The sequence below is a fragment of the Anolis sagrei genome, chromosome 2 (genome assembly GCF_037176765.1).
Source record: "Anolis sagrei isolate rAnoSag1 chromosome 2, rAnoSag1.mat, whole genome shotgun sequence".
Taxonomy (NCBI): Eukaryota; Metazoa; Chordata; class Lepidosauria; order Squamata; family Dactyloidae; genus Anolis; species Anolis sagrei.
Genome location: NC_090022.1, coordinates 75,974,045 through 76,045,740, shown reverse-complemented (window position 1 = coordinate 76,045,740; position 71,696 = coordinate 75,974,045). Strand labels below are relative to the sequence as shown.

Below are 71,696 nucleotides of genomic sequence, written 5' to 3'. Positions count from 1 at the left end.
GATCTTTCCATACTGGCCACACCATTAGAAACTAACACAGTACCAACAACAGTATTGAGAGGGATACTCACTTCCAGTGACATGGCAGAATCCTTGGATTTAATGAAGCACTTAGTGCAGAGTCTGTTTGCAGAAGGATTCAGTCCAACTTGGTAGCTGTATCTGCTTCCATCCCTTTACCATTCTGTAAAATGGTCCTCACAGACATTAGCCTCTGGGCTTCCTTCCATATAGTAAATAGGTTTCCTGTCGTAGTCACTGTGAATCGTACATTTGGTATTTACACGCATGCGTGGAACAGCTTTCGGAACCTTCTAGAAAGAAAACTAACAATTTTGACCCCAGCTAGGCCCGCCCACCCTCCCCCGAGTATAAGTAGCCCGTGGGCGGGGCTAGCCAGCAGTTCTCTTTTCCGCGCTCCTGTTGGCAGCTTGAGAACCTTCTTTCTCCGTGCGAGCTTTCTCTGCTTACTTTACAATATTGGACTTTGATCAGGACTGTTTGACTAAGATTTTTTTGGATTGTGATTTGGACCCCGTTTGCCGTCGTTCGACCCGGACTGTTGACTTCGATCTTGAGGCTAAGCTTATGGCGACTACCTCGTTTAAACGGTGCTCCGCCTGCCCTAACTTATATCCGAATACGGATGGGCATTCTATGTGCTTAGCCTGCCTGGGAGAGGGGCACCTCACCCAGGCCTGCTCGATCTGCATGGCTTTCACGCCGCAGACCAGAAAAAGCCGCGAGCTTAGACTTAAAGCGGCTTTGTATGAGAGGGCCCTGCTCCCTCCCACACCATCGGCACAGCAGGCGTCTCCGGTGCCAAATACCTTGCCGTTTCTGGAAAAGGCTGGAAACCTGGCCAAGAAGAAGGCTAAGAGGCCTAGGGACAAGGCCTCTCAAGATGGCCGCGGCACATCAGCCGGGAAAAAAGCGGCCTCAAAAAGGGCGGGAAACGCTCCCTCTTCTTCGGCCGCCCTAGCTCCGCCCCCTGTAATGGCGGAGCAGCGAGACCAGCCAGATCGGCCCCTACAGGCACCTACCTTGTGTCTCGAGCCGGTGGAGGCTACTCCGGCCAGGACCTCCTCTTCGAGACCGGAGAGCCAGCTTCCAGGGACCTCGCTGACTCCAGCCATGCCGACACTGTCCTCCCCCGGGCCCGAGGGAGGGCAAGAGGCGGAGCCCAGGCAGGAAAGACCTCCCTCTGTAGCTCCTCCCACAACGCCGCCCATGGAGCCTGTTCCTTCTGGGAGCGGCGCTTTCGGAGGGCTGTTTAATGGCCCGCCCTCTTTCCCAATTGATGTGGGCCTGGCCATAGCCTCCCCGAGACCGGCGATCTCCGAGCTCTCTCGAGCCCGGGAGGAGGAACCAGCTGATTACTCGGCAGGCATGCCGAGTTCCATCGGGCCTTCGGCGGTGGCTGAGCTTCACGAGCAGCGGCGAGGGAGCCGTGGGTCTCGCCGCCCCAGTAAGCGGCCCAGGCGTTCCAGGTCTCCGTCGAGGAGGAGCAGAGGCTCCCGGCGTCGCCGGTACCGAGCCTCTCCGAGAAGCAGCAGGCGCTCCAGGTCATCTTCCTCCTCCTCCTCTTCAACTTCCTCCTCCTCCTCCTCCTCCTCCTCATCGCCCCCGTCGAGGCGCCGGAGGCGTTCCCATCGATCCCGGAGGGGGCAGGAACCGAGAGTCGCGCCCCCGCAGGGCTTCTGGCAAATGGCCCCGTCCGGCCAGCTTATCTTTGTACCGGCCCCAGTGCCGTTTTCAGTGGCAGCGGCCCCCTCAGCCCCCATCTTGCCGACCTCGGGGCGAGGAACTGGCCTGCAGGTGGCGCCGTCCCCCGCAAGACCTCAACCTCCACAGGCCTCTCCAGGGGGCCTGCTTTTGGCCGGGACGGGCGAGGCTGCCCCAACTGCTGATAGGTGGCCCATCGCGGACCCCCACCCGCCGGTCTCCAACGCTCCGCTGGGTGCTGTGACTGTTGCTGATTTATCTGTTTGTGTCCCTCTTGCCACAGTGGCTCCAGCCACCTCGGGCCTAGTCCGTGCAGCAGAACTGGACATCACCTTGGCTACTCCTGTGAGAACTGCACCTTTGGAGGAGCCAGGGGCTGCGGCCCATGAGGACAATGAGCCCCGTGAGAGTGACTCTGGCTCAGAGCCACCTGATGTGACTCAGAACTTGGGGGGTGAGGACGCTTCTGTTATTCTTCCAGCTGATTTCAATAAGTTTGCAGCCCTGGTGGAAAGGATGATAAGGGCTCTGGAGATCCCTGCCCCAAAACCCCCTGAGCACGTCGAGGATCCGATGTTTCCGTCGGATGAACAAAATGTGGTTTCCTCTTCTGCCCTCCCAGTGTTGCCTTATCTTTTGAAATTAGCCAAAATCGTAGACATGGCCCCTTTGGCGGTACCTGCCGTCCCGAGGCGATTGGATTCATTGTATAAGATTGACATGTCTACGGCCAAGTGGGCATTAACGCCTCCTAAGGCTAACACTGTGGTGGCCGAAGTCACCAAATCCAAACGGCCTAAAAGCTCAGTGACAGCCCCTCCAGACAGGGAGGGCAGGAAGCTAAACACGATGGGGAAAAAGGCCTATTTTGTAGCTAGCTTATTTACGCGTATGGCTCATTATGCTACGTATATGAGCGGTTACCAATCGTTTTTGTGGAACCGGATGCTGCAGCATATTGAGACCATGCCACCAGAGGAGCAACGCCTTCCTAGGGCGCTGCAGGGAGAGGCCCTTGTATTATCGAAATTACAGAAAGATTTTGCCAAACATATGGCAGAAACAGCGGGCAACCTGTTCGCCATTGCTACTTCCATGCGACGGCATGCCTGGCTGCGGGCCTCTAATCTCTCTGAGGAGGGGAAGGCCTTAGCTGAAGACCTCCCTTTTCACGAGGAGGGCTTGTTTAACCCCAACACAGATGACAATTTGAAGCAGAAGCAAGACGTACGGCAGTCAGCCTTCAAATTTGGATATACGTGGCAGCCGTATAACCAATCCAGGGCCAAATGGCAGCAGTCTTCCTCTCAATATCGCAAGCCCTTCAGTAACTCCTCTACAGGACCCTTTAGGAATAGGTTCTCGAGGACCTCCAGATATCAGGGAACCCGCCGAACCCCGTATTTTCAAAAGAATAGGGCTCAACCCTTCCAGGGAAAGTCTAAGCTCCCCGGCGCCTCCAAGAAGCGCCTTTGACGCTCCCACCGAGAGCTTAGAGACAGGTCTCCCGTTGGAAGAGTCCTGTCGTCTGCATTCCATTCCAAATTGTTCCACTGCGTTAAACCCTGAGGTCCCTGTTGGACCAGTTCCTCTGTTCACAGACAGACTTGCCCCCTTTTACCATGCATGGGCACGCATCACAACAGATGCCTGGGTACTGTCGATTGTTTCTGATGGTTATGTTATAGAATTCCGTGATATCCCTAGAGTGGGTCAGTTGAAAGACACTGTTGTTTCCCCTCAGCTTATGGATGAAGTAGTTATGCTGTTACAGAAGGGGGCTATCTCATTAGTGGACCCTTCATCGGTCCCATTTTGTTTTTTCTCGAGATACTTTTTAGTTATCAAACGTGGTGGTGGAATGCGCCCTATCCTTGACTTGAGAAATTTAAATAAACATATCAGGCCAAAGAAATTTCGGATGGTGACTCTTGCTTCCATTACCCCCCTCCTGTCCAGGGGGGTTTGGTTTGCGACCGTTGACCTTAGGGATGCGTACTTCCACATCTCTATTGCTCCACGCCATCGTAGATTTCTCTCCTTTAGGGTGAATGGCCAAACGTATTGTTTTAACGTTTTACCTTTCGGCCTCTCGGCGGCCCCAAGGGTTTTTACAAAGTGCATGGCCGTGGTGGCCGCCCATCTTAGAACGATGGGCGTTGTAGTCTACCCGTACATTGACGACTGGCTGATAGTGGCAAGGTCCCGTTGCGTGCTTCAACATCACGTTTCTATGGTTTTGTCTCTTCTCCAGTCGCTGGGCCTTGTACTCAATCGGGAGAAGTCGGTGCTGGTTCCTTCACAACGTATCCACTTCATCGGGGCCCTTCTAGACTCCACGGCCGAGAGAGCCTTTCTACCCGAGGACCGCTTCGCCAATCTGCGCGACCTGGTCAGCCTCACCATCACAGCGCCCGACATGCCGGCTCGACACTTCCAAGTGCTCTTGGGGCACATGGCATCGACCACGTCGGTTATCCGCTATTCCAGGTTGCGTATGCGGCTACTCCAGTCCTGGTTCCTCTCCGAGTTCAACCCGTTGACGGACAACCCGGCCGTGAGACTGTCTCCACCATCGTGGGTCCGATCCTCTCTCCGTTGTTGGATGGATCCGGAATGGGCTTGTGCGGGACTACCTTTCTATGCCCCCCGCGCCACAAGGACGGTCACCACGGACTCCTCCTTGACGGGCTGGGGGGCTCACTCCCAAGGTCTGGTGGCTCACGGCGTGTGGGGAAAAGAAGAAAACGCTCTTCACATAAACGTGCTAGAGCTTCTCGCCGTCGACAAGGCTCTAAAGGCCTTCGAAAGGGTAGTCGCAAATCAGGTAGTACACATCCTCACCGACAACACCACGGTGATGTACTACCTGAACAAACAGGGAGGCACGCACTCACGCACCTTACTGGCCCTAACCTTACAAATTTGGGAATGGTGCATAGACAGAGGGATCCATTTGCTTGCAACCCATGTGCCAGGAGAATTGAACCTGTTAGCGGACTCTCTGAGTCGGAGCCCACTAACGCATCACGAATGGTCCCTACACCAGGACGAGGTCCGGAAGCTCTTCCGAGCCTGGGGAACCCCGGAGTTGGACCTTTTTGCAACTCAGTCCAACTCGAAGTGCCATTTCTTTTGCGCACGAGCTCACGCGTCGCCTCAGGGGAGATGCCTGGGAGACGCCTTCATCCACACCTGGACACACTACAAGACTTACGCGTTTCCTCCGTTCCCACTCCTGTTGCGGGTAGTGGCGAAGATACAAGCGGAGAACGCGCACTGCATATTAGTCACCCCGTGGTGGCCAAGGCAACCATGGTTTTCACCGCTGCGCCTGTTGGCGAGGGGAGTCTTCACCCGGCTGACGGACAGAGTGGACCTCCTAACCTCGCAAGGAGGACAAGTGTTGTACCCGGAGGTACACCGACTGAGACTCACGGCTTGGCGAATACTCCCCAGAATGTGACTCCCTTTTTTGATTTATCCCATCCTGTGCTGCAAATCATAGAGGCGGCCCATAGGCCATCCACTAAGCGATCTTATCTGTATAAATGGTCGAAATTCTCCGCTTACGCCAAGGGACGGGGAGCTAATCCTGACACTGCTCCTATTTCCATAGTGCTTGATTTTCTGGTGTCATTGTTAGATGCGGGTTTATCCTACCCTTCGTTAAAATGTTACTTGGCCGCTATTTCGTGGTTTCGTAGGAAGTTTGGCCTCCCTTCGTGTTTCTTAGACCCTCTTGTAAAGACCTTTTTGAGAGGAATTATGAATACTAGACCCCCAGTGACCCCGGTGGCCCCCTCTTGGAGCCTAGAACTGGTGCTTAATTCGTTGATGAAAGCCCCTTTTGAACCTTTGGCCTCGGCTAGCTTGTTTTGCCTGTCATGGAAGACGGCCTTCTTAATAGCGATAACATCGGCCAGGAGGGCTAGCGAGCTGTGCGCTCTTAGAGCAGATCCACCATACCTTAGATTTCACAGGGATAAGGCAGTTCTGAGGACAGACGTTGCATTCCTGCCTAAGGTGTCTACGAAATTTCACATTTCCCAGGACCTCATCTTACCTGCTTTTTTCCAGAACCCGACTACTCCGTTGGAGAAGAGTCTACATTTGCTTGACGTTCGTAGGGCCCTGGCTTTTTATGTGGATAGAACGGCCCCACTTAGAAAGACCCAGAAGCTGTTTATAAAGTATCGTCCCGATGTTCTGGGCATGCCTATTTCGTCTCAAAGGTTGTCTTCCTGGATCGTGTCTACGATTGAGCTATGTTATCGGGTGGCCGGCAAGGAATTGCCCCGGCCAGTGAGAGGCCATTCTACGAGATCTGTCTCTACGTCCGCTGCTTTTTGGAAGGGAGTCCCTTTGGATGTTATCTGCCGGGCAGCGATATGGTCTTCACCGCTTTCCTTTGTCTCGCATTATAAGCTGGACGTTGTATCCAGGCGTGAGGCCCAATTCGGCAGAGCAGTTTTGTTTTCGGCTGTGGCATGACGCCCACCTTCCATGGTTAGTAGCTCGCTAATCTACCAAATGTACGATTCACAGTGACTACGACAGGAAATTATAAGTTGCTTACCTGTAACTGTAGTTTCCTGAGTAGTCACCTGTGAATTCGTACATACCCGCCCATCCTCCCCTCGAGTACATGCCACACCTTCTGGCTGCTTTGCGGCGGAAGAGAACTGCTGGCTAGCCCCGCCCACGGGCTACTTATACTCGGGGGAGGGTGGGCGGGCCTAGCTGGGGTCAAAATTGTTAGTTTTCTTTCTAGAAGGTTCCGAAAGCTGTTCCACGCATGCGTGTAAATACCAAATGTACGAATTCACAGGTGACTACTCAGGAAACTACAGTTACAGGTAAGCAACTTATAAATATATATATATATAGAGAGAGAGAGAGAGAGAGAGAGCATTCCAAAGATGAGGCAGAAGGGGCTATAAGGTTGTTATTTACATACTGCTTTGTATCTCCTCTCCCTCTTTTTTTTAATGATTGGCTGTCTCTCCTGAGGGGGAGAGTGAAACCCCCTTCCACACTCTATCGTTGCCAGGAGGCAAAAACCCGCAAAACAGCGAGTCCACTAAAAGCGAACCACAAAGTAGTGAGGGAACACTGTCCCTTAGGGTAAAGTGTGCAATTTGAGGTGTATGTGTATTTATGTGATGTTTTTGATATATAAGCAATGTGAAATAAAAGTTGTTAGACAACAAGTCTAAGTATTGTGTTCTTCAAAACATTTTCAAACTTTTGTCTTTTTTTTCTTGTTCTCCCTGGAGTTGCTGTAATTCTCTGGCTCATTCTGCTGGCAATTAGTTTTTTTGCTGAATAATCCTTTCAGAGGCAGTAAGCAGGCCAGCAATAGATAATTGTCTAGCGATGAGGGCACATCAGAATAATGTGGCCTTCTGTGCTTCTTTCTTGTTCGATTTTTTTCAGCCAGCCAGTTGGCTCAGGCATGAGCTTCCAGAGGTCTGGCCCCTTGGAATGCTTTGAAGGCGCCAATCCACTCTTCTTCTTTTTTTGTATTGCCGCCTTTCAGTAGCAGCTCTCCAGCTCATTTAGACACTATAAAACTTACTGGTTAATGATATTAAAGGTTCCACAGTTTTATACTTTGTGCTAAATTAGGACATTTTAATGACATATAGAAATATTTTTATAGATATCTGCTGTTCTAGAAGAAATACTGAGAAGCCTTTTCTATTATTATCTTGCTCAGAGTAATAATTAAATATCGATAAATAAAATGTACTATTGAGAGTCAAAAGACCTAAGCTTTACCTCTGGAATATAGATGGGAAATCAGATATAGACTGATATTTATAGTGTTGGATGATATTTATAGTGGATATTTATAGTGTTGGGTTTTAATAACTACTTGGTGTAGGCAAATTCATAGAGATTTGAGCATGACAGTTTCAAAAAAACAGCTTGCCCTAATTTCACAATTAATAAAGGACTATTAAATTATACGGTTACCTTAGAAACCCTGATGTATACATTTTTTTCTGATTTCTATTTTCTTTAATTTGTTTTAACAGTGTATTATCAGTGTGTTGTCAGGTCAGCTGCATGTTCTCAGACAGAATAAAAACTGTTGGTGATGACTTTTAAAGCATGTTGTTTACATTTAGTCCATTCCATCTCTCACTTTTTGTGTGCCTTCAAATCAATTCTAATTTATGGAGACCTTATCATAGGATTTTATTAATAAAATTTATTCAGAAGAGGTTTGCTGTTGTCTTTATCTCAGTCTGAGAGTGTGTTACTTGCTCAGGGTCCCCCAGTGGGTTTTGCTTGGCTGAGCAAGGATTCAAACTGGACTTCCAGAGTCAAATCATTACAAAGCCATGGCTCTGCTTTTACAGTATTGGGTCAATATTCTGACAGGTATTTGAACTACTGGGTTGAGGATTTTCTTCTAGCTATTTTGTTTCTGTGCTGTTCCCTTTCCTTTATCTACTGCTCACGTTTCTGAATCCAAGGCTTTGTTGTCTATACTGTTTCTATTGGATTTGATAGTTATTAAACAACTTTAAGTCATCCTGCTAATGCAAATACAGTGGAAAGGTAAAACATAAATAAAAAGACTGAATGTTTATTTGTAGAAAAGACACATATTTGTGGCCAAATCCAAAATAAAGGATAGGTATCAAACTTCATGCAGTCATGCTGGCCACATGACCTGGGAGGTGTCTACGGACAATGACGGCTCTTCGGCTTAGAAATGGAGATGAGCACCACCCCCAGAGCTGGACATGACTAGACTTAGTGTCAAGGTGAAACCTTTACTTTTAACTTTATCAAGCTCAAATTGGCTGCAGGGACAAACTCTTCAGCATTTGCCCAAAGAGCCACAACTTTTCAAAAAACTGCCCTTGAACTTGGCTTTGAAGTATCAATTCTATAAAATGATGATGTCACTCTGTAAGTTATTCTTGTATAGTAAAATTTTGTGTGTCAGACAAAGGTATCAGAGACTGAGGTGAAACCTTAATATCTTCAGAAATATAAACTCTCTTAATAAATAGCGACTTGAGGTACCCACTCCCACTCAATGTAATAAAGTATTATCCAATGTAATAAATGATTAGTAATCCATGAAGACAACGTGCTCAGTGGCAGTGGAATGCTGGTGGTCAACAATAATCTGAAAGAAGGGAGGCCTGATTGAAATACTGAACGGAGGTATTCCACTACGGAATAATTCCTTGGCAGCCAAATAAATTGTACGGATGGAGCATCTCTTATCTGAAATTCTGAAATCCAAAATATTCTAAAATCCAAGTAATCCAGATGGATGGCTGAGAGAGTGACATCTTTGCTTTCTGATATGAGTACAATTTGTGTCTCATGCACAAAATTCTTTTTGAAAATTAAATTATGTGTATAAGATATATGTAAAGCATACATTAATCTTGGGTCCCATCTCCAAGATTATGTATATGCAATTACTCCAAAACCCACAATTTGGAATACTTCTCGTCTCAAAACATTTCAGACAAGAAATACCCGCCTTGTATAAAAATTAATGGAGTTGTAGCAACTGTAATTCCTGCTCAGCTTTTGGTACAGGGTTTGAAAATTTGAATTTTATAGCAAAAGAATAAATATCCTCTGCACATTTTTTTACTCCAAAAATTTGTTCAGATTGATTTGCCACCTTTTGGAAACAAGCTCCACAATGGACTCTCAGTGGTAGATCTCAGAGATCTAATTTTATAAAAAGTATTTCATACTGTTCTAGAATGTGGTTGTTTACAATGTGGGGTATTTAATACGTACTACTGGGAGGCATGCATAAGATTAGCAGAGCATTGTTGCCAGACAGTTAAGTGCGATGACCAGTTTAGGCAGGAGGAGGAAAGGTGAGGATATCAGTACTGAGGATAATGCAAGGATATCAATGCTCTTAGAGGTATCAGACATGTGGGTTTGTTTTGGGGTTTTTTGTTTGTTTGTTTGTTTTGTCATGTCAGGAGCATCCTGTTGTGAGAGAATTGGCCGTCTGCAAGGACTTTGCCCAGGGAACGCCTGGATGATTTTGATGTTTTATCATCCTTATGGGAGACTTCTCTCATGTTCCCGCATGGGGAGCTGGAGCTGATAGAGGGAGCTCATCCGCCTCTTCCCAGATTCGAACCTGCAACCTGTCGGTCTTCAGTCCTGCTGGCACAGGGCTTTAACCCACTGTGCCACCGGGGGCTCCAGACATGTGGATGACATTGTAGACAGATGCACAAAACTGTCTACAACTTCACCCACAAGGAACTCTCCGGAGAAAGCACTGCTCTTTGAAGCATGTCAACAGTTTATACCAAGCATGGGCCAACTTGGGTCCTCCAGGTATTTTGGACTTCAACTCCCACAATTCCTAACAGCCTCAGGCCCCTTATTTTTTCCCCTCAGCCACTTAAGTGGAAAAGGAAAGGGAAAAGGAGGGGACCTGGGGCTTTTGCCATTTGGGAGTTGTAGTTACTGGGATTTATAGTTAACCTACAATCAAAGAGCATTCTGAATTCCACCGAGGATGGAATTGAATTAAACTTGGCACACAGAACTTCTATGACCAAATGAAAATACTGGAAGGGTTTGGTGGGCATTGACCTTGAGTTTTGGAGTTGTAGTTCACCTACATTCAGAGAGCAGTGTGGACTAAAACAATGATGGATGTGGACCAAACTTGGCACGAATACTCAATATACCTAAATGTGAACACCAGTGGAGTTTGGGGGAAATAGAACTTGACATTTGGGAGTTGTAGTTGCTGGGATTTATAGTTCACCTACATTCAAAGAGCATTCTTAATTCCAGCAACAATAGAATTTAACCAAACTTGGCACACAGACCATGACCAACAGAAAATACTGGAAGGGTTTGGTGGACATTGACCTTGAGTTTTGGTGTGTTAGTTCACCTACATCCACAGAGCAGGAGGAGGGCTTTTGGTGGAGGATTTGTCATCTGAGAAGCACAGGCAGAAAGATCTTCAGCCTTCTCTGCCAAAGGGGTTCCTAAGACCATTAGAAATACATGTTTTCTGATGGTCTTTGGTGACCCTTCTGATACCTTCCTCATGATCCCCCAGGTGTCCTGACTCCTAGGTTGAGAAACACTGGTTTAGGGCTTTATAGATAATAACATGCACCTTAAATTGGGACCAGAAACTTATTGGTAGCCAATTGAGCTATTTTAATAGGGGCATTGTGTGCCCCCTATAGCCAGCTCCGGTTAGTAACCCAACTTCTGATCTTTGTACCAGTTGCAGTTTCCAAGCCGTCTTCAAAGGCAGCCCCATGTAAAGTGCATTACAATAGTCCATTCTGGATGTAACTAAGGTATGGACCACCATGGTACAGTCACAGCTGGTGCACAAGCTTTATGAGTGTGAAGGCCCTCCTGGCCACCATTGATATCTGAGCTTCAAGTGTTGGCGCTGAGTCCAGGAGGATCCCCAAACTGCGGACCTGTGTCCTCAGGGGAAGTGTAACCTCGTCAAGCACAGGTTGCCACCCTATACCCCGACTGGCCTCGTGACTGACCAGGAGGACCTCTGTCTTGTCTGGATTAAGCTTCAGCTTACTATCCCTCATCCAGCTGCCAGGCACTAGTTTAGGATCCTGGATGCTTCCTTGGAATTTGGTGGAAAAGAGTAGTAGAGTGGAGTGCCACCTGTGTAGAGATGGCATCCAACTCCAAAACTCCGAATGACCTCGCCCAGCAGTTTCATGTAGATGTTAAGAAGCATGGGGGAGAGAATGGAACCTTGAGGGACCCCACAAGTCAATGGCCAGGGTCCGAGCTGGAGTCCTCCAGCTTCACCATCTGGGTGCAATCCTTCAGGAAGGACCGGAGCCACTGCAAAACAATGCCCCCAAGACCCGTTCTGGAGAACTGCCCCAGAAAGATACCATCATTGATGGTATCAAAAGCCACTGAGATGTCTAAGAGAACCAACAAGGACACCCTCCCCCTTGTCAAGCTCTCTGCGGAGGTCATCCACCAAAGTGACCAAAGCCGTTTCAGACTGTGAATGGATCAAGAGAATTGGTTTAATCCAAGAATGCCTGGAGTTGAGAGGCCACCGCACGCTGAGGAGGAAAAGGAAAGGGCCTGAGGCTGTTAGGAATGGTGGGAGTTGAAGTCCAAAACAACTGGAGGGAGGACCCAAGTTGGCCCAGGTCTGGGCTATATTGTAAGTGTATTGTCAAAGGCTTTCATGGCCGGAATCACTGGGTTGTTGTAGGGTTTTTTGGGCTATATATGGCCATATTCTAGAGGCATTCTCTCCTGACGTTTCGCCTGCATCTGTGGCAAGCATCCTCAGAGATAGTGAGGTCCCCTGAGGACACAGAGACCTCACTACCTCTGAGGATGCTTGCCATAGATGCAGGCGAAACGTCAGGAGAGAATGCCTCTAGAACATGGCCATATAGCCCTAAAAAACCTACAACAACCTATATTGTAAGTGGGTATATTGTGTTTTCTTTACATTTGTAAAATCTTCCTGTCAAGACTTTATACCCTCCCGTCGGTAAGAACTGTTCTGCAATGGAAGAATGATGCGGAGCCCCTTTCTCTGGAGGTTCTGCAGCAGGAGCGGGATGGCCATCTGCCGGGGGTGGTTAGAGTGGGTGTTCCTGCGTGGCACAAAGATGGGGTCTCTATGTGTGGCCTTTGGGGGAGGGGGGGAGTCTCTCCCTGCCAGCCTTCCCTGCCGGCGCCAGGCCCAGGACTGAGGGAGAGAGCGCGCGCGCGCGAGAGAGAGAGGCTCGCGCGCTGCGAGGAGCAGCAGCAGGAGCAGCAGGGGCGGCCCTTTCCCTCCGACTCTCCGGCGGCTCCTCCCCTTTAAGGAGCCGGGGCGGGGCTGCGGTTGCTGCAGGAAACCTGTCCTTTAAGAGCGCCCTCTCTCCTGGTCGGCCAGAGCCTGCCCGCCCGCCCCTGCCTCCCTTTCTTCGCGGGAGCTCCTGAGCCCCGGCTGCCCCTTCCTTCCTTCCTTCCTTCCCTCTCTCCCTCCCTCTTCCCCTCCTCGTCGGCCTCGCCATGGTCTCCTGGATCATCTCCCGGCTGGTGGTGTAAGCGAGGAGGGCTTGGGAAGGCCTTCCCACTCCGTTGCTAGGCGACGGGATGGAGATGGGGACGGCGGAGGGCGCGCGCGGGCGGACGCGAGGGGGGGGGGGGTCCTTGCCTCTCTCTTAGGCCTCAGGGATGGAGGGCTGCAGGGGGCCCTCGGGGCGCCCTCCCTCCCACCCTCCCTCCTTCCATCGCGCCTCGGTTCACCCTGACGCGGTTGGGCCCCTCTGGGCGGGGAAGGCCCGCAAGAACCCCAGGGACTGCCTCCTGGCGGCGGAAGGGGAAGGCTGGTGGGCCGCCAGGGACCGAGGAGGGTGCGCCACCTTCCCTGTGGAATCCAGGCCACCGCTTCGGCTGCCAGGGCTCCTGTGGGAGTTGTAGTTACACAAGGTCTCGCGCCTCCTCTGCCAAAGAGGCCCGGTGCCCCACCAGACTTACACTCCCAGGATGCCATAGCATTAAACCATGGGGTTCATTCATTCTGTAGTCTAGACCAGGCCTGGGCGAACTTGGGGCCCTCCAGGTGTTTTGGACGTCCACTCCCACAAATCCTCACAGCCTAATAGTGAGAGTTGGAGTCCAAAATATCTGGAGGGCCCAAGTTAGCTCATGCCTAGTCTAGACTAGGCCTGGGCGAACTTGGGCCCCTCCAGGTATTTTGGACGTCCACTCCCACAATTCCTCACAGCCTAATAGTGAGAGTTAAAGTCCAAAATACCTGGAGGGCCCAAGTTAGCTCATGCCCAGTCTAGACTAGACCTGGGCGAACTTGGGCCCCTCCAGGTGTGTTAGACATCAACTCCCACAATTCCTCGCAACCTAATAGTGGGAGTTGCTGTCCAAAGTACCTGGAGGGTCCAAGTTAGCTCATGCCCAGTCTAGACTAGGCCTGGGCTAACTTGGGCCCCTCCAGGTGTGTTGGACTTCAATTCCCACAGTTTCTCACAGCCTAATAGTGGGAGTTGGAGTCCAAAATACCTCAAGGGCTTAAGTTAGCTCATGTCTAGTCCAGACTAGGCCTGTGCAAACTTCAGCCTTCCAGGTGCTTTGGACGTCAACCCCACAATTCCTCACAGCCGAATAGTGAGAGTTGAAGTCCAAAATACCTGGAGGGCCCAAGTTAGCTCATGCCCAGTCTAGACTAGGCCTGGGCGAACTTGGGCCCCTCCAGGTGTGTTGGACATCAACTCCCACAATTCCTCACAGCCTCATAGTGAGAGTTGGAGTCCAAAATATCTGGAGGGCCCAAGTTAGCTCATGCCTAGTCTAGACTAGGCCTGGGCGAACTTGGGCCTCTCCAGGTATTTTGGACGTCCAATCCCACAATTCCTCACTGCCTTATAGTGAGAGTTAAAGTCCAAAATACCTAGAGGGCCCAAGTTAGCTCATGCCCAGTCTAGACTAGGCCTGGGTGAACTTGGGCCCCTCCAGTTGTGTTAGACATCAACTCCTACAATTCCTCGCAACCTAATAGTGGGAGTTGCTGTCCAAAACACCTGGAGGGCCCAAGTTAGCTCATGCCCAGTCTAGACTAGACCTGGGCAAACTTGGGCCCCTCCAGATGTGTTGGACTTCAACTCCCACAGTTTCTCACAGCCTGATAGTGGGATATGGAGTCCAAAGTACCTGGAGGGTCCAAGTTAGCTCATGCCCAGTCTAGACTAGGCCTGGGCTAACTTGGGCCCCTCCAGGTGTGTTGGACTTCAATTCCCACAGTTCCTCACAGTCTAATAGTGGGAGTTGGAGTCCAAAATACCTCAAGGGCTTAAGTTAGCTCATGTCTAGTCTAGACTAGGCCTGTGCAAACTTCAGCCTTCCAGGTGCTTTGGACGTCAACCCCACAATTCCTCACAGCCGAATAGTGAGAGCTGAACTCCAAAATACCTGGAGGGCCCAAGTTAGCTCATGCCCAGTCTAGACTAGGCCTGGGCGAACTTGGGCCCCTCCAGGTGTGTTGGACATCAACTCCCACAATTCCTCGCAGCCTAATAGTGGGAGTTGGAGTCCAAAATATCCGGAGGGCCCAAGTTAGCTCATGCCCAGTCTAGACTAGGCCTGGACAAACTTGCACCCTCCAGATGTTTTGGACTATAACTCCCACAATTCCTAACAGCCAGTAGGCTGCTAGGAATTGTGGGAGTTGGAGTCCAAACACCTGCAGGGCGCAAGCTTGCCCAGGCTTGGTCTAGACACACCCCAGGAATTGTCGCAACTTAAGCCATTATCACTGGAAACCTGCATAAATAAAGAATTCAATTGAATGTCCATGTTTTGGTCCCTGCTTCCCCTTACTGTGCCCTCCTTCTTCCAGGCTGGTTTTTGGCACCTTGTACCCTGCCTATTCTTCCTACAAAGCTGTGAAGACGAAAAATGTGAAGGAATACGTAAGTGTGAGGCAATGGCCACCTCTCTGCCGCTTTAAGGGCCGCCCTATTTCCCATAACTACCATTCACTTGTCTCCCCGCTGCTAAGTTTAGTGGCAGAAAATTGGGAATGTATTCCAGGATGCTCCTTTGCATTGCTAAGGGTATTTGAACAATGTGTGTGTTGTTTGTGAATATAATGTGGAACAGAACTAAAAGGCTCACTTGAATTAATGTGGGTTCTGCTGTAGCCTTAAGCACTAAATGATCATATGTGAACATTCCAGAGGAGCTTCTTAGGATTTTTTATTCGGGCGTGAAAACAGCCTTTTTTATCATTTTACCTATCTTTGGTGATGTCACTGCTTCAGCTGCCTTCCATAGTATCGTAGGGTTGGAAGAGACCACATGGGCTATGCATTATGCCAGGCTTTTTGCTGTAAGCGTTACTCCTACAACAGAACATCAGGGATGTGTTTCTGATCACTTAAATAACAAGATCTTCTTGCACACACTTCAATTAACCTTGTAATGGGAATTTTTTTTGACCTTAAGAAATGTATCTTTTTGCATAAAGCATGGTAGGCTTCAGTATTGTTTGTGAAAACACAAATGTTTTCTTCTGTTGCAGATTTCTAGGGATTCTGGATGCTCTGGTGTTGCTGTTGAGAATGCTTGAGGCATTTTATACTCAGAATGCCAATGACTGGGTATTAAATGGCCCATGTGAAAGTCACTGTGAAGCAAAGCGTTTTGAAATCTCATTTTCTTCTTTTTTTATATTTCTAAATGTGAGGCAATTTTTAGCCATCAATAGTGAAATAATATTTTAGAGCTTTTGGAGGGGAAGCTTTAATGTAACTGGTAAATTTTCAGAGTGGGCTCCTTACTTAAAAGTGCCACCCATAAAGAAACTCTCATGCTATTACTGACCAGCCTGGCCTAGAAAGTGGGAGAATATGAAAAAAGGACTTCAATTTCTAAATTTCATTGGGTAATGAAGCATATGTGTAGGGAGAGATGCTTCGACTTTGTTTGAATTGTATGTTTGAGAAGGGGTGCTTTGAATGCGATTTTCCTGCTTCTTGGCAGGGGGTTGAACTGGATGGCCCATGAGGTTTCTTACAATTCTATGATTCTATGATTGTATGTATTTGCGTAGTGTGACTGTCCTGTCCTCCTACTTACTGTCCATGGCATTTATGCAGTGAGCTTAAAACAGTTACAGGTTGTGTTTAAATACCACGTTGTGATACAAATGCAGCAAATAAATACATTAAGACACACAAAAATAGAACAAAGGAAGAAGGATCAATAAGACATATGTCTATATAGAGATGGGATTTTAAAAAATGAAGTAGCATTATAATGGATTCAGATCAATATGGATACTAATAAACTAACCTCACTTCACTACCTCTGAGGATGCTTGCAGGTAAAACGTCAGGAGAAAATGCCTTTAGAACATGGCCATATAGCCCGAAAAAACCTACAACAACCCAGTGATTCCGGCCATGAAAGCCTTCGACAATACATTTAACATCAGTATTCATAGAACAGTGATTCCAGAATTCAGTTTACCTAGCTGCCACATTTGGGCCAGCTGAAGGTTCAGAGTTGCCCTGTGTTACACCTTTCCCATTGACTGGGTACCATAAAATGCAAAATCATTGTGTGGTCTTCATTATATAGAAATATTCACAGCGATCTTGCAGTGACAGATTAAAAATGCTCCTACCACTACTGCATGAAAATCTAGTCTGATGCACAGATATAAAAAGCTGCTAGTAATTTTTATTGGGGAATCTGTATTCACCCCTCTCTGTCTCTTAGTAGTGGGCATCTCCACCTTGAGTGTCAGTTCATTTACCCTAATTTAGTGACCTCAAATAGTCAGTCAGATATGTCTGTGCTCCAATGAAAAGGAGAAATAGAACTAGGTGTCATGGTATTTTGATGACCTTATGCTCTAAATCTCTTAATGGCATAATTCTGTGATTCTGTTCTGTTAGTTTAGAAACTTGGGAGGCAAAATAAAATTCTGAGACATCTTGCTCAGTAATTACCCATAAGGGAAAATTGTAGTTTCCCAATCCCATCTTCTGAAATGTGGTCAAGTAATAATTGGGTGTAATGGCTACATTGTTAGACTGTGGCTTGGAAGATCAATTTTTAAATATCCACTGAGTTCACTGGGTGGCCTTGGATCCCTTACCCGGTCTCATTTCTGTTATGGTATTATGTAAGAAGGGGAGATAATCGCATACACCATCTTAAGCGCATTGGAAGGAAGATGTAAGTGTACCTATGATACTGAGAAGTAAATAAAAGCTGGATCCAACTGTGCAATTCTCAAAGCTTATCTAGAGAGATACTACAGTTGGTGATACTGAAAGCTGTATTGAGGGCTTGGAGGGTTAAAAAGTTCCACTGTATCTGTTCTCCTGGCATAGATTACCCACTTGGGCAACAAGGTAGTTTCAGTCATGAATCTCAGAAATAAACCATCCTGATGGTTGAAATGGACCTGGAGAATCTACAATAAAACAGCATCAACATTCAATTCAAATGTAAAATTGATTCTAACAACCCACTATTTCTTTCTTGTATTTATTAAAGTATTTATATCCCGCTCTTCAGGCACAAAGGCTCTCAGAGTGGCTTACAAATGGTTGATTTGAAAGTTTCCTGCCCTTGGGTTTGCAAATTAAATAAGACATGACTCACAAGGAAAAATGCTATTTCAACTGCTTTTGTGCATTTGATGCTGGATCTGCCTCTTCTGCCTATTTGAGGACAGGGCAGTGTCAGTGGGATGAAGAGAGGGCATATCATCTGCTTCTAGGCCTGGGTATGGTGGAACTGGGCTTCCTCTTCTTTTCATTCAGTTCGTGTGGATTCCATGTTAAGACAGGTATTTACCTAATAAACATAACATTTTCTTGCCTTAAAAAGTTTGTATGGTCACTGACTTTGGGGTTGGTGATTCCTGTAAACTGCTGATGGATTTACAAATTGGAACTAGCTTCCATGAATATTTCAGTCAGACATGAGCAAAGTGTTCAGAAGCTGCATACCTCTGCATATCAGTGGATAGTGATAAATGGTGTGTGAGGGCTACTACTTTCATGTATTTTTGGTTTCTTCAAAGCTTCTGAAAAAATGTTTGGAGGGTCAAGCATGTCAGATGAGAATGGATCCTTCATTTAGTTTTGTTGTTTATTCGTTCAGTCACTTCTGACTCTTCGTGACCTCATGGACCAGCCCACGCCAGAGCTCCCTGCCGGCTGTGGCCACCCCCAGATTCTTCAAAGTCGAGCCAGTCACTTCAAGGATTCCATCCATCCACCTTGCCCTTGGTCGACCCATCTTCCTTTTTCCTTCCTTTTTCCCCAGCATCATTGTCTTCTCCAAGCTTTCCTGTCTTCCCATTATGTAGCCAAACTGCTTCATCTGTGCCTCTAACATCCGTCCTTCCAATGAGCAGCCGGGCTTTATTTCCTGGAGTATGGACTGGTTTGATCTTCTTGTGGTCCAAGGCACTCTCAGAATTTTCATCCAGCACCACAGTTCAAAAGCATCTATCTTCCTTCACTCAGGCTTCCTTATGGTCCAACTCTCGCATCCATAGGTTACTACGGGGAATACCATTGCTTTAACTATGTGGATCTTCATTGCCAGTGTGATGTCTATACTCTTCACTATTTTATCGAGATTGGCCATTGCTCTCCTCCCAAGAAATAAACATCTTCTGATTTCCTGGCTACAGTCTTCACTCCTAGAAATACAAAGTCTGTCACTGCCTCCATGTTTTCTCCCTCTATTTGCCAGTTATCAATCAGTCTAGTTGCCATAATCTTGGTTTTTCTGATGTTTAACTGCAACCCAACTTTTGCACTTTCCTCTTTCTTCTTGGTTAGAAGGCTCCTCGGCTCCTCGCTTTTGGCCATCAAACTGGTATCATCTGCATATCTAAGGTTGTTAATGTTTCTTCCAGTAATTTTAACTCCAGCCTTGGATTTGTCAAGCCCTACGTGCCGCATGATGTGTTCTGCATGCAAGTTGAATAGGTATGGAGAGAGTATACAGCCCTGCCGTACACCTTTCCCAATCTTGAACCAGTCTATTTTTCCATGGTCTGTTCTTACTGGTTGTGATACAGATTCCTCAGGAGAGAGACAAGGTGACTTGGTATCCCCATATCACCAAGAACTTGCCACAATTTATTAAGATCCACACAGTCAAAGGCTTCAGAACAGTCAATAAAACAGAAATGGATGTTTTTCTGAAACTCTCTGCCTTTCTCCATTATCCAGCGGATATTGGCAATTTGGTCTCTCGTTCCTCTGTCTTTTCTAAACCCAGCTTGTACATTTGGTAGCTCTCGCTCCATGTATTGCTGGAGTCTATCTTGCAGGATCTTGAGCATTACCTTACTGGCATGAGAAATAAGTGCCACTGTATGAAAGTTTGAGCATTCTTTAGCATTTCCATTTTTTGGTATGGGGATATGTTGATTTTTCCAATCTGATGGTCATTCTTGTGTTTTCTATATTTGCTGGCATATAGCATGCATCACCTTGACTGCATCATCTGTCAAGATTTTAAACAGTTCAGCTGAGATCCCATCGTCTTCTGCTGTCTTGTTATTAGCAATGCTTCTTAAGGCCCATTCAACCGCATTCCTCAGGATGTCTGGTTCTAATTCACTCACCACATCGTCAAAACTATCCTCGATATTATTATCCTTCCTATACAGATCTCCTGTATAGTCTCGCTGCCTTTTCTTGATCTTTTCAGCTTCTGTTAGGTCCCCGCCATGTTTGTTTTGATCATTGCCATTTTCGCCTGAAATTTACCTCCGATGTTTCTAATTTTCTGGGAAAGGTCTCTTGTTCTTCCTATTCTGTTGTGTTCTTCCACTCCCATGCATTGCTTGTTTAAAAATAGCTCCTTATTTCTTCTAGCTAACCTCTGGAATTGTGCATTTAATTGGACATATCTCCCTCATCACTGTTTCCTTTGGCTTTCCTTCTTTCTTGGGCTACTTTCAGTGTCTCAGCAGACAACCATCTTGCCTTTTTATTTTTATTTTTCTTTGGGACATACTTAGTTGCTCCCTCCTGAACAATGTTGCTGACTTCTGTCCATAGTTCTTCTAGTACCCTATTTCTTAAATGCGGTCCCTTAAATCTATTATTCACCTCCATTGCATATCCACTAGGAATATTTGTGAGATCATATCTAACTGGTCTCTGTGTTTTCCCTATTTTCTTTAATCTGATTCTAAATTGTGCAATAAGAAGTTTGTGATCTGAATTACAGTCAGCCCCAGGTCTTGTTTTCACCGAATGGATGGATGTACGCCACCTTTGGCTGATTTCAGTGTTGACCATCTGGTGAAGTCCATGTATAAAGCTGTCTTTTATGTTGTTGGAAGATTAATTTATGATTTCTCTGTGATTTTGGCTAGAAAAGCAAGTCCTCTTGCCCTACATTACTTCCCAGGGTTAGTTTTTTTTTTCCATGTCAGGAGTGACTTGAGAAACTGCAATTTGCTTCTGGTGTGAGAGAATTGGCTGTCTGTAAGGACATTGCCCAGGCTTCTCTCATGTCCCTGCATGAGAAGCTGGAGTTGACAGACAAGACCCCCCCCCCCCCCCCCGGGATTTAAATTGCCAACGTTTCGGGCAGCAGTCCGCCCAGGGTTGGGTAATTCAGCAGTAGTCCTTTTGTAAAATGCAGCAATTTATTGTAATGGATATAATAATTAATCCTGCTGAAAATCAGTAATATTGGGTATGATTTAAGTGGGGCAATGGTAACTTGGACAGTTTTGGTCCTCCTGAATATATAGATGTGAACGATTTAAACATATACAACCAAATGTTATAAGCTAGGGTGCTCAGTTTCAGCTATGATGGCCAGATCATTAAAAAGTACAATCATGTTTATTAGTAAAAAACTTCAGCAAAACTGGTGTGACGTAATTCTTATTGGAAAGGGGTGAGCTTGTACGAGCTTCTTACCCTCTTGAAGAAGTTAAAATGGATTTATTTCTATAATGCTGCATTGTTGGAAATATGTTTCTACCATCAGGGCTCTGTAATAGAAAAAGCCATGTTTCACAGACACCTAAAAATAAACTATTTTAGGCATTGTTGTCTGACTCTGTTACCAACCTAAGGTGACCCTTTCACAGAGTTTTTCTTTGCAAGATTTCTTCAGAAGAAGTTTGCAAATGCCTTCTGAGAGAGTGTGACTTGCCCAAGGTTGTCCAGTGAGCTTCGTGACTGAATGGAGATTCAGACCCTGGTTTCCAGAGTCATAGCCCAGTGCTCAAACTACTGTTGTAGTTCATGGACTTTTAATCTGTCCACAGATCCTCAGTGGCCTGTGAAGTGGCAGCAAATGACAAAAAGGTGGGGGTTTTCTTCTCTGTTTCTTTGAAAATAGTGTTTATGTCAGGGCATATAGTTTCTATCAGATTCTCAAAGAGGATTATGACTCAAAAAGGGTTAAGAACCACTGCTCAACTGACCTTTTTAAGCATTTAATTGCTTTCAGTTACTTAGAACACTACTTCTTAAACTGTGGTTCCCAGCCTCAAATGTGGTCCCTTAACTCAGTGTTTGGGTCCTGGAAAATTTGGCAACAGTAAAAGTCTTCTGAACATCACGTAATGGCTCTTTTGTGTTGTGCAGTGTTTACAGTGCATATTGCAGAAGATGCTTCAGCTGCACTTCATCAAAAAGGGAAATCAGCCTGTTAGCGAGGCTTGCAAATGCTGATTTTTATACTTATTTCATATACCTATATATCAGGGGTCATGTAAACATTTCTTGGATCGGAAGTGAAAACGTTTAAGAAGCCCTGACTCAGAACAGCAAGGAATTTTAACTTGACAGGAAAAAAAGTTTGGTTGATAGCAATTGTGCCCTCTTTCCATTCAATCAACCAGCCTGGTTGTGTGAAAGAAAAATTACTTAGGGGGAAATTTATTCCATCTTTGGCATTGCCCCCAGACTCCCCACCTCACTCTAGAATGTGGCTTCTACAAAAAAAAAAAAAAAAAAAAAAAAGGAAAAAAAGAAAATGTAATGCTTGAAATCATTGAGAGACAACAAAGTAAGTTATGAGTAGCATAATGTTGTGAGTAGATCTTCTGGGGAGGCCCTGCTCTCTATCCCGCCGGCTTCACAGGTGCGGCTGGCGGGGACGAGAGACAGGGCCTTTTCTGTGGTGGCCCCTCGGCTGTGGAACACCCTCCCCATGGAGGTAAGATCAGCCCCCTCGCTAATGGTGTTCAGAAGAAGATTAAAAACTTGGATGTTTGAACAGGCATTTGGTTAATCAGTGCAATGAATGTGATGATTACAGGAATGGAAATATGGACGACAAATTTGGATCACGACTCTAGTGATGAGGTGCATAGTGTTGTTATTGTTGTGTCAATATTGTATATTATGCTTTTATGGTTTTAAATTGTATATTGTTGACTGATTCTTATCCTTGTTGTAAACCGCGTTGAGTTGCCGTTAGGCTGAGAAACTGCGGTATACAAGTAAAGTAAAGTAAATAAATAAATAAATAAATAAATAATGCTCAATCAGTAAACATTATTTCTTTGGTCTTCTATGTGGCTAGGAAATTCTGTGAGATGTAGTCTGCAAAATAACTGTTTTAAATTCTGAAAACGCCTATAGTTTATTCTTATTCCATCTCAAAAAGTTATAAGTTTGGCTTTGAAAGGTGCCAGTAGAGGGAAAGATATCAAACTTCTTTGGAGGCTTTTAAACAGGCTGGATCTGTCAGGGGTGCTTTGAATGCTATTTTCCTGCTTCTTGGCACGGGGTTGGACTGGATGGCCCACAATGTTTTTTTCATTTCTATGATTCTGTTATTTTAACTGCATTTTTTGTACAGGAGGAAATTTCCATTGGTGCCAAGGGTGGTAAACTCATACGGAGTTGATGTCCTCAAATGCTAACAGATCCAGATGATTTTCAATTTTTCTATAATTGATTGCTTAACTGTTTTTGACAGTGGGTGTTTTGAGTCCTTAGAGTCGTACTCTGACAGTTGACATGATAGTTCCTAGGCATTGTCTATTTCAGGCATGGGAATTTTCAGGTTTTTGAACCTAACACAATCTATGAAGTAGTCCCTGTTCCCACAATTCCTATCCTTCTTCCTATCTAACAGAATAAAAAGAACATTCCCTTGTTAGTGACCAGAGGGAATCAAGGAATTCCCCATTTGCATCCAGTGGAACAGTAAAACATTCAAGGAATAATTTTAGGTGCAGACACAGAAAGGCAGTTGGCATCATAGACAGAGCTAGAGGTCAGGGGCATCATCTACCACACTAGCATTCGGTCAGTCTGTTCTCTGGTACCCAAGCAGGTGCCCATCTTTTCCCTATTTATTACTCAACCACATATTTCCCTGTGGTTTCTGGTAGCTTCCAAATATTTGTAATAAGCAAAGGCGGAGGAGCAGATAATGCTGACTGCTGGATGCAAAGGTAGAGAAGACAGACTTATACACTAACTGATTCCTAACTACAGTAACGTGGTCAAGTGAGTTAAAAAAAATCACTGCCGCTGAATGTTCAGTTACTAGGGAAAGGAATCTGATTAAATCTATTCTGATTGAGAAGTTAATCCCCAAAGAACAACCTGACCTGTGTAGCTGAAACCTGGCCGGGCAAGGGAAAGGCATAATGTGTCATAACTGTGTACTCTGCTAGGAAGTGCACCAGCAGGAACAATCCAATGGGCAAGAAAGTATAGTTGCGTTAATTAATCATGACTCCATTTCCCTATTAAATTATCCTGTCTAGCCTTCAGCAGGGTGCAAGTATGATCACATAGTAGAGGGGCATCAGATAGGACTGGGATTCTGCTGAGACATAGGAGAGAATTAGAGGCAGCCACATTTCTATCATGCCTAGGTCCAGAAACAGATTAAAACCTTTCTTCATCCCAACTTCCGCTTCCCTGGATCCTGCCTGACTCACAGGCACGCCTGGCGGGGACTAGGGACAGGGCCTTCTCGGTGGTGGCCCCCCGGCTATGGAACACCCTCCCTGTGGACATCAGACTGGCGCCCTCCCTCATGACATTCCGCAAGAGACTGAAGATGTGGTTGTTTGAGAAGGCGTTTGAGTAAGTGCTGCAACAATTGGCAATGACGATTGGAATGGAACATGGATAAAGAGATTTGGATTGTGATTCAATGATGAGACGTTGCGAATGATTTAGTATAACTGTATTATTGATAGTGTCGTTGTTTACTGTTGATGTGATATTGCTTATGTTGTAAATTGTACCTGGTTTTATATGTTGTACACCGCCGTGAGTCGCCCTAGGGCTGAGAACGGCGGTCTACAAGTGCAGTAAGTAAATAAATAAATAAATAAATAAATTAGAGGGAGAGAAGAGGCAGGCAGAGTTCTCTCATGGCCAGAAGCACACCATCCGAGGAGGGAGGGAAGGAGAGGTGGTGTCTGCTGGAGTTAATCTCCTCCCACACTGCCATTCACCTTTCCATTATGCCTTAATTAGATTGTAAGCCTGAGGGCAGGGAACTGCTTTGTTGTTCTTTTACTGTAACACAGCATACACAATGATGGTGTTATATTAAAAAATGATGACAATAATGAAAAAGAGCTGTGGGGTGCACCTTTTGCACCATCTTCTGCAACCCTAAAATAGCTTTTGTGGTCAGTGACTGCCAGCTTAAACCCATCATCATCATGTGTGTGAAGTTCATATATATATTAGTTCATATATATATATATATATATATATATATATATATATATGCAGTCATGCTGGCCACATGACCTTGGAGGTATCTACAGACAACGCCGGCTCTTCGGCTTAGAAATGGAAATGAGCACCACACTCCAGAGTCGGACACAACTGGACTTAATGTCAAGGACAACAAATGTTAATATGTGTGTATGCATATGTATGTATTGCTTCATGGTGCTTATTTTAAAATGGACTGCATTTCTCTGAAGTTCAGAAAGCTCCTTTTGGATATCTTTGATGCTTTTTGTTTTCATCACATTGAATAATTTACTGTTGTCAGTTTTTGGGGAGTGTGTTAGTCATTGAACTATTAATATGTAGAAAAGCTATTTTACTTTAGTTTATTATTCTCATCATTATCTCCTCCTCCTTCATTTGTTACTGTCTTGCAGGTGTGATAACAATGCCAAACTGTCATCCAGGTTAGCATGTCTGGCATGACCAATCTTTGGATTAACAAACTTCTGAAAAATTTATCAGTACTGCTTGAGTTTCTTGCAACGGTGTTTCATAACTGGGTGTTTAAAGTAGCTGTTTCGAAAGAAGCTGCCTTTCAACAGCCTCTTCTTTGCATAAGTTGAAAAGCCATTTAAAAGGCAAAGTTTTTTTTCATGGTGCATTTTCACTTAGTAGAAAGCAGAGGGAGCTAGCTCCTTATGCACAATAACTGGTTTAACACTAGAGAAAAGGGATTGTAATCTCAGCTACAAAAATATTTGTTGTGATATTAAACTACATTGCAGCAAAATAACAAGCAACGATAGCACTGTAAACTTCTTTTTGAAAAGAGGCTTATGAATTGCAGCTTCTTTCACAACAGCAACTTTAAACCACCAGTCATGAAACACAGCTCTAACAATCCCTAGTAATCTTGATAATTTTCTTCAGTGGTTTGTCAATCTGGAGATCAGTTGAGTTAGATTATTTCAAGTTATGTCCTTTGATATTAGCAGCTCATTGTATATCTATTTGGATGTTTCCAGTAGAAGCTGGATAATGTTTTATAAATATGGTTTGGTCACTATAAGCATTTTGTTGCTGAGAACTCTGTATTTTTGGCAGAGCAACAACAATTCCTTTATATTCTGTGTTCTGTAGCATAATGAGAGGTTTGGACATTCTCCCAAATGTCACAACTGAGCACAGCATTACTAAGGCAGAAAAGCCCTATAAACAACTGAAGCAGGGAGAATCTGCAAAAGGTAGAAAGAACAAGCATTGGTAACAAGAATTACTTGTATGTCAAAATGCCTATTGTACAATTGGTTGAAGAAAATTTCTATGGGTTATTGTATATGGTAAGGGTAATATATATATGGTATATGGTAATATATGGGTTATTGTATATGGTAAGGGGTTGATAGTAGTTTAGAATCTGTTCAACTTACCCAGTTCCTTGATGTAGTGTATAGCAAAGGAGGCAGTTGACATGAGCTTTACAGATCTTACAGACCAATACAAGCCTGTATTTAACTCATCTGAATTAACATAAGTGGTAATAATGTGATCTATATAAATAAAAATGTAATGTTTGTTTGTGGGATTAACAGAACTCAGAAACCACTGGACGAATTGACACCAAATTTAGACACAAGACCCCTAACAACCCAATGTATGTCCATCACTCAAAAAATTGATTTTGTCATTTGGGAGTTGTAGTTGCTGGGATTTATAGTTCACCTACAATCAAAAAGCATTCTGAACCTCACAAACGATGGAATTGAACCAGACTTGGTACACAGTTCTCCCATGGCTAACAGAAAATACTGGAAGGGTTTGGTGGGCAGTGTCCTTTGGTTCTGAAGTTGTAGTTCACCTACATCCAGAAATCCCTGTGGACTCAAACAATGATGGATCTGGACCAAACTCTACACGAATACTCATTATGCCCAAATGTGAACACTGATGGAGTTTGGGGAAAATAGAATCTTGACATTTGGGAGGTGTAGTTGCTGGGATTTATAGTTCACCTACAATCACAGAGCATTCTGAACCCCACCAACGATAGAATTGGGCCAAACCTCCCACATAGAACCGCCATGTGGGACACAGCAACACATGATAGGGGACGGCTAGTTAATAATAAAATTAAAGGTGAGGAGAAATACTATCAGTATCTATGGAAGATTAAAAAAACTCTTCGTGGAAAAATACTCAATACAGAACTTACCAGTTATTACTAAACTTAGAAGTAGGAGCAAGACCAGTTGCTGATTGAAGCTCTGAATTACTGACATTTGAACATGGGTATAACTATCTACCAAATTGCTTCAAATGATTGGGTTTGGAATTGATCCAGAATTTGTTTTAAGGTAAGCCCTAGTGTCCATCTAACTTCTGATTGCTATTTTGCAGGTCAAATGGATGATGTACTGGATTGTGTTTGCCTTCTTCACCACAGCAGAGACACTCACAGACATTATTCTTTCTTGGTAAGTCGTCCCCTATGTTGGGAACTAAGCAGGGGAGCTGCTAGATGTATTCATTCTTCTTTAGTTACCCATCTAGAATAGAATGCGATTCTGTGAGAGGATTCAGTAAAGTGTTTGGCTTTCTTGTCCTTGAGAACTGTTTGTGCTATTTCCTTTTAGAATATAGACTCAATTGCTATAGCTCATATATTAGGTGATTTTGACAAAAATGTATTCTGCTGCTTTTCCTGACAACCAGAATGTACAAATAAAGTCTAGAATGCTAGTTTCAAGAAACACATTTATTCATTTTTAAAAAGGTGTATTTTAATAGAAACTGAAGGGGTTTTGGCTGACTTTTTAAATTTGCCACAGTTTCTGGCACTATAGCATGGCAAGCATTTGTCTAATCCTTTACAAAATAATACTGAAACTTACCCAAGGAGAATAGTGAACTCTATGGTCGAGACTGATTTGTCCTGACCACGCATTAAGAAAAGATAAGATGTCATAATCCTTCAAAATGTATCTGCATTAAATGACCAGCAGCCATGTTTAAACTCCTAACTTTCACTTGTCTGAAGGACTTGAATGGTTAGCATAAATACTGGGTTGAGAATATTGCTGATTCTCAGGCAGTGGGGTCAATCTTGTTATTATGCCCCAGACCTATGTTAGTTTAGAGCTCTCTGGTAAATTATTAAACAATGTTTGCAGAGTTTAAGACTGTATATTTGCAGAACTTAGAGATAGCCCTGGACATGGATTAATTAGAGCTGTAGAGGAGACTGGAAATAAATATTCAGGAAAGAAAATCCCAGAAAGTGTGTGATTGGCCTCTTCTATAGCTTTGCTGTATTGATTCTGTCCCATCTATAGTTTTCATTTTCTTCCTTTGCTTATCTCATCTGTGCTACTATCTGGACTGTCAGCCTTTGTCTGTCTCTAACCTCAGCTTGATTCCAGCTTTTCCATTTCTCTCAGGTTTCCTTTCTATTTCGAGTTGAAAATCGCATTTGTGATCTGGCTGCTTTCTCCTTATACCAAGGGCTCCAGCGTTCTCTACAGGAAGTTTGTTCACCCAACGCTCTCCAATAAGGAGAAGGTACTTCCTTTAGATTGCCCTGTTTTTTAGTCCTGAAAGTTGAGTGATGTCCAATTTAGTTAGGTTTCAGAAAACATCTTTAATATTAGTCATGGTTGTGCTTGCTCATAATGAATAGATGGCTACTCCTACTTTTGCAGACCAAGGAGAAAATCCCTAATTTCCAACCTTGAGAGAGTTAGCTCTGACTTTAGTGTTCATTTGGAGTTAAAATTGCTGAAAGAAACATTAGCAAACTAAGATATGCAGAGGATACCACTTTGATGGTGGAAAGTGGGAAAGAGCTGAGGAGCCTTCTAACCAAGGTAAAAGAAAAAAGTGCAAAAGCTGGGTCGCAGTTAAAAATTAAAAAAATATCCAAGATTATGGCAACCAGACTGATAGATAGCTGGCAAATAGAGGGAGAAAACATGGAGGCAGTGACAGACTTTGTATTTCTAGGCACAACGATTACTGCAGACTCAGACTGTAGCCAGGAAATCAGAAGATGTTTACTTCTTGGGAGGAGAGCAATTACCAATCTCAGTAAAATAGTGAAGAGTAGAGACATCACACTGGCAGTGAAGATCCACATAGTTAAAACAATGGTATACCCTGTAGTAACCTATGGTTGTGACTATAAGGACTATAAGGAAGGCTGAGCAAAGGAAAATAGACTCTTTTGAACTGTGGTGCTGGAGGAAAATTCTAAGAGTGCCTTGGACTGCAAGAAAATCAAACCAGTCCATACTCTAGGAAATAAAACCTGGCTGCTCACTGGAGGGAAGGATATTAGAGGCAAAGATGAAGTAGTTTGGCCACATCATGAGAATACAGGAAAGCTTGGAGAAGACAATGATGCTGGGGAAAATGGAAGGAAAAAGGAAGAGGGGCCGACCAAGGGCAATATGGATGGATGGTATCGATGAAGTGACTGGCTTGACTGTGAAAGAACTGGGAGTGGCCACAGCCGACAGAGAGCTCTGGTGTGGCTGGTCCATGAGGTCACTAAGAGTTGGAAGCGACTGATCGAATAAAGAACAATAAAAGTATTCTTTGTGATCCATAGGACCATGCACAGAATTCTGCATGCACACCAGGTCTTTCTCATTTTCTCCCCTTTTATACTGTCTCCTACTTTTCTGAAAACACCCATTTCCATGTTGGACTCTGCCTGGAGCAGTCTTTTAGGCTGAAAGACAAATAGGTCCTTTTTCCTGTACTAAAAACAGATTCTACATTCAGTCAGGTGTGCGTTTTGAAGCAGTTTGGATCCTAGCCACATACTCAGCATGAGCTACTTCCCTTCCTCTGCTGGGACCTTTTACTCTTTTCTAGGGTATACTTCTGCTTGAAAAATCATGTTCACTAGACTATTGAAGTTACAAACTAAAAAATGAATTGAACAAAAATTCATAGCAGCAATTATTATTTATCACTCATTTTTGTCTTGGGGATCTGATACTATTATTTATTATTTATGGTATTTCTACCCCGGAGGGAACTCATCATCATCCATATGTGTATGCTACTTTCCCACAGATATGTGCCATAGAAAGCTCATGGTCTATTAAATAACAGTAAATATAACAATGAAATAACTACAATGCAAAAAACACAAAATAGAATTTACTATGTATAGAAGAAATTGAGTTCCACTAAAGATTGGATTAATGAGTTCTCTAAGGGGGAGAAATGCAGTAAATAAATAAATAATAAAGAAATGATAATTACTATCACTAGCTTCTTCACTAGAAAATCTCCAGACCATTGAGCATATGATTTTGAGCGGTTCCAATTCAACAGGTCTGAACTATTTGGCTGACCGCATCTCCACATACGAGCCTGCCCAGGTGCTGCAATCAGCAGATGAGGCCTTGCTCTTGATCCCACTCCTGCCCCAAGCATGGCTGGTGGGAATGAGAGAAGGGACCTTCTCCGTGGTTGCTCCCTGCCTTTGAACTCTCTAATGAGATTAAAATGGCCCCTCCTTGCTCACTTTCAAAAAACATTTAAAGACCTTTTAATGCTCACAAGCATACAGAGAGGAGGACATATAAAACATCTGGCACAAACAAAATGGAATGAAATATGGAAATGGCTTGTTACTCTGGCTTTTAAATTCTAATGTTTTATTTTTATTAGTCTCAAGTTTAAGTCTTGTTTTTAAGTGTTTATTTGTCAAAATGTGAATTTTTAGTTGCGTGATGCCTAATTTGCTATAATGTTTCACTCTTTTCTGATGTTGATGTCTAATATGTTATTATTTGATTTATGATGTGTTTATTTGCTTTTTGGTCGCACTTTATGGCATTGAATGTTTGCTGCTGTATGTCGTGAACCTCCCTGAATCCCCATTGGGGAGATAGGGTGAGATAGAAATAAAGTTTTATTTTATTATTATTCTCTGCGGTTGAGCGTGTGTTACTTGCCCAGAGTCACCAAGAGGGTTGCCATGGCTAAGCAGGGATTTCAACTCTGGTTTGCAGAATCATAGTCCATCACTGAAACTCCTTCACCATGCTGGCTCTGTTTGAAATTTATCAGGGATTAACCCTTTCCAGGTTAGAGCAATCCTACAGGATGTCAAGCAGGGATACTAGTGCAGAGTACATTATAGCTCAGACTCTAGAAGTATTTGAAGCCAAAAATTACAAACTTCCTTGAGGCTGGCCTTCAGTTTTATAATTCTGCCAGAATTGGATGATTCCTATTTGATTCATCTCCGACTTTCTCTTTTCAGCATACAGCATATTCAAGGATAGTTTGTAGTTGCTGAACAAGAAGAATTTACTAAGACACTTGACAAAGTTTCAGTGCTTTTATTCTTAACATAGGATGACTCTCTGTGACATGTATGAGAACTCATGTCTCTTGTTGTTCTTCAAACCTATGAGCTTTGTGCATTGTGAACGCCTGTATAATTTTTAATGTGGTCTTCCCCTCAATTAAATCCTAGGAAATTGACGAGTATATCAGCCAGGCCCGTGACAAGAGTTATGAAACTATGATGCGAGTTGGAAAGCGAGGATTAAATCTGGCAGCAAATGCAGCAGTTACTGCAGCTGCAAAGGTAATTTTTATAATTGTGTTCCAGGCCTGTTCTGTTCCATTCTGTGGGGCTAGCTTTCGGTGTCACGCCCTCACCACATATATCCCCCTTGGTCCAAACTTTAGCTTATCCATGATACAGATTCGTTCTGCTGTCTGGCCAAGTGTACTCCTCTTGTGCTGTCTTCTTGTCATCATATCTCCTCCACTGGAAGCTTTTCTGATCTGTTCCTGTCAGAGCTTCTGTGCTAGTGGAGTATAAGGTTCTGCCAACATACCTTCACCCTATGAGGCAACATAGGTTTACTGCTCCAAGATGTACTAAAGTGTTTAAGTGTTAGTATGCTTTCCCATGGCCAAGCAGTAATCAAAGCAAGGGCTCCTGGGCACCACTTGGCTGCAATTTTGTAACCAGGAAAAAGAAAGTGGTTGTCCTTCTGGAACTCCAGTGGAGGTCTTGCTGGAGGTTGGAGGGGTGATATTTCTTTGTCAGATGGTACACAGGACCTGGATGGCCATGTCATGGGGTGGGGTGTGTATTTATACTTGTTATCTCCTTCTATAGCAGTAGTTCTCAACCTGTGGGTCCCCAGATGTTTTGGCCTTCAACATCCAGAAATCCTAACAGCTGGTAAACTGACTGGGATTGCTGGGAGTTGTAGGCCAAAAAACATCTGGGAACCCCAGATTGAGAACCATTGTTCTATAGTGACTGAAAAAGTACACATCCTGGAATCCTGGGAAGTTATATCAGTATATGTCATCAGCAGGATCCCAGTCTCCTAATGATATGTTTAGAAAGATACAATGCATATGGGTAGTTATAAATACCTGATCTGTCTTAAAGGGCCAGGGAGTTTTATCTGAAAAGCTACGGAGCTTCAGCATGCAGGATTTGACTTTGATACGGGATGATGACACTGTGCATTTGCGGAGCCCTGAATCACATATGCGTACCTCTACCACAGGCCTTCATGAAACTGTTGACGATTCAGGTATAAACCATCAGTTTACATTGTTCTGTAAGGGTAGATATCAAGGAGAATTGAAAGTAAATCAGGGATGGCCAAGCTCCCAGGGTCTGAGGGCAGTTTTTCTGCCCTCATTCAGGGATGCACAGTTCCACTTCCAAATGAAAATTGGAGTAACCAGAACATCACTTGGTGTTGTGTTCCATCATGTCATTTCTGATTTATAGTGACCCCAAAGCTGTGTTTCCTTGAGAAGGTTTGTTCAGAGAAGGTGACTTCTAGTTTTTTTTAAATGGCATCCATTCTTTAAAAAACAAACAAACAGATTTTGGCTCCCCTCCTTACTTTGGAAGGGGAGGGATAGAGTTTGCTCCCCCCCCCCCCCCGGATTCCAGGGGCCACAAAACAGATTTCTACAGATTTTCATTCATCTCTTTTAAGGGTGGGAATTATTATTTTCCAGGTGTTTTTTGACCACATTCTGATTTTGCCTCACATCTTGTTCTTTGAGATGCTTTTCAGTTAGACTTATTGGGATAGAATAGAGCAGGCGGCCCTCCAGCTGTTTGGACCTTTAATTCTCAGAATTCCTGACAATTGAACAAGCTCGTTAGGGCTTCTGGGAGTTGGAGGCCCAAACAGCTGGAGGGCCGCAGTTTGAGGATGTCTGGAATAGAGAGAGGGATTGGAGAGCAGGATGAGCAGATGGAGTGTTTGACTTCCCATTTCCCTGGCCTCCCCATTTGCACTTTACATTGCATTAAAATGGTGATAGAAGAGGTATATTACGCTAGGCGAATGAAAGGAGGTGGGGACTGCTGCTGCTCTTTTTTGTTTTGTTTTGTTGTTTGTTTGTTTTTTTTTAAAAAAAGATTAATCCCAAATATAGCATTCAAAGACAGTTAACATTATACCATGTTTGATTCTGAGATTTTAACTGTCATCTTATGTAGTGATAAGGTTCTCTTTCTCCCCTTTGCCTTCCAGAGCTTTAGGCCAGGGTTTGTATTTTTATCCTCTGCTTCTTTGAAGAATAAGAGACAGCTGTACTACTGGCTTTCTTTTCAGGTGCATCCTGTTATTCTTCATCAGAGGAGATGGTAGTGTCTCATCGACATACTGGAGCGCAATCCGATGCCAAAACAGATCCATCAGATGATGATACAGGAGACAAAGTCCCCAAAAGGACTCAGAGCCTTAAAGCTCCCAAGAAAGTGACAAAGTCTGAGGTGAGTTACAATGTAAGGGTTTGGAAGGCTAGCATTTGGACTCTGTGGATATAGTTTGCTCTTCCTGAAAATACAGGAGGAAGGGAAATGCTGTGATTTTTGTGGAATTTTACATGTTCCCCTCAGCCTGATACTCAACCCTTTTTAGTAGCTTACCAATCACCTAAGAGTATTTGCTTTCTCTGGAAACCTGTCTACATTTTGATGGGGTATTTTGCTTCTTCCAGTCTGTCAGTCTTTGTTGAATCTCTGCCTATAGACATCATTTGATAAAGAAGTCTTTATGTCTTCTGCTTTAGTGGGACCATAATTACATCTTAACATGTTTGGGTGTCTACTAAGGACAAAAATTAGATGTGATTATGGCAGCAACCATTTGATTATTCCTTGGTTGTGCCTTCCCAGTTCATGCTATCATCAAGGAGTGGTATGTGTGTAACTGATTTTAATATTAGCATAAAACAGGTTGGAGGGTGGGGCTGAGCATTTCCTTCTTCTTCAGCTTATCCTCCCATGCTTTTTTATCTGAACTCCACCCAAGCAGCTGCATTACTAGAAGTGAATAGGCTGTGTTTAAAAGTGTTTTGGACAACGAATCATTAGAAGATACTGCAAAGGAGAAGCAGTTTAGCTCATCTTTCCTCTGCATCCCCTTTGATGCATTCCTCTGTTTTATTCATAAAGGGAACAGACAGAGGAAAAAACAAATATGGCTGTCCATCTTATTTTAGCCTAATCTGCTACTCACATAATCAAGGAGAGAGCACAGTCCCCATACATTTCGTGAGCTGTCTTGTTTAGGCTCCACTTCCTGATTTTTCCAGGACGAAACCTATTACCTTGTCAAATACATTTCTGTTTTTGGTACACAGTTTCATGTAATTGTCAGTTGCTGAAATACAGTGTTGTATTTATTCCTTATTTTCCATAGGTGATCATTTTTTCTACCAGGTGTTTTATCTGCCTTCATCACAGGGGAACTTTGAGATAGTTGGAACAAATCAAGAACTTTGGTTCAAAAGCAAGATGCTGGCTGCTGGAACTGATGAACAACTGCACTGCATCCTGTCAGATTTCCAAAATCTAGAGCAGTGGTTCTCAACCTGGGGTCCCCAGATGTTTTTGGCCTACAACTCCCAGAAATCCCAGCCAGTTTACCAGCTGTTAGGATTTCTGGGAGTTGAAGGCCAAAAACATCTGGGGACCCCAGGTTGAGAACCACTGATCTAGAGGAAAGCATAGCCATCTTGAAGCCAGGCAAAGACTGTAATGACCCAAAAAGCTATAGACCAATCTCCTTGTTGTGCCACCTTTACAGAGTTCTGGAGAGATTTATTTTGCATAGAATTATGGGAAAAAATAGACCCCTGTCTGATTCCACAGCAAGCTGGCTTCAGGAAGGACAAAAGCTGCACATTGCAAGTGCTGAACCTGACTCAGCACATAGAAGATGGCTTTGAAAGGCAGCAGATCACAGGAGCTGTCTTCATAGACCTGTCAGTGGCTTATGATACTGTAAACCACCGCCTCCTCCTGAGAAAAATGTGTAATATCACAAAGGATTACCACCTCACCCGCCTCATAGGAAACTTGCTACAAAAGCTTTTTTTGTTGAGTTCCAGGGCCAAAGAAGCAGATGGCAAAAACAGAAGAATGGCCTGCCCCAGGGGAGTGCGCTTGCTCCATCCATGTTCAACATTTACACAAATGACCAGCCACTGCCAGAAGGGACAGAGAGTTTCATCTATGCTGATGATTGTGCCATTACTGCTCAAGCAGGGAGCTTTGAGATGGTACAACAGAAGCTCTAGGTGCTCTTACTGCCTGTTACAGGGGAAACCAGCTGATCCCTAATCCATCTAAAACACAGACATGTGCTTTTCACCTTAAGAACAGACAAGCATCCCGAGGTCTGAGGATTACCTGGGAAGGAATCTCAGTGGAGCATTGCAGCTCACCCAAATACCTGGGTGTCACTCTGGACTGTGCTCTGACGTACAAGAAGCACTGTCTGAATATCAAGCAAAAAGTGGGCACTAGAAACAAAATCATACGAAAGCTGACTGGCACAACCTGGGGATCACAGATATAGTGAAGACATCTGCTCGAGCTTTACTACTAGTATGCATGCCCAGTGTGGAACACATCTCATCATGCTAAAACAGTGGATGTGGCTCTTAATGAGACATGCCGCATTATCACGGGATGTCTGCGCCCTACACCACTGGAGAAATTACACTGTTTAGCCGGTATTGCACCACCTGACATCCGCCAGGAAGTAGCAACCAATAGTGAAAGGACCAAGGCAGTGACATCTCTGGCCCACCCCCTGTTTGGGTATCAGCCAGCACACCAACAACTTAAATCAAGAAATAGTTTTCTAAGATCTACAGAGACACTCGCTGGAACACCTCAGCAAGCGAGAGTCCAAAAGTGGCAGGCTTAAACCCAGAACCTCAATCAATGGCTGATACCAAATGAGGGACTCCCTCCTGGGCACACAGAAGACTGGGTGACTTGGAAGGCGCTGAACAGACTGCGCTCTGGCACCACGAGATGCAGAGACAGCCTTAAGAAATGGGGCTACAGAGTGGAATCCACAAGATGCAAGTGTGGAGAAGAGCCAACCACAGACCACCTGCTGCAGTGCAACCTGAGCCCTGCCACATGCACAGTGGAGGACCTTCTTGCAGCAACACCAGAGGCACCCCAAATGGCCAGCTACTGGTCAAAGGACATTTAATAGAATACCAAGCCTGCAAACTTTGTGTTTTGTTTGTTTTTAATGCAATACAACTGTTTGGTTCACTTCTGACACGATAAATAAATAAATCACAGAGAAGAAAAGTGAACTGTAGCTTACTTCCTATAATAAGTGTTGAGAAATCCCCAGCTGAAAGTATTCACAATTGTTCCAGGGATATTTTCTACACATATGGGCATACTCTCAAAACTAGGTGAAATATGTTTTTTTTCCCCTTTTGTAGTTTTCAAATGTCATATATTCAAGATTCTCCACCGTTCGTTGCAAAAAAAAAAAGTCAAGCTTCAAGGGTTATTAAAGTGGCAGGCAATGGATTTGAAGGGGGAAGTAATTTTGAAACTGAAATGTCGTCTCTTTTTCCCCTAGTGTCTTCAGTTTTATAGTTAACAGTTGAAAAAAACAGTAATTTTCTTTTCCAGACTTACTAAGGCTGATAACTCTACTGGAGAGTGGATACATGAATTGGAATAAAATAGTTAAGAGGGTGGAATGACCAGGTAGCAATCAATTAGCATTTTCAGCAATCCTCGTCTGTATTAAAACCAGTAGCCAGGTGAAAACATTAACTAAGTGCTTTCACTTTTTTAAAAAAAAAAAAACCCTCCTCTTTATTCAACAACTGATTCCTTATCCTTTTCCTTGCTTTGCAGCTTCCACAAAAGACTGTGAAAACTCGTCCTAAGAAGAAAGTTACAAACTCCAGTGCTGCTGGCGAATCAGCCTAAGGATATCCCTGCCTGTCTGTCCCAGAGCTCTTCTGTCACTTTAAGGGGCACTCACCAAGAAAAGGGAGCTGAGACCGTGTACATAACAGCTACTGCTTTGTAGAGCTCATTCCAAGGCGAGAGGGTGACCAAAATTTGGTACACAGATGAGAGGATGGCTGTCCTCAGGAATTATAAATCTTCATTTTTGAGATGGAGAAAAAGCTAACCTGTCTGTATATAGCCTATCGCTTTGGAATCCCCTCTCTGTGTGTAACCCTAATAGGGAAACTGTTGGAACAACTCTATAATCTGGGTTAGAGCCATCTTTGGCAGAGAGGCTGGGGGGGAAAAGAGATTTGTGCCACTGAAATTCTAATTGGAGGCAGAGAGCTCCGTATAATATTTCAGCATTTCATTGGATGTCATGCTGTAGCTGCTGTGGAAAATTGTTAAGAAGTGCCTGATGTGAAATGATTGGTACTAAAATGTGTCATCCAGACTTGCTTTGGCAGGACAGAGAGACAGAAGCAACATTTGACTTGCTGCTTTGCTACTTGAGCGGAGGCTTGTTGGTGGTGATAGTGGGCTTGTATAAGGGTGGGTTTCTCGTTTGTGGCAGACTGCAGATGTTTTGGGGGAGGGACTGAAAGTGAGATTGTGAGTAAAGGGCATCTTTATATCTGGTGCCTGTTTCTAGAGAGTCATTTTATTTCTTGGAGGGGAATACTGTAACTCAATTTATAATGTTGAGAAGGTAAAACTTTTTTGCATGGTTTAAAAAATATATAGAATAAAGGCAGGAAGGAAGCTGTTAAATGATGGGAACAGGGCATGTGGGGTCACTTGAGCAGTTATCAGTGTCTCTCCAAAGAGTTGTAATCCTGAGTAGTCACTATCTGGAAGCCAAATCTTTTGGAGCCCCACTTTGGAGTTGCTGTCATATTTTAGATGTTTCAGGTCTATTTTCTGTAAGAATTGTTTGTGAAAGGCATGTATGGAAGATGTTGGAAGGTAGTTAGCTGGATGTGTTTGCTATGTACTCAATTATGCTTTATTTGCACTGGAAATATATAAGGTATGAGCTTGATTTGTGCAGCCTGGTTGGTAAACCCCTGAGGTAGGCTTTGTGAGTGACACCTTGAAATGAGAGAGTGGTGTTCTTGATTCTCTGGGTAGAAACTGGATAAGGTTACTCAGCTCTCAGGAATTACCCATTTCTATCACTACTGTATTCTGTAATTCTCTGCTAACTCTGATTACTGTTTTGAGGCAATATCTTGTGGAGTTTTAAATGTTCTGTCAAGTCAGAGCTCAATCCAATCAAACAGGTGAATTAATCCTGGGAAACCTATCTTTTCCAGCCAATTTAACATAGCTACACATGTCATCCAAGCTTGTAGTGCAGGGATATTGAGGCACATAGCATGTTGTTCAACCTTACTGTTTCCTAGGTTAATGTGTGTGATAAAGTATTCATTTTCTGAATATGTTCCAAAGCCACCAGCCTTAAAAAGAACGGAAAAATTGAGACTTTGACAATACAGAAACTAAATTTTAGTTTATTCATTTTTCAATAAGCTGATACACCAAACTCTAAAAAATGGGTGACAATATGGGTTGAGTGGAGGTGTGCAAAAAAAAGAAAAGGTTGTGTAGTTGCTTCACTGTTCAGATTAAATCCCATTGTTTCATTGCAGGTTGACATCTACTGCTAAGGGATTAAGATCAGAAGTTAAGTAAGATCCATTGATTTCAGAAGGTCTCCCCTAATAGTGAACTTAATCGTAGGGCTGCCTCTTTTAACTAGCTTCCATGTTTTGTACAATGAAAAGAGATGACCTCTCTTTTCAGATTTAGTAGGCATTTCTAGTGAAAATACTGCCTCCGATGTCTTACAGATCAGTTACACATCTGCACTTTTGTGTTGCACTTCTGTCGTGGGCAAATGGCAGTTCAGTGTGTGCAAGAACAAAGAAAAGGCTTCACAACATGGTTTGCCATTCTTTATTTTTTCAGCAGCTGTTTCATGGTCAAGATTTGGCAACTGATAGAAGACATTTTATAATTTGTCAAGGATGTTGATCTTAAATCTCAGATTAGACTTTTAATAGCTGAAAGATTGGCTTGAATTTACTAGATATAAGAACATAGAAACAGATTGTACTTTCAGAGTTGAACAACCCTTTCTTACTGCTGTGCAATTAGTGCCAGGTTTGGAGGGGTGGTTACATATGAAACAGCTCAGTGTAGAATATGAATGGAAAAGCCATTTCTATGCTGGCTTGGGATTCATATTTGTGCATTATTAGAGAGGGAAGAGCATTCTGTTTCACAGAAAAAAAAATGACTCCTGTATCAAATTGTCATTTAACAACACACAGTAATTTTTGTCTGTAGATATTGCTTTGCATTTTTCATATAATGTAGACTTTCCAGGATCCACTGTGTAATCTTAATTTTACAAAAATATTAGTAATAGCATCTTGCTAAATAACTTTATTTTCTACATCATCAAATCTGTTTTGAAGAGGCTTAAGTCCTGAAACAATCTTTCCTGTATATTTTAAAATTAACCTATTCTGGATATGTTGTCTTCCCACCACATCATATTTGTCAACAAAGGATTTTGTTTATCTAAAGGTACTACTTCTTGGTACTACAAGGTGTCCCAAAAATGTATATGCCCTTTAACAGTAGCTATATTTATTATTTGAAGGCTAAGTAAATGCTGAAGAATACATGTTATAATAATGACTCAATCAGAGTAACAAATTCCATCTCAAATTGAAGTTTTATGCAAGGTGTTCTAATTGTTGTGCCTGTGCAGCGATGCATTTCTTGCTTTGTCAAAGCACAGAGTTACAACCCTCACTTAAAGTTCCTCTTGTAATTTCATGACACTTGTAATATTGGAAACTTCAATCCTGTTAAGTGGTGTATTTTTAAATTTCAAAATAAATATTCAGGATTACAAACTGTTACAGGTTTATACATTTTTGGGGAACACCCTGTATGTTTGCTTCACTTTTCTCAGTAGATTTTGCCTTCTGTTTTCTTTTGAGACCATCACCCTCTAATGGCTCTGCTGCTTTCATTCTGCTTGTCTCATGTATGGCAACATAGCAGAGACTCAGTTAATCTCTGTCTGCCTTAGGTCACCAGAATGGAGGCAGAGATTGTCAAGTGCATGGCAAATTGTAATATGTGGCTTCAGGTGTTTGCTTTGTTAGTTTTGCATCTGTCTTAGACTCCTTCTTCACTGCCATATAATCCAGTTCAAAACAAATACTCTGGATTTTATATGGCAGTGTAGAAGGGGCCTTAGAGGTTTTGACATCCTCTGGTTGTATTATCAGTTGTTTTTTCTCAGCGAAGTCTCTGAGAGCTTGATCCATTTTCTTGATTGTTCTGTGACATGTGGGAGGAATTACAGTGTTTTGTAAAATGTTTCACATTGTGCTCTCTCTTTTTATGCTTGGGAGATCAATCTGTCTTAATTAACCTTCCAAGCGAGCAAGGTTATGCTGAAATATTGGATGGATTCAGACCAAAATATGCCAAACTTTAAATAGGTGGTTTAATATTCTGTGGATTAAAAAGAACCAAACTAAATAGCAACTACTGAAGGGGGCATTTGGGACAGTGGTTGATACCTTGCTATACTGCAACCCCCTGAAAATTATATTTCTGGCTATTTGATGTGAGATGGAAGCTCTCATTGGTGTAAGTGGGAGTTTCAAAGTGGTGGTGTTGGTGTTTTAATATCATGGAAAGAAAGAGTAACCCTGTCCCCATGCACTTTGATCCTAACCAGTGGTCATCCCCACAGAGTGATTCAAGAGAAGATACACAGGATGTTAAAGCACATAAGTAACATCATGTGTCGTTTGACCTTAAGGCCACTCCTCTAACATAATTACACAGACCTCCTTGCATTAAGATTTTCCTATCCTTTTGCTGCTACTGTCTTGTCATTTTTTTATCACAATTAGGTGACAATCGTATGATCATTTCTTTTTGGAGGAAGCTCTGTTGAACCCATGTGTCTTATTTCTGAGCAAAAGTTTGGACCATTGTAGTTAGTTTTCAACTATTAAACTACCATAGAAATATGAAAATTTAAAAATCTTAAGTGCCCATCCAGACAAGCCACAAAATGCAGGGCCTGTCAGGCTTTTACCTAAGGCATCCAAACGACACCTCAAGTAAAAGCGAATTAATTCAGGACAAAACAGGTAAACTATGCTCTGGCCCGATTTAAATAAATGCCCCATAAGATCTGGGCCCTCCTGAAAGGCTCAGGTCTAATGGGATATTGGGGCTTTGGGGACTGGCTCTTGGGTAATTCTGGGACTACCCAGGGGTCAGTGCCCACAGCCCTCATGTTTTTTCCCCTCCCCCCAGTGCAAAATCACTCCCCCCCCCCCCCCGCCTCCTGACACATCATTTTTACACGCCAGAAAGACTGCCGGAGCAGTGTAATGGCTGCCTGTCACATTTTCTTTAATTTTAAGGGCTTTGGGGGGGGGGGGGGCTTTTGGGTGTTTGGGTATCTTCCTGATAGTTACCAGAAGGGTATCTAGACACCCCACTGGGATTTTTGGGGATGGTGTGGGCACTTAAACCCATGCCAAAACAGGTTTCTTAAACCCACTTCAGTGCAGGCTTAAGCCCTGTCTGGAAGCACCCTAAGGCTGGATCTACACTGTCATATAATCCAGTTTCAAAATGCAGAGTAACTACATTGAACTGGATTATATGAGTCTACATTGCTTAAATTCATACCATCAGTATTGATTTCTTTTCATTTCTTGGGAACTTTATAATGTGATAATTAAACATGTAATTTTAATTGAGTAGCTCCAAATACGCAGTGGAAACAATACTAAATTCTTCTGGGCAACTTTCCTGGAGTATAGATGACCTCAGATTGTACAGAGATTGCAAAAGCAAACCCTTCCTTATAAACTTTGCCAAGGAAACCCCCTGATAGGGTTGCCATAAATCGGAAATTATTTGAAAGCATAAAACTACAGCAGAATCTTACCATAGCCAGCTTCCACCATTGTAATTTCGGACAGTAGGGTCGCAAGGATCAAAGCAAGAGCACATATGCAGCTATCTGAAAACTATGAAATAGCCATGGTGTTACATTATACTTATCAAAGATTCTTTATTTGGTATGAGTCTGTGCTTTTCTTCAAGAGCCAAATTCATGTACAAAAAGTGTTCACCCTGACATCTATACAGTCTTTCCTGTTCCAGACAAAAGAGTCCCTTCCAGCATTGTTTAGAGCAAAAGTAGGACAGCCAGTGTCTTCCTGTCATGGCCTTTTGGACTACCATTCCCACTAGTCATTCTTAGTAGACTGGTGTTGGCTAGGCTGATGGAAGTTGTATCCCAAAACATGTGGAGGGCTCCAAGCTGCCTAGCCTAGGCTTTGATTGAAGTATTTCTTATCACCGCAAGGAGAGCCCCCTCCCCCTCTCTTTTTTTATCTTTTTTCCCTTCTGGGATATTTGTGTTACACCAGAGTAACTGGCAATGTTTTATTTGTATATAGTGTGATACAGAAGGATTATGGTATTACTTTCATCAATGGAAGCAAATACAAACACAGGAACTTTACCTTCTATTAAAGAGTGAGTTCCTTACTGAAAAATCACTCCCAGTCCAAATCTGTTGATCTGCTTCTCAAAAAGCAACTGTTTGTGCTTCTGTATCTCCTGCTGATATTAGTGAACTCTCAGATCTCAGTTACATAAAGAGGGCAATGCTACTGTCATCCTTTTGCAATCATTCAGAAATAATTTGGTTGAATTTGCATGGTAGAACAGACAGACTCATTGCCTGAATGCCAGCCAGTTTCCTTATTTATTGGGACAGACAGAAGCAACAAGGGCACCATCCCTTAGCCACTATGTTCTCTGCCACTTGCCAGCAAAGCAGTAGGGTGCAAACAAAAAAATGAGTGAAACGGAATGAAACACATTTATTTAAATGTTTCAGTCCTGTTCAGTGGTGTTCTGCTTGGTTAGAGCTGCTTCTCAATATCTTATTGGACATTGTGCTAGTTATAGGCAAAGATACTGCTGATTTCAAACAACGGTTTTCCAGAAAACTGAAAGCAGTATTATAGAGCCGTCATTGGCTGCATTGCAAACATTATTTCCCTGCTGCTGACCTTGTACTGCCTCTGATTAAACTGACTTTACACATATTATAGCATGCCAAGCAGTGTGGGGTTTGGGGGAGTTAGAGCATGGTCTCAGCCCAAGCAGAATCACTAAAGTATAAATGCACTTTTGAGGAAACTGTTGTGAATAATGTTTGTCATATGTAATGCCAATATTCAGACAGAGAGCTATCCTGGAATTGGTGTTAAAGTTGTTTAATTGAAGGAGTGCCTATATGCCCACTGATAAGGCACAAATCCAAGTATAAGGTTACATTTCCTCTCTGCAATGTTCCATAATTTAAAAAACATTTTAATCCTTTAAAAATAACATTCCCTTTGGAGTGAAATGGACCAGACAAAAGTTATTTTTGATCTGGTCTAGTCAGTGTTACCTCTGCCTTGACCTTTATTAGGACCACAAGTTATTCTTTTTGGGAGTTAGAGCAAGTATTTTTGTGGGCAGACTTTCCCCTCCTTATCCCAGATCTTATTTTTGGCAGTGCTGGACCAGAGCTCTTCCTTTATTCCTGGGAAATTAGTATACAGTCATGGCCTGCTCTGTTAGCAAAAGGAAGCAAGCGTTGACTTTGGAGGAAAGCAGGACAGGACAAGGAGCTGTAATGTGTTAAACAGATGACTACAGGAGGTCTCCCACAGGATTTCTGTGACTAAACTGAGAGAATGAAAGGGGATTTCCACAGAGTTGGGATAACAGCCAGTTATTCTTGAGATTTGTTTAGACTTGGAGGATGAGTCAGCAATGTGAAGTAATAGAAACAGAGAAATCTATCAGTAGGCAGTGGGAGTGAAGCCATTTCCTTCTCTTGTTCAGAGTGTTGTTCTCAGCCATTTTGCCAATTGAACCCAGCTGCTTTACACTCAGTCTCCTTATGTTTTGCAGCTGAATGGGCAAGGAGGCACACAGTCTATCCCCTCTGTCAAGGTATTATATATGCATACTAACCATGTCAAACTTGCCTGCTGGAGCCAGATGTTCAGAAAACAAATTGCCTTTGATGTTGCACTATTCTTTGTACCCACTACACCAACAGCTGGTGCTTTTGGGGGTTTGGGTTGTTGCCGGTGTCTTTCATCTTGCTGCTCTGTCCAGCACAAGTTATTTTGGTATCCCAAGAAAGATAGTTCCAAGATCTCTTCCTTCTGCAGGACTCTGTGTTCTGTCTCTATGGAATTTTTTTGAGAGGCATGCAAACTAGGGAAATCTTCACAATCAGGGACGCTTCCTGAAAAGGAAGCTTTGCACCTCAGCCCTTAAGAAAAACTGTATCCTTGCAAGAAGGAAAACGTATTAATCTCATATGAAGATAACACAGTGATCTCTTTTAAAGCTGTATAGAAAATGCTGTAATCCAGGAAAGAACTTGCTTCTCCTCTTTAGGAAACCATTGTTTTCCCAAGTGGCAGTCTGTATATTGTGTGGTGTCTAACTTGTTTAGAAAATCTGATGTAGTTGGTAGATGGAAGTTTGGAAGCAAATGTTCTGGTATCTGTACTCGCACATCAGGAACATGTATTAGCATCTCACAGTCTGTGCACCTAGCTCTCACCAGTATTAATCTCTTGAACTTTCACTAGTGTTTATTTTTTCAAGATCTTTGTGATTGGTAAAGATCTCTATTAGGTTCATGTGTGCAATTTAATTATCTCAAAACAAGTTATTTATAACTGTATTAGTCTTACCTGAGTCTTTAATATAGCAGCATCCCAATAGGAAAACATATATTTGGATTCTGTTATGTTGCACGGTTTCTTTAGTGGTCTCCACTTTATGTGGCAACTGGAATCACATCATATGGGCAGTTGGGGGAGGGAATCTCACTAAATGTATTATAGGCTATTTAAAGGCTATATAGAATGTACTTTCATCAATCCTTCAGTTAGCCTCCAGCAAGGCTTCTGCAGTGTGTCTGGCCAGGCAGATCATGCCTGGGTTCTGTCTCCTTTCCTCTTTCACAACCTCAACAGCCCGGAGTTCTCTTTGTTGTCAATTCAAAACTCTGGTGGCTGCATTTCTCCCTTCCTCAACAGAATGTCTCAACAATCAATGAGTTGCAGTCTGGGACCAAAGTTTTGGGATCAAATGTGTAGTGGAATTACAAAGAAGAAGAAAAAGTTTACAGCAGCGCCTCTGACTGTGAAATCCTCCTTTCCTGGAAACACTCTGGACCAGAAAAATGGACTTTGATGTTAGAACTCTGAGTCCTTGTGGATGACAGATTTATTTGAACAAGTGTTTGTAGCAAAGTCCAGTACTGAAGCTGCTACTGTTCTGTTTGCAATGATAAATTGGAATCAGAAATAATATGGAATGTAGAAAAAAAATACACATGTTGGCCTCTGTTTCTTCAATACTGTAAATGTAAACCAGCCCCCAACCTTGGAAGGGCTGGTCACAGCTTCCTTCCTTCCACCAATTCCTGTGTTCCTTATGTTGTGGTTTTTCAGAATTTTGGTCTGTCTTTCTGGAAACAACTTTCTTAAACTGGAAATATGCCAAATACATGTCTGTTGAAAACAACTTATATTGAACTATGAATGAGACTGCCTTCTGACACTAAAAGTCGAAATATGTACATAGCAAGTTCTAACCCCCTGCATTATTTATAGGCACAAAGGGCTTATTTGAATATTCAAAGGCATCTTGCCCCATAATGATTAGAAATACAAGAGATGAGCAAGGATGAGACTCTGATGACTTTGTGCCTCTGTCTCATGCTCCTCGCCCATCCTTGCCACACAATACAGGATGAACCTCTGCAATAGGTTTGCTAGTACAGGTTTTATCAGTTAATGGCAGAAATAACAAAAAAGAAATAGGGATACGTTCCTATATTACAAAAATGAACAGTTCAACATATTCAGGAACCGTGTTATTAAAAACCAACAATATGTATAACCAGGTCAGAAAAGTCTTGCATAAGTAAACAAAAAACATTTTGAGCCTTCTAGAGAGAACACTTGAAAGCTTTCAAAATGCATGAAGAGTTTTGTTTTTGTTTGGTTTTTTTGTTTTGTTTTGCTGCAGCAGCAGCAGATCCAGCTTTTCATGTGATAACCATTTTTGTGACCCAAGTTTACAGATTTTTAACATGATGAGTAATTGGTGAGGCAGGCTAAAACTCTTTTTATTCTCTGTATTTCTGTTAACTCATGATTAATGGATTATGTAGGCAGCTACCATTTATCTTGCTTCTTACACACACCGCTGCAAGAGGACTGGCTGGAATGGGATCAGACTTTTACGCAGCTCAAATTTTATTGCAATATTTACTGTAGGCATACGGTTGGAGCCAGTACCCAAAAGTCTGTTCTCCTGCTGCTGATACTGAGGGGTTTTTTTTTTATTTTTTTAAACTCCAATTAGACAGAAAGAAAAAAGTGGGCTTGGTCAAGGGGGACAAGCCTATGAAAAGGACGTTCCATGTCACAGTGTTCATTAATGGAAATATGTCTGCAAAAGCTCCTCAATGCAAGGAAAGCTAGCCTGTGCATGAGCCAAGAAGGCTGTATACTACAAATGTAACCTCTCCGATGCATTGAAGGCTGCAAGAGTAAAGGCATATCTTCTTCAGCAGGGCTTATACTTGTTATTCCCTTGACAGGCTTTTATTTACTATGGGGGTGAACTTTTAAACAGGACTAAAAGTGTTCCCATAGCATTCAACATTTTAAGCAACAGGTATCTTCTAACATTGCCTCTATGAAGAAATGCAACTTTCCAAATTCTTTAGATCATAGATTAATAAAGAAGGAACACTGAGTTCATAGCACTGATGTTTCTTTTAAGTTAGGATCTGCACTAATTTACAAATATACCTTGTCTGCTAACAAGATAATTGGGATTATTGCACCTATGATCTTACACTGTTTATATATATATTGCATGCAAAGGGCTCTCTTCATAGCCTTCAGTGGTACTGATTTGACAGGCATAGTTCTGATTAACACTGTCATCCTACTTTTTCGGGGCTTTTAGAATGTCCTGGCTTCTGTCTCCTCCCATTTCCCATTCCTTCATCCTCAGCTTTCTTCCATTACTGCAAATTGAGCTCAAAATGCAGAATTTCTTTACATTCAGAAGGAGGGGTGGGATCATGCCCTTTCCAATAACACCAGGCAATAATAATAACTTTATTCTTGTATCATGCCTCCATTTCCCCGAAGGGACTCAGGGTGGCTTACACACAGCAAGAGGTGCCTAAAAATAGAACATAAAATTAAAACACAATACAAAATACAATCGAATAAAACAATTAGGCATAAAAACAATAACTTAAGACTCAAAACCAAAGTTCTGTGGCATCTCCTATCTTGCCTTTTTCCGAATTAATAACTTGCTGTACTGACCACACTCTGATGTCAATTGACCACACATGTCTTGGTTTTCATCTTTGAAATGCTGGAAAGTACATTTACTCAAAGATCATGTCCAGTGATTCTGCTATAACTGTCATTAGTGCCTATAATGTAAACAAAAGTCCTCTGCTGGGTGTTTGTCAAATATTCCAAACACTGAACTTGATTTATATTGGATTTGTACATCAGTTTTTCACTGAAAAGGGCAATAATGCTTGGTAAAGTGGAAGGCAGCAGGAAAAGAGGAACACTAATTACAGGTGGATTAAAGTAAGCTGCAGCATTGGGTTTGCAAGATTTGAACAGGATGGTTGATGATTAGGACCCTTCGGAGTCTTTCATTTATATGCTCATATAAATGTATATACCGGCAGTCCCTGAGTTACAAACATCTGACTTACAAACGACTCATAGTTAAGAATCATCTACCAAGGCCTTGGTCGCCTTGGTAGATGATCTTCGCAGGGAACTGGACAGGGGGAGTGTGTCCCTGTTAGTTCTGCTGGACCTCTCAGCGGCCTTCGATACCGTCGATCACGGTATCCTTCTGGGACGCCTCATAGAAATGGGTCTCGGGGGTACTGCTTTGCAGTGGCTCCAGTCATTTCTTGAGGGACGGTCCCAGAAGGTGTTACTGGGTGACACCTGTTCGGCCCCACAACCGTTGTTGTGTGGAGTCCCACAGGGTTCGATTCTGTCCCCAATGTTATTTAACATCTACATGAAGCCGCTGGGAGAGATCATTCGGAGTTTCGGACTGAGATGTTATCTCTACGCAGATGATGTCCAGATCTGTCACTCCTTCTCACCTGTCACCAAGGAGGCTGTCCAGACCTTGAATCGGTGTCTAGCTGCTGTGTCGGACTGGATGAGAGCTAACAAATTGAAATTGAATCCAGACAAGACAGAGGTCCTACTGGTCAGTCGTAAGGCCGAACAGGGTATAGGGTTACAGCCTGTACTAGACGGGGTTACACTCCCCCTGAAGTCGCAGGTTCGCAGCTTGGGAGTGATCCTGGACTCATCGCTGAGCCTGGAACCACAGGTCTCAGCGGTGGCCGGGAGAGCTTTTGCACAACTAAAACTTGTGCACCAGTTGCGCCCGTACCTCGGGAAGTCTGATCTGGCCATGGTGGTCCATGCTCTTGTCACATCCCGAATAGACTACTGTAACGCACTCTACGTGGGGTTGCCCTTGAAGACTGTTCGGAAACTTCAACTAGTCCAACGAGCGGCAGCCAGATTGCTCACCGGAGCGACATACAGGGAGCCTACCACCCCCCTGTTGTGTCAGCTCCACTGGCTGCCGATTCAGTTCCGAGCACAATTCAAGGTGCTGGTTTTGACCTACAAAACCCTGTACGGTTCCGGTCCAGTGTATCTGTCCGAACGTATCTCCCTTTACGTCCCACCCCGGACTTTGAGATCATCTGGGGAGGCCCTGCTCTCGACCCCACCACTCTCACAAGTGAGGCTGGTGGGGACGAGGAGCAGGGCTTTCTCAGTGGTGGCTCCTCACCTGTGGAACTCACTCCCGGGGGAAATCAGGGCAGCACCATCCCTCCTCGCCTTCAGGAGGAGGGTGAAGACGTGGTTGTGGGACCAGGCCTTTGGGCACCTTGGCAATTAAGTCAGACAATCAGGCGAGGAAGACTAGCAGGATTGATGAAATGGAACGAAAATTAGATCTATGAGCGAAATGCTGACCATGTAAAGGAGAAATTGGGTTTGTATTTGTTTTTATTGATTTTATTGATTTTATGATAATTAATGCATGCACTTTGTGAATTATATTATGATATGATGTAAGTTTATGTATGATTGTTTTATGATGCAGGCATCGTAGGGTGCCTTTGCTTCTGTAAGGCCGCTCTGAGTCCCCTTCGGGGTGAGAAGGGCGGGGTAAAAGAACCCCAAATAAATAAATAAATAATGAGGGTGAGGCAACAGGAAATGAGAAAAATCTATCCCTCAGAAAGGAAATTCAATCCTGGAAGAGTTATCATGGGGGAAAAGGGGTCTCCCCTGAAGCTTTCTCACTAATCATTGTTTCTACAACATGCCAATTTTTCCAAAATCCAATTATCATAGGGACAGAAAATGAGGCTAAAACTTCTAAATGGGTACAGACATCAAGAAAAGAAAAGAAATACAGGGATGTTAAACTTTCCCTATGCTATCCAAAGCTTTAAAAAATGGCTGGATTACACTTTAAAAGGTACCTGTTCTGACTTACATACAACTTAAGAATAAACCTACAGAACCTATCTTGTTTGTAACTTGAGGACTGCCTGTAGAACTAAATAAACCTGGAGGAAAATAACTCTGTGACATTAGTTTTACATTCTTGAGTAAAAAAGTCACCAACAAATTATAGAAATACAAATACCGGTGAATGGTTGTAATGTTACAGAATGGGAATTTTTGCCTGGCAAAAAATCTCTCATAATGGATATGGCACTGTTTCCCAATTCCACTCATCAGAGAAACCCAGAACAGATCCTCTGAAGAAGAGGCTGAGATTTAAATAGGAATATGAATTGAGAGGAATCCTGGTATCTGGTCATGAAGAGTCTAGAATAAGAGAGAGAAAAACATATTTTTTGATAAATTTAATTTCATATGTATTTTTTCAAATAGAAATCCAGCTTCAATTGGATCTGGAATAAGACAACATTTTGAGTCGGAAGTGTTAGACCCTTGCAATAGTTTGTTAAAATCCTCAGCAGCTCTTCAGAAACCATGGAGGTAAGGCATTAAAGTTAGAATTTCAGCTCAAAAAGAATTGAGGGTGTGTGACTGAACAACGTTCTTTAATATTAATAGGTGGCCTCTCTCCAAAAGAGCCTTATCAAAACAGCCCTGGGCTAGAGGAAGCTGAAATAATGAAAAGGCCTCAAAGATCTTTGTTTATGGGGAAATGCAGTAAGCAAGTACGGACCAGATGGAGAGGTTTGATAGGGTGAATGATGCTTCCGTTAATAACAAAATTTAGAATTATAAAGTGATACTTGGATGTTATTAAGGGTTACTCTGAAATGTAAAACCAAATCTGTCATCGATGAGACAAGCAGTTGTTCCCTGGCAACCGATCACAGAGCTTTTATTAACATAAGGAAGGGGGGGGGGGGGGGGGGAGCAAATGCTATAAAACATTTTGACAACTGATGTAACGAAGTGAGAGGTGGCATTTGGGATGAGTCCTTGTTGTCACTTATTCTTAGGTTTAGCTCTCTCTGTTGAGATATCCTCATCAAAATTAATAATTGTAAAGGCTGTCGCCTGGTTATAGTAATCTTGGTTTATTTATTCTATGGCACAGTGGGTTAAACCCTTGTGCAGGCAGGACTGCTGACCGAGAGGTCAGCAGTTCAAATCTAGAGAGAGTGGGATGAGCTCCCTGTCAGTTCCAGCTCCCCATGCGGGGAGAAAGAGAAGCCTCCCACAAGGATGGCAAAAAACATCAAACACCTGGGCTTCCCCTGGGCAACATCCTTGTAGATAACCAATTCTCTCACACCAGAAGCGACTTGCAGTTTCTCAAGTCGCTACTCTCTCACACACACAAACACACAAATCTATGAAGTATGAAAACTCTTCTACTGATTAAATTTGTATAAGAGAAAAGGAGATGTTAAGGGTTTTTACATGACGCACTAATGTGTTCCAGAAGGCATTTTTTTAGAAAGGAAGTTCTCCATTCTTTTATTTACAGGAGATAATGCATTTTAAAGGTAATGCTATATATGGTTTATTTATATACTCATCTGCAGTATAAAATTGCTACTTCTTTTCCTCATATATACGGCCCGCCAATAAATATAAAAAAGTAAAAATGGCAACAGCATCACAAAAGAGATAAAATGAAAGGTACATATTGTCCTTTAAAAGGCAGCAGTGCTTAAAACTACTAGAACCCAGTGGTTGAATTACAATTGCCAAAGATCAAACATTAATGTTTAAATGTTATTTTTACTTTGCCATGTTGAGGGAGAACAAGAATCAAACAGGTCTACAGGATGAAGAATTCTAAAGTACTGGCATCTGGGGTAGGATAAATGCCCCTTTTATCTCAGAAAATGTCAGGCCTGGTTAGCATTTAGGCAAGAAGCCATGGAGGAATGGCAAGCTTTTATCTGAAGGTGGCAAAGGCAAACCATCTCTAAGGATTCCTTGCCTAAGAAAGCACTCATGAAAGTCGTGAGGCTATTTAGTGGTGTAGACTAACCGGGAACACCCGGTAGTGCAGTGGTTAAACCACTGAGCTGCTGAACTTGCTGACTGAAAGGTGGCAGTTTGAATCTGGGGAGTAGGGTAAGCTCCGACTGTTAGCCCCAGTTTCTGCCAACCTAGCAGTTTGAAAAGATGAAAATGTGAGTAGATCAGTAGGAACCACTCCAGTGGGATGATAACAGCTCTCCATGCAGTCATGCTGGCCACATGAACTTGGAGGCGTCTATGGACAACACCGGCTCTTCTGCTTAGAAAAGGAGACGAGCAGCACCCCCCAGAGTCAGACATGACTAGACTTCATGTCAAGTGGAAACCTTTACCTTTACTAGACAAACTTGTTCATACCGCACTGACCTGTCTCCAAATTCTGCCATCTTCTGTCCTTTATAAGTTCATCAAGCTTACCTTGATAACGAGCAAGAATTTAGGGGTCTAAGTCAGGAAGCAGAGACCAGTCAGACCCACCAAAGAGTCTGTTTCAGCCCTGGCGAGATAAGACAGAAGCACCAAAAATGTTTCCCTGATTTCCCAATAAAGTCTCACCAAGTTGAAGAAAATGCCACCGAGTTGTCTTTATTTCATCCCAAGTGGTATGGATGTTAAACTGCAATCCCTTGCCAAAAGCTGACATGTTTTGCAAGGCAGAACGGTACATTTTTATAGGAATACAGAGCTGTCAAATTTGAATTTCCTGCTCCCACCCCCCATTGCCGGCTTCATCAGCTGGAGGAGAGGCATAGCCTGCTCAGGTGCGCCTCAGCCAATCGGCAAGCCAGCGCCGCTTCGGCCTCTTGGCCAATGGGAGAGAAGGAGGCGGTACAGGCAGGAAACAATGAAGAAATTAATGGATTAAGTGACTCAGTGTATGGATAATTGCCTGCAATAACTTTGGCAGTGTTCAAGCCGGCTCTTCTATTGTCTTTGAATGTGGCAATATATATATTTTTGTCTGACTGAAAGTCAGACCCTTTTGAAGTCCTTGGGTTGAAGATATGACTTGATTGATAGTATCTGACTTTTGGTATCAGCCTGAGGAATGTCAACAAAGAAGGAGGCTGTGGGGACATCAATAGCCCCTTTAGGCAGGATGTCCCCTGTGGTGAGGAATGATTGAATTTGCCATGGGGCACATCCTCCAGATGGGCAAACTCCAATGTCTGAAGGATTGTGCCCATTGTCCTATTGTTCATGCAAGAGTTTCTGTTAAGTCCTTTTTGTTTGGGGGTTTATCTCGCCCATGAGGGGAGAGGAAGTCTCCTGGAGCCCATGTGTGGCTGAGTTCACAAAAAGGTGACATTTCATATTTTATATAGACATATATGGAGTTCATAAGGTATACATTCATAAAGAGGGGAAAAGAAATCATATCAACCATTCCACCCACCAAAAGTCCATTGAAAGTCTAAAAATCATAGTGGAAGTTCATGAGGTTTGGGGAGGAAAAAGTTTCTAAAAATTTAAAAAGTTTGTCAAAAGTTGCCCAAAGTCCAATAAAAGTTTGCAGAATCCATGAAGTCAAAGGGAAAAGGTTTCTCTGACTCCACTGGGTTAATATAGGAGCCATTGCAAGTGCTGGGGGTCAGGATCCATTTATTGGAGTGAAGGAAATTATAAATCCCATCTCGTCCAGGGACCAGGATGGCCTGTCTGCTTCCCCGGGGGTCCCAAGGGGTGACCGCAACAAGTTCCCCAGGTCAACAGGCTTCTCTGGCATCAACAAGAAGGCAGCAGCAACATTGTGGCAACGGGGAGCCAGCTGATCTCCATGTGGAGTTATAGGGTGCAAAAAAGGTTATTCCCAGGGCGGAAGGGTTAATAGAGCAAAAGCGAGATAGCCATTAGTCTTGAAATTAGTCTAGGAGAAGAATGGCACCGGTTTAAAAGCAATCCGTTGACCCATGGATACAGAGACCTGATGGGTTTCCGTATCCGTGGTTCAGAGGAATGCAGTTTCGGCCTCCCCGGGACGCTAGAATCGCATCCCGGGCGGGCCAGAAGCTGTCTGAGTCCTGGTAGAGGGAAAGTTCATGCTGGAAAGAGCTTGCAGGCAGTAAAGGACACAAAGTACCACTATGGAGAGGAAAAAGTTACAATTAATTGATACTTTATTGGGGGATTTGTTACAATGTTAGGTTGAGGGGAAGAAAGCAAAGTAAGACAAAGCAGAAGGAGATCTTTTGGTTATAACTGTTGTGATCACATTCCTATCAATGCTGGCCTAATTGGGCAACAGAGAACTGCGGAACTCCCTGCTGCAGGTCAGATCAGCTTGAAGGCAGGGAGTTCTGGCTTGTTCCTCCTCAATCTCTGAATACTGAAGAAACAATGAATAACAGTTTTTGTAAAGCAGGTATTGGCAAACTTGAACGATTCAGGTGTTTCGGACTTCAACTCCCACCATTCCTAACTGCCTCGGTCCCTTTCTTTTTCCCCCTCAGCCGCTTAAGTGGCTGAGGGGGAAAAGGAATGGGCTTGAGCTGAGGCTGTTAGGAATGGTGGGAGTTGAATCGCTCAAGTTTGCCCATGCCTACTGTAAAGCCTCTATTTGGCCAGATATGCTGTAGCAAAATAATAGAGATCATGCCCCTTCACTACATATACGACAGCCGAAGAATAAAATATTTGGTGGTCCTTTCTGCTGATATTGAAGAACTAAGGTACTCTACACCAGTGTTACTCAAAGTAGTGGTTCTTGGAGCCATGCTGTTCTAAGAGCCATTGGTCCCAGGTGCTTGGCAAATTTCCAGGACAGAAAGAAAGAATTATACCCTGTGGTCCATGGCTCATATGAGAAAATACAGCTGGTCTTTCACCAAGGCACGCCACTATATACTGTTTACAGTGCATCGATAGCTGTTTCACTCTGTTTTCAGGTTTGAAGTTTCATCTACAAATCCAGACCTGCTAGATGTTCCTTGACCGCCAGAGGGAGTTCATATCACGTCCACCGAGACTTTGCTCAAGTGTATAACTGGTAGGAAGTCGATGTGAGTGGTTTGGATAATGACACAGGCTGAGATTCTGACATGATTTTGATACAAAGACTCTACCTTCATGTTTAAAATTAGGGGCTTGAAACTCATGCAAAGACCTGCGAGTGCAGTTCCTTTTACCCTGGGGCTGCAAAAGCCTTTCCAGCTTATTGGTGGTGACAATAAAAGGCCCTCCAAAGAGTTTTTTATTCTCATTATTCCACCTTTTCCATTCCTGCAATATCCAGCCAGCCCCGTGAATGCCATCTCTGCAGGGAGGGTTTGCACATATGGATTGGTTTGCCTTGTAAGCCTGCTATGACCCATTGTTTGTACTTGTAACTCTCCCATCTTGGTTCCCATTCTCCACCTACCGGCTCCCTTGTGCCCCTGAAGGGCCCAGTGTGAAGCTGGGGAATAGGGAGGGAGGGAAATGCTTTTCACCTGATCATTTGCCCATGTAAGAGGAATCAATTGTGAAATCTAAAAATATAGAAGTACCTAATGGTTTCCAGGGTAATAGGTGACCATGGTAACTAAATGCTACCTTTGTGATCTGATGGAGGATAGTTAAAGAAAGAGAGGAAAAAAGATACAGCCAATTAACTGTTCAAAATATTTCTGGAGAAAACATTTAGCATTAACTCTGAGGCTGCTGGAAGAGGCATAAATTCAATTTTCTTCATCCTGGAAGAGTGTAACAAGGTGGCTTTAAAATGGTGTGTTTTATTGTTTACCTGTGCGGCATTGAATTTTTGCCGGATTTGTAAGTTGCTTTGAATCCCCTCCCGGGTCGAGAAAGGCGGGATAGAAATGAAGTAAATAAATAAATAAATAAATAAATATGATGGCAGTGTGCTCACTATGATGTTGACTGAAACTATTCATCCTCTTGCAGCATATACCCTTGGAACATTTCTCCTATACACACACACGCGCACACACACACACACTTCCAACCTCGTTTTCCAAGTAGAATCTTTCATTGCTAGAATTAAACCATAGACTATCAGGGTCAAACTTGAATTCTTTAATGAGTTAATTGCATTGTTGATGCCTATCTTTCTGCCCTAGATATTTATTGAGGACAAGAAAAAGACAATTCCAAATTCTAGTTCAGATACACTGCAGAGTAGAGTGATAGCATTTCCTGTGTTTCAGTGCTGTGCTTTGTATCAGTTGCTTCTAGGGGTGTAGCTACACTGTATAATTAATGCAATGTGACACAATTTTAACTGCCATGGCACAATTCTATGGAGTCCTGGGATTTGTAGTTTGGTGAGACACCAGCAGAGAAGACTAAAGACCCAAAACTCTCAGAATTCCATGGCATTTAGTAATGGCAGTTAAACTGGTGTCAAACTGCATTAATTCTACTGTATAGATGCATTCCTAGTGAGATTTTTTGGGACTGAGGAACAAGTCCTGAGAAGCAAACGTCAGTGTTTGTTTCTTCTAGGAGATTGTCCCTTTTGGTGTAATCATGAAATTATCTTAAATTCACGGAAAATGGTGAGAAATGTGTATCTTTCTAGAGTGAGAATGCTGAAACATGAGGTCAAGGCTTGTTCTGAGCTGAAACTAGTTTTAAGTTTGTTTGTTTTTGCCCTAACCTAGTTCCCTCTTTGAGAAACACAAAGGATACACAAAACCTGAAGAGAGGCAAGTAGTTCAAATGTTTCTTTCAAGACCTCTTGGCTGAGATTGCATGCTGAGATAATGCACTGTGGTCAGCAGATGGAATTGACTCCAGGCCGTACTGAACTTTTTCTCTTGATTGAGTTGGGATCTTGTGGCTTTGAAACTCAGTCCAAACATTGTTCTTCATGAGCTTGGCTCCCTCTTGAGACTTATGTGGAGGTGGAAAGCCCTTCTCTTTCTTCCCTCCTCCCCCATTTCTCTGTTTCTTACTTTGCCTAGCAGTATCAATGTTGGATGCACCAGCCTGCATGTACCTTCTCCCAAGGTGTGGAGTAGAGTACATTACTGCAAGAAGCCAAGTTTGTATCCTTGGGCAAGATAGGTCCATCAAACTGTAATGGCTGTTTTTGTGTATTTGTTATTGGTGGCAAGAGGCAGGTGTATTTGACATGTGTGAATACATTTCTCTTTAGTTATGTTCTCACTTTGAATGTATTTGTGTTTATGGGATTATTAAACTCTGTAAATGTACAAAACAAGAAATACAGAAAAGGGCCCAGGAGTGGAACTGAAAACCCTTCTAAATTTTGTTTTCACATCTAACTTTAGATAACTTTGTATAATCAGCAACTTACCTTACATGATGTTTTAAGACTGCTGTACCTGAGGTGCAAGTCCTGTTATGAAGATTGGTTTTCTTTCTAATCTTCTACAGCTGGGAATTATGCAATTTACTGAACTGCATCTCCCAACCTGTTTTACCATTGTTTAGAGTGGCTAGGGCTGCTAAGACTTGCCATTCAACAATATCTGGAGGGCCACAATGAAGTGATTTTAGCTAGGATTGTGGATAAGAAGGTCCATGCCTGGTGAGCTTCTGCTGAACCAGATCAGCCAGGACAAAGAACAAAATATTCCAGATTGATGGTAAAGTACAGAGGTTTATTACAGTTTGGCCAAAAAGGATGCAACAACCACGTTACTATTCAAAATGAACAAGCATAACTTCACACAAATTTCAAGACCTTTTATACTCTTTTGACAGCTATTCAGACTTCCTGTGCTTCCTCCTGATTGGCTGAGAAATGGCCTGACAAGGATCTGCGCAAGGATTGGATGGAGGTTTCTCGGACATCACAGACAGGAGGAGGCAGGCCCGTAGCCAGGATTTCGTTTCGGGGGGGGGGGGGGGACTGCAGAGAGATTAATAAGGGGTTTCTGGTATTGCTCATTTAACACTACGATATCAGTTGTACTTTAGGACAACATTCAACAGAACGTACGCTGAGTCCCTTGTGTCCACTGGATTTTGGTTCCACCATGGATACCAAAATCTATGGAGGCTTAAGTCCCATTGTATACAATGGTGTAGAAAAATAGTGTCTCATATAAAATAGGAAAAATCAAGGCTTGCTTTTTGGAATATTTTAATGCTTTTAGACTGTGGATGGCTCAATCCACGGATGCAGAATTGGTGAAAATTGAAAGCTGCCTGTATATCCAAATGTATCAGAATGTTTATTGCTAATTTCACTGTGCATCAGCAAGGTTTCCTGACTCCTATTTGATTAATAATAGCAGCTACAAATGACTCGCTCACCCATCCAATTCTGAAACAAAGAAAGCTTGTTGTAACCAGGAATACTGTATATTGTTTGGAAAGACTGTGAGCTTTGTTCAGTTCTGATAAGTAAAGCAAAGACACTCCTAGGCTCAAAGTTCCTTCACTGGAAGTCTGTGGCTTATGCACACAGCTCTGTTTGGTGGATCTCAAGTTTCCATTAAAGAACAAATTAGATCAAGCATGTCTGAGGTCAGCCTCAGGAATGGCCATCCTCTAAAGAAGGGTTGGTGTTCCCTTCCTTAGAGCATATACCTTCGGATTAATTATGAGGCTCTAGGTACAGTTCATCAGAACATAATGACATACACACTACATTCAAAATGTTGGCATGGATGTGGGTGGGTGAATGAGTAGATTATGTAATCAGTTTGATTCTACATTGCTGTTAAATGCTGTCTGAGAGCTTCCACCATTTCTATTTTATATTCTGCAGTGTACATGTCTCCTGTTTCTAATTTTAAGGGTCTTTTCACACGACAGAATTATAGCCCCATGCTTCCAATTTAACTGCCATGGCTGCACCCTTTGGAGTCTTGGGCCTTGGCCTTTAATGAGGCACCAGAGGCACTCACTGCCTTTTCCTAAAACTGCCATCCCAGGATTCCACAGGATGTTGCCCTGACAGTCATAATTATAGAAGAACTGTAAAGGTCTTACTGTGTGATGCGAAAGGCCCCTTACAACCATTTGTTTCAGATCTATGGGGATAGAGAGCATTTTCTACTGAATTGCTTTCACTTTAGTTTTGTTTGCAAATTAGGACTGTTTCCATTGTTACTTTTTCCTCTTCCCGCTCCACAAATGTATACAGGGCAAGAATGCAAGCAGACATTCACCTCTTGAATTTATCTAAGAGGCAGGGAACATTAAGAGATTAAGGCACAAAGGCATTTCCATAATCTGAGGAATTCTCACTGCCTTCTGAGCATGCACACAACTTCCTTGGCATCAGGCATACACCATATCCAAACCCCACTCTTCTGGCTTTCAAACAAAGAAGGATTTGCACAGTTCTAACTGGCAGACCCTGCACATGGAGCCATGTTTCCCACATGCAATAGCTTAAGTTTAGAAGAAATGAATAAAATATCGGATCAGATAAAAGACAAAAGACACTTATGTTTACTCTTGGGTCCCAATTCCAAAATATCTCTTTATGTAACTAAATGCAAATACAGGTATTCTAAAATCTGAAATTCAAAACACTTCTGGTCCCAAGCATTTTGGCTCAGGGATACTTAATCTGAAGCAACCTAGAGACTGAGAAATGCTTTTGTGGAGTAACGACCTCATCAGGTGAGCCATTGGAATTGCCACGTATTGTGGCGAATCTGGCAGTGCCCATCTGGGGGCATGAGAAACCCATTACCCCACACCCCACTTTGCCCAACACCCGATTCCCCATCCCACAGGGGAAAGCGTTGGCCACCCGGTTTCCCCCCACTGACCTCTATTCAATACGGGAAGCCTCCCATTTTGCTGTGGTGGCAACATGCACCAGTTTGCCTATCCTTTTATAATGGAGCTCCACCAGTAGTTGCTCTACTTTGTGGGAGGGAGCCAGTAGGCTCTGTCATAAAATTATCCGAACCAGAGCATGGCGCCAAAAAGGACTTCATGTGATGAGGTCATAAGTCTACTTACTCAGATGTAGAAGTATTTGTGTAGGTGTTTTAAGGAATTTTGAGTACTATAGTATTCCTCTAAAATACTAAATAATTTCAGTGCTTTTGTATTGTCAGTCCAGATCTAAAATATTAGACTTGTCGCATGTCACCTGGTGGATATGCAGATTGCAAATGGATACTCTGAATCAGCTTGGAAAGATACCTAACCTTTGCTCAAAGGGGCATCTCCTTCAAAAACAAACAGTCCAACTGTTTCTTAATGAAGGCAAGAACAGTTTATTGGAGTACAGTGAAGGCATGCAACATTCAGCCATAGGCGGATAAAGGTTAGTTTAGTTCTCACAATGAAATCTGCAACATCATCAGTGGAGGAAAATAGTCTTTAGTTGCAGTGGAGGGTGATTCCATTCTGTCCTTGAGTGGTTACATTTTGCATGTTTAAAGGGGGGTGAGAACTGATTTAGGCTGCTGACATGTTATCACAGACCTCAGCACATCCCTTTTCTCTTATGTTTTATTCAGAAAGCAAGGGATGGAGGCACTTTGGTTCTAAAGTAAAAAGGTATTTTTAATTCTATATCCATAGAGTTTAAATCTCTGTTGCTTCTCCAACACTAAATTGGTTGAACAGTATTTATGGTAGTTTTTAACCAGTATTAGGAAAGCCTATTCTTCGGAGTATCTTTTACCTCCTACAGTACACATGCACACGAGGAGCTACACATATATCCATTCTTGATTACTTGGATGTCTGTCAAGGATAAGTCAAGATCAGAGGTGAGCAACTGGAGGAATGACTGTGAACTCTCTCTTCACTTTTGATAACCAAAACAAAAGCATTGCTGGACTCAAGAGTTCCTTTGCTCTATCAACATGGCTTGTGCACCCAGATCTACCTTTGAGTCTCAGGGTTTTCACTACAAAGCAAAGTAGATCAAGCAAGCTTCAGGTCTGCCCACCATCCTTAGGGCTTGGGTTCCCTTCCTTACGTGTGTCCCCCTTCCCTCTCAAGTAGGAAGTAGGAAGGCCACAGCTAGCCATCCACAGCTGGACCAGATTATAGTGTATTTGGAAGAGAGCTTTGTCCAACATAAGGGTGGGGATGTAACAAGACTGCAGCTCCCATGATGCCATATGTTGCCTATGCTAGCCAGGCCTGATAAAATGTGCATCTGAATAACATCTAGAGAAGTGGCTCTCAGCCTCTGGGTCCCCAGATGATTTGGACTTCAACTGAGAAATCCAAACAGCTGGTAAACTGGCTGGGATTTTTGGGAATTGTAGACCAAATCACCTGGAGCCCACAGGTTGAGGACCACTGATCCAGAGAGCTATAAGTTACCAACTAGTAGACTCTGTCCCACTTCATGTCCCCGAATACCTGTCATAGATAAATAAATATGAAGACTTCATCTCCTCTTTTTGTTTTCTTACTATCTACAATGCACAGGGTCCTTTTTTAAGCTCTGCAAAAATATTCAAAAGGGTTGATCAACCGGAAACAGGGGAGCTTGTACTCCCCACATGTAGGCCACTGTGAGCATGTGCACATCAATGCTGCGATGCGCGTCAGGGGACACCCCTTCAGGGTGAATCAAGGACGCTGCATGAGAAGAGAAGGGAGGAACGATCCAGAATGAGAAATAACACCTATCAGCAGCAGTTGTTCTTCACCCTCAGGTCATTTGACTGTAAAACCCCCTTTTTTTCTGAGAAAGGAAGACACAGCTTCCTCAGGAGATACGCGATTTTTGCAAATTCCTTCAGAAATGATTGTGGAGTTAGGACAAGCCCAGAAGCACAGGTGGCCTGAATTCTTTAATTAAGCGAGGCCCTATTAACCATATAGAGAGAGCTGTTCAGCAGGCAAGCTAGGTAACTGCAATATTTATAGGCTCAATTTCAAATCAATTTCCCTGATAGGCAAGCGCAGCAGCCGCGTCACTCCTATTAGGATGCAGGCGGCAAGGTGCTGTTGCCATGGGGATCTCTCGCCATCTCAGCCTTGTGCAGGAAGGGCTTGGGCAAGGCAGCTCCTGCCTTAATTCATCGGAACAGAAAATATGTACCATGACCAGGGCGGGGGGCGGAGGGGGGGGGGAGAAAGGCAGCAGGTCAGGAGTGGGGTTCTCTTCCGAAAGGGGCCCGAGACAGGGCTAGTCCAGGGACAAGCCCTCCTCGCATGAAGGGGGAAATCTTGCAAGGGTAAAAAAAAGAGGAAGGCATGAGGAGGGGAGAAAAAGGATGTGACAGTACCTTTAAGAGACTTCTTGTGAGGCTTCAAACCATTTCTGATTCATGGGGACCTTGAAAATGTGTGACTGCTCAGGCCCCATCTACACTGCCATATAATCCCATTTCTGAATCCAGGTTATCTGCTCTGAACTGGATTATATGGCAGTGTAGATCCAGCCACCATGGGTGTCCAGAGTCACAGCCCAACAGTCAAACCATTACACCACACTGGTCTTGAGAAGTCACTGATCTTTATTTTAACTTTCACATATATAAATTGACTTGATCAGATGCAGAACAGAATGATATTAAGACCTCAGGTTTACACTCTATTTATAGAGTTATGGGAGTGGGGGGACATAATGTAATAAGACTTACAAAATGCAAATAATGTCCCTATCCCTAAATTTTCAAAGAACTGGGCAAGGAAATACAGGTCTTTCAGATCTTTACAATAGTCAATGAGTGTTGAGGTGTGAAATCAATAAATCTGCCTACCAAAATCAGTTTCCCTGGGTTCAAAACTTTCTCTGTGAAGATACCTTTTGTTATATGGGCACATGAAATCATTCCTAATCTATTAATGGATTGGAATTTGTGGATATAATTCAATCCACCTGTTTCTCTTTCTAGTCTCCCTTTGTAGAGTAATTTCCTTGTTCAAGGACCACAAACTGTAACCCCCTTTCTGTAAGTCCACAAAGCTTAAAATGTTCTGCAAATATTTTATGTTGGTTTTATTTGGGGGTGGGGGGTGGGAATTGCCATTTCTGATGTCAGATTTCTGTCCATTCATGCTCTGTCCTGCTTGTCAAATGTTGAGTGTAGAGGGATATTGCTGTCACAGGATGACATATATCACCTTGGAAGAAGAACAAATAAATGTACCTCTGGCTCCTGTAATATTGCTCCCAGAGTACATGTGGAGACAGATGTGGCATAAAGCCATTCATGGTAATGAGAGTTTGCATACGGCTTTGGGGCAAGGTTTTGTCCCTGCATTACCATCAATATTCTGCATTCTTTTGTGAGTGATTATTCAAGATTTAGAGGCTGTAAGTCAATAGAGGCCTGTTTGTGAAAGGGCTATGTTGTTCTTCAGAACTGGTTGCAGTTCATTGTTGATGTGCTTGAGTCATTTAGCATTCAAGCAGGGAGACTCAACTCATGCAATGCTTAGGTAGCCATGATGACCCTGTAGCTTGCATGGTTGTGTGGAGGCTTGTTGATTCTTTGCCCCATGTGCTTAGCTCTCAAGGCAACACAAGCTTACAGCCTCATCACACTAGAGCAGTGGTTCTCAACCTCTGGGTCCCTGGGTGTTTTGGTCTACAACTCCCACAAATTCCAGCTAGTTTACCAGCTGTTAAGATTTCTGGGAGTTGAAGGCCAAAATATCTGGGGATGTACAGGTTGAGAACCACCGCACTAGAGCATGGATCCACTTTAAATCAGGTTTCTGCCTCCTACAGAATTATAGGATGTGTCATTTAGTGAGGTCCAGGACCTATCTGGCCGAGCAGTTTAAAGGCCTCTCCCTAAACTACAAGCTCCAGAATTCTGCAGGAGGCAGAAACTGTATTTAAAGTGGATCCAAACTCTAGTGTGTCGTTTCTCAAACCGTGCTCCTCCAGATGTTTTGGACTTCTGCAGGAGTCTACCGTATACCATGCAGCTGTGGACAAGTCTACATAGGGACCACCAAACGCAGCGCCCAGACACGCATCAAGGAACATGAAAGGCACTGCAGACTACTTCAGCCAGAGAAGTCAGCCATAGCAGAGCACCTGATGAACCAGCCTGGACACAGCATATTATTTGAGAACACAGAAATGCTGGACCACACCAACAACCACCATGTCAGACTACACAGAGAAGCCATTGAAATCCACAAGCATGTGGACAATTTCAACAGAAAGGAAGAGACCATGAAAATGAACAAAATCTGGCTACCAGTATTAAAAGACTCTAAAATTATAACAGCTAAACAACAGAGAGGAAAAAACCAGGCACAGATTAACACCTCCCAGCAACAGATTTTCCCAGGCTCAGGCAGGCCTTCAAATGCTAATGAAGGTGATCAGCTAAACATTCACACCTAACTGCAGCAGGGAAGAGCTCTTTGCCCCACCCCAGCCATTCCACAGATATATAAACCCATTTTTCCTACTTCCAACAGACCTCACAACCTCTGAGGATGCTTGCCATAGATGCAGGCGAAACGTCAGGAGAAATGCCTCTAGAACATGGCTCTATAGCCCGAAAAAACCCACAAGAACCTAGCTGGTAAGCTGACTGGGATTTCTGGGAGCTGGAGAAGCACAGGCTGAGAAACATTGCTGTAATGTGATGAGGCCTTAACCTGCTTCAGGGTTAGAGCTGTTTCACACTTGCAAAGTTATAAAGTTATGATTCTACTTTAACTACCATAGTTGCATCCTGGGGGATCCCAAAGTTTATAGTTTAGTCAAAGGCACAAGCCGAGACCAGTTTGGCTCAGGGTTTTATGAAGTTCCACCCTAAATTTGAACCATGGTAATAAAAGAGGCATCATAGCACTTTAACTGTGTGGTGTGAAAGAGCACTTGGAAATTAAAACCATGAGCTAAAAGGGGACCTAGTTCAAATTCTACCTCAACATTAATTCTCAAGGTAGTATACCCTTAACCAGCCTCTGTTTTATTTATCTTACTCCCTGTTGTGTTTAGAAGCCCCAGAAGCAAGGCTATAGGCCCTGATATATTTTTTAAACACAGCTCATATTGTGATGTAGTTCCTGCTCTCTCCGATCATTCCAGCTTTTCCAAGCATACAATAGGAAACCTGGGGTGAACCATCTATCCCTAATCCAGATATATTAACAAAGCTGTGTCCCGAATCAGGGAACAGATTGGTTGCAAACATTGCACCCGGTCACACACTGACTCCCAGCACATGGCATCCATGCTGCACGTAAGGTGTATCAAGCAGCTCAGGTGAGAGAATATGGTACAAAGAAAACAGGAAGCAAAGACTTGCAAAGATACTCAGACAGGATTGATTTATTGGATGACGTAATATGCCCACCATGCTTCTGTGCCGCCTTCTTCAGATCTGAACTGCACGCTCTGAATGAACCGTGACAATATGTGGAACACGATTTTTGTTTTCCCTGAAGGCAACAGCAATATGCCAAAATGCTTGGAACAACATCCTGTTAGAATTCAGTTTCCACTCTGAGCATCATTTCATCATTAGGGGTCCTGGTGTTAAAGGTGCTTCCCTTCCTTTTTCAGTACACCATTGTGAACCCTTGTGTGTAGAACATTTAATGCATGGATTGGGAGTTTTTGCAAATGCCCACTTTTTGTAATGTCTAAAGCAACTGTAGCCATGCCAAAAAACAGTTCAGTTGGAAGCCCGATTGGTGCCAAGGCTGCCACATCACTCTGGCACCAGGTGAAAATGTAACTATTTCCTAGATTCTTTGAGTCCCGATTAAAAGGTAAAGGTAAAGGTTTCCCCCTGACATTAAGTCCAATCGTGTCCAACTCTGGGGGTTGGTGCTCATTTCCATTTCTAAGCTGAAAAGCTGGCGTTGTCCTTAGACACCTCCAAGGTCATGTGGCCAGCATGACTGCATGGAGCGCTGTTACCTTCCTGCCAAAGTGGTACCTATTGATCTACTCACAATTGCATGTTTTCAAAATGCTAGTTTGGCAGAAGCTGGGGATAACAGAAGGAGCTCACCTCATTCCCCGGATTTGAACCTGTGACCTTTCAGTTAGCAAGTTCAGCAGCTCAGTGGTTTAACTCACTGCACCCCCAAATTGGTTTCACACCAATTTTACATGTACATAGTTTTAAATCACTGCAAACAATTTCAACCAGTTTTCTTCTGCTTTTTAACTCATTGTTTAAGATATTATAAGCCTTTAAAATCATTTCATTTTTGCACTATTTACTGGTTGGATTTATTGCACATTGTCCTGAAATCTTTGAATAGAAGGTGGGAAATAAATATTGAGTTTTATTTAATGCTGATACTGGAATGCTAACTGTCAAACTGTGACCATACAGATTCATTCTACACTAGTGGTCCCCAACCTGTGGTCCATGGAATACCAGTGGTCCTAAAGAACAAAAATATGGTCCGTGGCCTCACCATTACTACACTAGTGCCTTGAAGCCACATGGCAACGAGAGCGATTGGTCTCGCAAAAGCCTCTTATAGTGCCGAAGCAACTGGGATGTTAGGAGAGGAGGGACTGACTACCTACGAAAGATTACTACTACCACATCAGCTCTAGATTATTAAATATAGTTTTCTGTGGGTGAACTGATGGCGACTACTGGATGGCATATGTTCTTGATCAGAAACTAGAGCTGATGTGGACTATCCAGTGCAATTTTCTGAATCAGCACCTCCAAATAACCAAACTGAATCGAAAGTTGACCAAAAACTGATTTGGTACTAATGTTGGAGAGTGGTCCTGGTCAAGGGTCCCCTGATCAAAAAAAAGGTTGGGAACCACTGTTCTAGGTCCTCAGAACTTGAGGAAAGTGAGCTAGTAAATCTGCTGTTTGTAGTTTATGCTTTTTTTCAATTTGGGGTTTTTGGTACAAAGTTTAAAGGAGCTATCCAAGGCACTAGGCTTATTAGAAGAGATACAGTTCAGTATCCAGAGCAGATTCACTGCTCCAGTGAGATGGAAGCCACCAGCTACTGCTGACTATATGTAATATGAATACAGCTAGAGCTGAATAGAAAAAGAGCCACTACAGACAGCATACACAAACATGTTTACTAATATTAGATAATTTGCATGCTATCTAAAATATGCTTGGGTGGGGGAAATTATTGGTTATCAAATAATAACTGGCAAAAGTTGAGAGGTTCGTGATTGCAATGCAGTTTGAAACAGTACACTTCGCATTCTCCAGTTTTCTGTCGTGTGGCAACGTAGTAGGCTGCTCAGATAGCTGAGATTATATCAGCTAGTCTGTTAGAAGCATCAGATCTGGAGGATTACAGGATTTGATCCAGTATATTCCCTGCCAAAACTGCTATCCCACAAAGGGGGTAGAAAGCAAAAGTAACCAAATGCTTGACTCCCAATGTAAGATCTTACTCTCCAGACCTGTTGTTTCCTCTTTTGGCTTCTCAGTTTTGCTGTCAGTTCAGTGACACTCTGACCCAGAGATGAATGCACTGGGCTGGTTTGTAGGTTGATCTGTCACATGAGCTGTCTGTTTCATGCGCTGTGTACAGCTCTGATGCTACGCTGATTCCGTAAGTGGTTTCTATTTTTGTCTCCTGGTCACTGAGCATTGCCATCTCTTAGCCTTTCTCTTCCTGTGTGTTTCACAATGAGATTATTTTGCTAATGCCCCAGATAGCGGCAGATATATTTTGCCGCTGTTTATTCCCTCAGACTTCAAAGACAAATCCATCAGGAGAAATCCTGAAATCCTTTTTGTCCCTTATTTGTTGCTTTTCTTACCCCACATCAGTAACAGGGCTGCTGTGTATTAACTGATTTTTTTAAAACCTGGTTTCCATCTTTGTTTTTTATTCATAGCATGAAAGAGAGCTACCAATTTACTTGGAGTGCAAAACTTTGCAGTACTTATATTTGTGCGGGATTTTAATTAGAAAGACGCAAAGCATGCTGCTCGGGATGAAGAATTTGGGCGCTGTTGTTCAAAAAATGACTTTTCTGAGCTCAGTTTGATTGTCAGGAGCATAGTGTAATCCTGACAAACATTAAACAAGAACTAGTTCTAACACAATAAATCTTTAGCTGAAAGTAGCAGCTGAGTTCCCCAGGTCTTAGAGCCTGACTCTTCTCCTCTTGCCCAGGGAGAGGAGGAATCTGAGCATGAGAGGGTGGTCTTGAAAAGACATCACCTTTCACATTACTGGTAACTCCTTTGTGTCCTTCATCCCACTTTCAGGGAGAAAGGTGGCTGCCTCAGTATTCAAGAGCATCCTATATGGTACTTCAGGATTGCTGCTTTGTGTCTTTTCCTATCTTACTGATTTTCCCAGTTCAATTTGCATCTTCCTCACTCTATGCTAAATAACTGAAGCCACAGTACAGTCTAATGCACACATGGCAAGCTTGTTTTTTGCTGTCCTGGAGATTAGGATGCAGACCAGTGGCTACAAACTACAAGAAAGGGAGATTCCACCTGGACATTAGGAAGAGCTTCCTAATGGTGAGAGCTGTTCAGCAGTGGAACTCTCTGCCCCGGAGTGTGGTAGAGGCTCCTTCTTTAGAGACTTTAAAGCAGAGGCTGGATGGCCATCTGTCAGGGGTGCTTTTATTGTGATTTTCTGCTTCTTGGCAGGGAATTGGACTGGATCTTCCAACTCTATGAGTCTATACTTCTAGAGTTACACATATCTTTGTAGTATCTTCTTTTTGAGCTCTGTTTAAGGCATTTGATTCCTTTCTCTTTTTCTAGATTTCACCTCTTTCTCTTCCTATATTTCCCCTTTCTTGTACCACCACTTTGAAGCTCCTGGTGAACTATTTTCTTGGTTGCTGTGAGTTTTCCGGGCTGTTAGGCCATGTTCCATAAGCATTCTCTCTTTCTCCCTCATTCTTTCATCTTCTTCCTCCACATTGTTCTCTAGTCCCTCTCTCTTTTTTTGTCTTGTTCTCTTGTGTTCTCTTGCTCTCCCTCCTCCCTTCCTCTTCCTCTCTTCCTTCCTCTTCCTCTAGGCAGGCTCTATATCCCAGGATTTGGTCCCAGATTTTCTGTTTATCCCAGATTAACAGGATGATGATATCAACAATTGCCCTCACCATTATCTCCTCCTTCTCCACAAAATATTTTATCATTAGCATTTGATAATTATTAGTAATAGATTACTAATATTTTAGAGATAACAAAAGATTATACTGCCTGACCAGAAAAAAGAAAAGAAGATGTGATCAGAACAGGGCACTGGTTATTGGAGAAGCCCATTCAAAGCAGAGTGGAAGAAAAAAAAAGTTCTTTTCCTTAAAAAAGTTTTATTGGTTGGATTATAACTGCTATGTGCTGTTTAAAGTAAAGCCAACCTTAAAAACTGTGGCATAAACATCGAGAACTGGGAAGCCCTGGCCCTTGAGCTCTCTAGCTGGAGGTCAGCTGTGACCAGCAGTGCTGTAGAATTTGAAGAGGCACAAATGGAGGGCAAAAGAGAGAAACATGCCAAGAGGAAGGCACATCAAGCCAGCCTGACCAGGATAGCCTTCCAAACTGATGCCCTCACTATGGGAGAACATGCAGGTCACGAATAGGGCTCCACAGTCACCTACGTACCCACTGCCAGTACACCACACTTGGAGGACAATCAACGAGAGATCACCTAAGTAAGTAAATAAGTAAAGTAATGACTGGGAAAGTTAAAAACAGAACTAGGACAAGTTTTTTTCCCCATTCAGAGACTATCTTGGAAAAATTTCTTGATGTATGCAACTTTTCCCAGGTGTTTAAAAAAAATGAATTGAACATGTGGAAAATGAATTTAAATGAACAGCTCCCATAAATTATAACGGAAAAAAAATTTCTGTTCAACATAGAGCCTGGAAGACAGAATTCCAGCCAAATAAGTATCTTCTAATCTGTAAGACTTTGTGTTTATGACTTGAATGACTTGCTCTGAGCAAGTGTAGTGGATGCTTAACGTGCTTTCACCAGGATTTGCCCCGAAATCTGGGAGCCTGGGATGCCCCTAACTTGGCAGCTCTAGTTACAGCAGCAGTCTTTGAAGCCTGATCAAGAGGCAAAACCTTGAGTAGAACGAGCAAGAGGAGACTGTTTCTGAAACAGAGGCAGAGGGTAGGTTCTCAGTCTCTGGGCTTCATGGCTCAAAACTCTGATATTCTGATATTGATAGCCTTTCCCCCCAACAGATAGCATCTCGTACCTTTGGTATTAATACCACCAACTCTTAAAACTGAAGTCTGCCAGATCACATTGATTTCTCTTCTCCTTCATGTAAACATGTGAAAAGAGGGCATGAGGTACACAATCCACATGGAGTAAAAAGGAACAAAGTACGGTAGGTTCATTTGGAGTAATCTGGGCACCTTCTGTTATTTCGTTTTTATACGTGTGCTAGAGCAGCCATGAGTCATCCCACCTTTAGTGGCATGTTCTAGCTATGGCTTTGTGCTTGAAACCAAAATAAAAATACAATATAGCCTCTCTAAGAGCACTTTACTATGCTGTATGAAACCAGAGCTTGAAAACATTCCTTTTCCGTATGCAGTTCCTTGGATATTGGATGCTGTAGTCCCCAAAATGTACATTCCCAAACAATGCCTGGAATCAGATATCAGATGTGCCAGGTATACCTCAGCTTGATTTAAAATGTAGATGCATGTCCCACCCCTGTCCCTTTGCTATGCAAATACACCTACAACTATCTACTTTTCCCTTTTTATTGTTGCATCCAAAGGGAGATGGAGAACTGACGTGCTTGACAGGCTGATAAAAGGCAGTGGAGATAATATGGAAGGTTGACTCTCTGCAGAAAATCTCGGCAGCTTGGACTGACTCATCAAATCCCAGGAGCCTGGAAGCATTCTGCAGAAATGTCACACAGGCCTCCTGCATATTAATCAGGAAGCCATGGGGAGCTCCTTCTCCGCACCTCGCTCCCCAGCCAGGTCTCATCTCTACTTAGGCGAGTGATCAATTTTTGTCATTTGCTTAGAAATATGTTTACTACTTGGATCTTAACATTTCAATCTGTTACTTTTTCAGTATAATCTTTAGGATGTGGAAAATGTTCACATGTTCACATTAATGACTCCTGTAGGGCAAGTAGGGGGGAGGTTGTATGAATCAAATCCCCCCCCCCCCTCAGTGTTTCAGTGGGTCTGCTGCTCTCATCCACCCTGTTATGTATTGAGAACTCATTCCAGATTTTTTTTCCATACCAACAGATTTGCAGTGGGAAGTAATAGAGAAAATAATAATGTGCTTTTTAATAAGACACATGAGACCATTTATATGCGTTTGTATAAGCAAAAATGTGCTTCTTCCTTCTTGTCACATCTTTCATCATTATTCAAAACTTTCAAAAGGAACAGCTATAACTACAGTTGCCAGAGTGAAAACTGGATTGAACACCCTCTAATGACACCCTCTAACTGGATTGAACACCCTCTTGTTTTTTTCTTTTTCTCTTCAGTTGTTAGTGCACTTACCCATTTCCCCTGGTTTTAAACATTATTAAAACAAATATTTTAGTTCTCTCTCTCTCTCATATATATATATATATATATATATATATATATATATATATATATATGAGATAATTATTGATTTATTTCTGTATGAATTTAATGGATTGCAATCTACTTCTGCAAAAAGCATAATATTTGGTCTTCAGATAGATAGATGCACATAGTTGTGATGATGAGATCAGTGGTACAGCCTGATTCAACACTGAAATTAATGTGAATTCATCTCCTGCACTGACCAAATAATTGAGTAGCCCCAATGTTGTGAGTAATATTATTATGAGACCAAAATAATGCACTTATCAAAATGAAACAGAAACTGAGTTGGCATTCTGAATTTGTAGAGGTTTTTGTCTCTGTCTTTTCAACCACATTTT

General features: G+C 43.0%; 1 protein-coding gene across 1 annotated transcript; it reads left to right on the top strand.

The window, feature by feature from the left end:
- Nucleotides 1–12,579: 12,579 nt before the first annotated feature.
- On the top strand, nt 12,580–40,652 carry REEP2 (receptor accessory protein 2). Its single transcript, XM_060765706.2, has 8 exons — nt 12,580–12,803; nt 15,113–15,185; nt 27,342–27,418; nt 28,382–28,502; nt 31,441–31,554; nt 32,380–32,527; nt 33,572–33,732; nt 37,147–40,652. Exons 1-8 carry the CDS (start codon nt 12,772–12,774, stop codon nt 37,219–37,221), a joined length of 801 nt encoding a protein of 266 aa, XP_060621689.2. The 5' UTR covers nt 12,580–12,771; the 3' UTR covers nt 37,222–40,652.
- Nucleotides 40,653–71,696: the final 31,044 nt, after the last annotated feature.

Excerpts from the sequence above, each read along its gene's own strand:
- REEP2 (XM_060765706.2), top strand. The coding sequence starts at position 12,772 with ATGGTCTCCTGGATCATCTCCCGGCTGGTGGT. Across the intron at positions 31,555-32,379 it reads CAGTTACTGCAGCTGCAAAG|GGCCAGGGAGTTTTATCTGA; the intron begins GTAATTTTTATA and ends TCTGTCTTAAAG. Across the intron at positions 33,733-37,146 it reads AGAAAGTGACAAAGTCTGAG|CTTCCACAAAAGACTGTGAA; the intron begins GTGAGTTACAAT and ends CTTGCTTTGCAG.